Source organism: Phyllostomus discolor, chromosome 2, assembly GCF_004126475.2.
Source record: "Phyllostomus discolor isolate MPI-MPIP mPhyDis1 chromosome 2, mPhyDis1.pri.v3, whole genome shotgun sequence".
Taxonomy (NCBI): Eukaryota; Metazoa; Chordata; class Mammalia; order Chiroptera; family Phyllostomidae; genus Phyllostomus; species Phyllostomus discolor.
Window position 1 is genome coordinate 162,651,405 of NC_040904.2, and position 72,089 is coordinate 162,723,493.

The 72,089-nt window shown below is 40.0% G+C and overlaps 2 protein-coding genes and 1 pseudogene across 3 annotated transcripts in view; 1 reads left to right on the forward strand and 2 right to left on the reverse strand.

The window, feature by feature from the left end:
- Nucleotides 1-918: 918 nt before the first annotated feature.
- On the reverse strand, nt 919-43,334 carry NCKAP1L (NCK associated protein 1 like). The gene is made up of 31 exons (XM_028532416.2): nt 42,986-43,334; nt 41,827-41,937; nt 41,044-41,136; nt 36,752-36,808; nt 35,986-36,128; nt 34,857-34,947; nt 34,629-34,766; nt 31,417-31,465; nt 31,163-31,319; nt 27,130-27,186; nt 26,748-26,844; nt 26,119-26,228; nt 25,814-25,946; nt 25,346-25,427; nt 25,099-25,157; nt 24,737-24,882; nt 23,605-23,737; nt 22,951-23,070; nt 20,645-20,790; nt 20,207-20,338; nt 17,227-17,445; nt 15,650-15,780; nt 12,621-12,718; nt 12,397-12,490; nt 12,163-12,245; nt 11,786-11,866; nt 9,209-9,302; nt 8,201-8,317; nt 7,544-7,653; nt 6,251-6,340; nt 919-2,337 (listed from the first exon to the last, which is right to left on the reverse strand). Exons 1-31 carry the CDS (start codon nt 43,085-43,087, stop codon nt 2,206-2,208), a joined length of 3,405 nt encoding a protein of 1,134 aa, XP_028388217.1. The 5' UTR covers nt 43,088-43,334; the 3' UTR covers nt 919-2,205.
- A 6,930-nt stretch (nt 43,335-50,264) lies between these two features.
- Nucleotides 50,265-50,629, reverse strand: LOC114513213 (annotated as a pseudogene).
- A 10,174-nt stretch (nt 50,630-60,803) lies between these two features.
- Nucleotides 60,804-72,089, forward strand: part of GTSF1 (gametocyte specific factor 1) — a 14,663-nt gene continuing 3,377 nt past the window's right edge. Inside the window, exons 1-7 of one of the 2 annotated variants that reach the window (XM_028533030.1) lie at nt 60,804-60,958; nt 62,864-62,908; nt 67,307-67,407; nt 69,276-69,402; nt 69,811-69,894; nt 70,348-70,411; nt 71,914-72,008. In XM_028533030.1, the coding sequence (XP_028388831.1) occupies nt 62,893-62,908; nt 67,307-67,407; nt 69,276-69,402; nt 69,811-69,894; nt 70,348-70,411; nt 71,914-72,008 (487 nt within the window). In that variant the 5' untranslated portion in view covers nt 60,804-60,958; nt 62,864-62,892. Of the gene's footprint in view, nt 61,071-62,863; nt 62,909-67,306; nt 67,408-69,275; nt 69,403-69,810; nt 69,895-70,347; nt 70,412-71,913; nt 72,009-72,089 lie in introns of both variants that reach the window. The other variant, XM_036017374.1, reaches the window with a different exon arrangement.

Genomic DNA, 72,089 nt, shown 5'->3' on the forward strand with positions numbered 1-72,089 from the left:
CTACCTTGCAGAAATATAAGGATGAAAGAACACTTTGATAAGTATATGTTGTAGATAAAGGTATGTGTAATTGTGTATTTATAAAAAGACATTATCACAGATGACAAAATTTTAGAAAAGGCTAACAGATTCGTGTTGCCAGGGAGTGGGGAAGGGAAGAGGGCTGCAGGAGAGAAGTGGGTGTGGTTAGAAAAGAGCAACAAGAGGATCCCTGTGGTGTTGAAACTGTTCTGTACCTTGACCAAGGGTGGTGGACACACAAACCTACATGTGATACAGCTTACAGAACTAAGTACATACACACAGAGAAATGAATGTAAGTAAAACTGGGAAAATCTGAACAGGGTCAGTGAATTGTATCAATGTCAGTGTCCTGGTTATAATAGTATACTATTGTTTTTACAAGATATTACCATGAGGGAAACTGGTAAAGATGCACGGGATCTCTCTGCATTAGTTTGTTGGATTAACTATCTCAATAAAAATTGTAATTAAAAAATAAAGTTGCTATGCCTGCTCTCTATTCCCCTGCAGCAGCTTGTCTTCTGTACTCTGGGAGGCTCCTTTTAAGCATTTCCACATGTAGATGAAACAGAGGTCTCCATCTCCTCAAGATGATGATCCTGGCAGAGATATGGGTTTAAGAGTAGTTGTTCAGATACTTCTGAGCCTTCTTGTCTTCATCGATTTTGCCCTCAGTCTCGTAGGCCTGACCCTGAATCACTCCTTGGAACATGCTGTCCTTTCCATAGCAAGGGAGGACAACTTGCTGAGGCATGAAGCAGGATCCTCTGTTGCTTCTATGTTAAAGAGCAGACAATTGTTGCTGGTAAAAAACTTGTGTATTGATTATGCGTGCCAAGTTTTAAAAGTATGGACTAAGCCTGGGTCTCAAGAAATAAAAATCAAACACACATACAAAATCCAAAAAGTTATTAAATAGCTTTAATGAAGGCCAGATGGTTTTGCTGAAAATCAACAATTGCTTCATTTTATTATGGAAGTATGAACATGACCCTGATTAATCAACTAGTTAATTCTATTTGCCCATTCCAACCACTCTAAACCTGTGACATACATGATCTGTTGCTGCAGCTTCCCTGGCAGTAGGTGCACAGAAGAGATGGATGAAGGCCACTGCTTCCTGCCATGGAATTAACTAAACCCAGTTTAGTGCTATCTTGAATGCCCCAGGCTTTGTGACACTTGAAATTCTAATTAGCGCAGAAAAGGGCCAAGTTGAAACAACTTGTACTCCCTCAAGTATACCCACTCTCAGGGCCCTACAGCCTAATGAGGTCTATGAAATTTAAGATCTACAAGAGAAATCCCTGCCTGGAGCAAGAGCTGCACCCAGGATGACAAGGGGGTTGGGGTTAAATCAGTCCTTCCAGATAGAAGGAGGAGTACCTCAAATGGTCCAGGAAGAAAACCACATGACTCTGCTCTAATTATTTGTCTTGTGACCTTGTGACCCTCTGCTCTGGATTCTGATGATGTCAGAGAAAAGGCAGGAGGGGTGAAAGTTAAACAGATGAGAGAACTTACTTGTTACCCCCAAGGTGGTGGGGCAGGTGAAAGGGTTTGGGGCAGTGAAAATCTCTCAAGAGTACTTCCTCATTACCCCTACAGACAATAGAGCTGGAGGCAGAGGAAGAGACCTATGACTCCTAAAAGTGCTCCCACAAAAAAAAGAAAAGGGGTCCTTTGCTACGACTTTGCAGTAGGAGCAGGCTGGATGTTTGCTGAATACATTTGGGGAAAAAAAGAGAGGAGATAATTGTCCTAATAAATGTGCAGGAGACAATAGCAGCTCCAATGGGAGGATTATAAACTCATTATGGTTTAATATGATGATTGATCATCTCCGCCCGCCAGCATTATCCTAGAATAGTGATGAAGGTCAGAGAGGTCCATGCCAGTCAGAGCTCAAGCTCTAGTCACAGGAGATAGGAAACATATTTGTACATCACTTGTTTTTTTTGTTATAAAAATTCAGACTTGGCCCCAGGCCCCCAACTTTTCCTATCAACTGTCCTCCATCCCCCTAGCCTGCCTCACTTCTCCATGATTTCTCAGTCCTGGACTGTTTGTCCACATGCCTATTCCTCTGCTCTGGCTCTAGACCCCACCCCATTCACACCCCTTAAGAAAATGACCACAGCTTCCAGGATGGCATGGGTTTAGGCAGTCCCAAAGGGCCCTTCAGTGGGTACTGGCCGGCACTCGGTTCAGGTGGAAGGCTCGAGATACCTCCCGATAGGCATTTCGAAGCAGGACATAAGGGAAACAGGACTCCAACATGTCTAGGGTCAGGAAGGAGGACTCCTCCACCATCTGGAAGAAACAGGCCAAGAGATGAGATCCTCAGGTAGGGCATACCTCCATGACACAATGATCATCCTCATTCAGTCTCCTGGGCCCTCTGAGGCCCTCAGAGTTACGAGTAAACAGGGTTCCTAATCACACTCCCCTTCCTCCCCAACTTGGTTTATCTCTAGGAAAGCAATGTGGCTTCCTTGCCTCCCTTATAATGGCCTCTGTCCCCCTCCTCAGGGTTATATGAAGGGCTCAGAAGTGGAAGGAAGGAAAGAATCACTTCCCTCATGGCAGACAAACTCCCATTCTCTCCCACTCTGGATGCTAAAGCATATGTGGGTGGGCAGCACAGATGCAGGTAAGGACGAATAAAGTGATAATGACAAAGCTTGGCAGAGAAAGAAACCATTGCCACTGCAGGCTGAGAAAGAGAGGCCTGGAATCCACATGGGTCCCCTTGTGCTGGGCCTCAACGTCCTCCCTCCCTCATCACAGTGCTTGTGGAACAGTAAGGATGCTGAATAAAGGAGCAGGCATGATTAATTAGTTTAATTAGAAGCTCGTGCACTGTGGTAATCCCAGCAGCCCCACAGCCCAGCAGAAAGATAGATCAAGATGCCTGGGTAAGACTGGGTGGGGGGCATATTAGCAAAGAGCAGTGCAACCTGGCATGAGGCTGTAGGGTCCCCATCTCTGAGGAAGGAACGGGGTGTATTTCCTTCAGTATCCCTCTCATTAAGAGGTTTGGGACTAAAAGATACACTCTGGAGAGAAGTGTCCCATATCCTCTGGCAATCCACACAGATGGGCCCTCCCCAATATGTCTGGTGTTTCAAGCCCTGAAATTCACTCAGAAAAGAGAACCTACCCTATCTACTCTAACATGTTTCTCTCTCTGAAGTCCTTTTGGGTTTTAAAATTTGTAACATTCAGCTGTTCTCAAACACATGCACATACAATACACACAGCAGTGCCAGAAGAGCAGATACTGCAGGCTGAAGGGAAGGAAATCTGCCATTAAAACTGTAGCTCTGATCTTAGGTTGGATAATGGAAAGAATTTTTTGTGCTAGGCAAGACTTTCAAACCTTAAGCCAGGACAGAGATAAGATCTCTTTCCTAGGATACCACCCTCAGGTATAGGGGAATGAGTGACAGCTTTAAGAAAGGTTCACAGGCCCAAGACTTCCTATTCTTTGCATCATTAAGCACAGAAAATAACACAGCTCCTAACTGGAAGAGATTCTTAGTAGTGGAAACAGCCCTAGAGTGAAGGCCAAATCTGCCTGCATATTTTGGGGGAGACCTTGAATGTCATCTTTTCCTCCCTGTCTTCCGTTTCCTCACCTATGAATTGTAAGGACTGGACTAATTCCCAGGACCTGGCCTTATTCCGACATATAAGATTCCACGATTCTTTCCCCTGTGGAATGGAGGGAACCAGCTGGTAATACTGGGGTGGACACATTGCCCAGCCTTGACAGCCAAGACAGAAAGACCTCAGGGACAAAAGTGCCTGACTAGGATTTGGGGCTATATGAGTAGCCTCTTAGAATACAGCTCTTTCCCCTTCGGTCATTTCCAATCTCTCTGTGGAAACATTTGCATTTAAATTGCTCTGCAGCAGCTAGTCCCTCTGTCACTCCCTCCAATAAAAACTGCCTGGTCCTAGCTCTGCTCCAGCCACTCTGCAGGCCTCACTGCAGTGCCACAAGGGGCAGACACCTCCCCACACTTTGAGGTTAGTAGGAGAGTAGGGAGCAAAGCAGAAGGAGGAGGTTGGGCAATGCAGAAATACCCCTGACCTTTCAGAAGTGAATACTGCCCAAAGAAATGAAGAGGCAAGCTTAACTATCCAAAAACTAAAATGAACAGGAGGGAGAGAGAACTACTAACATTTCTTAAGCATCTGTTATATAGTAGGCATTTGCACATATCTCATGAATCCTAACTACTCTATCATAAGCATTGTTGTCCATTGTTATGGATAAACAATCAAAGTCTCACAAAGGTTAATTAACTTGCCCAAGCTCATGATGCTCCAAAAATTGTGCTCTCTAGCACACCACTGGCCTTCGCCCTCATTTGCCTCCTCTGCCCTCTTACCCCTCACCACACATACCCTCCACCCGTACCCTCATGTCCTCTCTCTTCTCTATCATAACCCTTAATCAGCCCAACCTAGCCTTTTTTCTAGCAAGAGAAACTGAGACACAGATCCCACTCAGTGCCTGTGTATTTAAAGGAAACCAGGGGCACTCCTGGGTACGCCTTCCCCTAACATTTGTGGTCCTAAGCCAAGAGTCCCAATGGAAGCCCACATACCATATGACAAAATAAATCAAATAAACTATTATATTTTATATTTCAACCTTCATGATATACTTTCACAATGTTAAGGAAGGCCATGTTTGAATTAAGAATCCTTAGACTCCTCAGAGATCTGTACCTGAACAGGGGAGAAGGAACCAGCCCCAGTTTGAAGGGTTTTGTATGCACATGTAGACTTCTGTCTACACAGCTAAGCTCTAGCCATACACCCCTTAGGTGCTAGAGGCACCAGCAGCAGTCTGCCTCAGTAGGACGGACTTAGGGAAGAAGCTCCGCACAAGCCCCAAAAGTGGACTGGAGCTGCTTAACAAAGAATTCTCAAGTCCCAGAAATCTTTAGTGTGGACTTCGAGGCAGAACACAGCCTCCAGGTGGGCATATCCTCTCCCTCTGGTCTGAAGGGGGCCTCTCAAGCACAAGGCCCAGGGTAGGAGCCCCTCCTGTTCATATCTAAGTACTATAGTAACCTGGAGAATCAGACTTTTAGAGCAAAACAGTGAGTAAGTATGTTGAGGAGAGAAAACAGGGTCATGAGAAAAAGATTTTGTTTTTAAATAACTGAGTCAGAGTTACCAGAACTTTCTGCCAAAGTAGGGGAAAGCCCACAGCTTGGGAAGAAAGGAGATGAGACAGCAGGAGCTGCCTGATGCATGGTTCACCTGGCTCCTTGCCTTACAGCTTTTCATCTAAAATCCCTTCCACCTCTGCCCTGGCTGGTGTGGCTCAGTGGTTTGAGCACCAGCCTACGAACTGAAGAAAGGTCATTGGTTTGATCCCCAGTCAGAGAACATGCCTGGGATGGGGGCCAGGTGCCCATTTGGGGACCTGTGAGAGACAACAAATTCAATGTATCCCTCACACATTGATGTTTCTCTCCCTCTCTTTCTCCCTCCCTTCCCCTCTCTCTAAAAGTAAATAAATAAAACCTTTAAAAAATAAACATAAAATCCCTTCCTGCTCTGAGCCCTCCTGCCCGCTCCCCCAAGCTCTGTTCTATTCAGCACCCTCTTCATAGTACTCTTAAGGACAAGAAATACAGTCCTGAGGAAGTGGTCACATAAAACCAAACATGTGCTGAACAGGTAGTTATGGATGAGGCATACGGTTGTCCTGCCAGTTCAGACTTGAGAATATTGCAGGAAAAGGGACCCAGTCCACTAAGGGCCAGGTTTAGCCCTCTCCTGCAGAGAAGCTCTTAAAAACTCTACCTTGAGATTACAGGACAAGTCTTGAATGTTAACCAGATTATGAAGACTAGACCCAGAGAGTCAGGCAGAAATAAGTTCTTAGTTAATACTTTTGAATGATGACAATACCATGGACCAAAAGACCTTAAAGAGAGTCTCTGTGCCCTGCATGGGTGGTTCTGTTGGTTGAGGCATTGTCTCATACACCAAAAGTTTGCAGGTTTGATCCCCAGTAGGGATGAATACGAGAGGCAACCAGATGACATTTTTCTCTTACATTGATGTCTCTTTCCCTCTCTCTCTCCCTTCTCCTCACTCAATAAACATCCCCTTGGGTGAAGATTAAAAAAATGGGGGAATCTCCCTCTGGCTCTTCCTCTCTCTTTCCCCATAGCAAATTAAATAAGATACATACCAAGCGCATGAGCAGAGAAATGGATTCCCGATTTCTGGTTTTAATCTTGTCAGTCTCCTGGCCCAGATGTAGGAGGCTGACAGAAGCCACCTGTAAGGGAAGAGTTGGTAAGGGAAGCAGATTTTTACGGAGGTCAGAGTAGGACAGCCTCAGGCTACAGGACGTTAAAAGATCAAGGAGGAAAGTTAAAAAGGGCTGGGATGTTTCTGGAAACTCAAGTGGAAAAAGTCGCAAATTCCCTAGGTTTCAGAGATGCAAGTTGCCTGTAAACCAGCCAGTTTGGACAACAGGAGGTTGCCTAGGGTGCTGGGGGAGAGGTTGCAAGGAAAGAACATAGAACAAAAGCGGGTAGTATTGCAAACCAGGAGGTTAATCTCTTTTCCTAGGCAGCATCCAAGTACCACACTTCACCAGGCTGTTTACAGCTGACTCCCCACCCAATGAGAGACAGAGCTGGGCCTCTGATTCAGGCACAGTGCTCTTGGTATCTTCCTCCTTTTTTTTCTTTTTTTTTTTCAAACAATTTGGACATAGCCTATGGTAGAATTAGCTGCTCGGTTGTAGGTACCAGTCCCTAGAAATCTAGACCAGTGGTTCTCAAAGTGACATCCCAGGATGAGCAACATCAACATAACCTGGGAACTTGGAAATGAGAATTTTCCAGCCCAGCCTCTAATCTTCTGATTCAGAAATTCTCTAGGTGGTTCTGATTTGTGCTAAAATTTGAGAATTTGAAAAACATTTGGCTTTTTGACAGTATTGCAGTTGGAAAGGGCCTTATGGATTATAAAACTCAGTGTCCCTCCAACTTATTGTGCTTTAGCTCTCCTGGAGTTCTGATTAAAAACAGAGGCCTGGACTCACCCTAGGATATTCTAATTCAGTAGAACTGGTATAGGATTGGGAATGTGTATTTGAACAAGCTCCTTGGAATTCTAATGCACACCAAGATAGTGAATCATGCATTCAGTTTAACTGCCCTATTTAATAAAAGAAAAGACTGAGGCCCTAAAAGTTTGGCTCTTCAGAGGTCATACAAATTCCTAGTAACAGATCCAGAACTAGAACTCAGATTTTCTGACTCAGTCCAATGCTCTTTCCAAGTATTTGGGCAGAGGCTAAAATACTAGCTGTTAGGGAATTTAGAAGAAACTGTCTTTCACAAAGTGGCCCCTCATTACTTACTTAACAAATTATATGGCCTGCTCAACAATGACTATCTATAGATTTAAGCCAAACCATTTCTCACCAGACTTTGCAACCTTCCATTTCTTATCACCTAGACCCACTCACCACCAGAAATTCCTTAAGGTGAGTCTCAATGTTCTTGTTATAGAGTGTGAAGAGGGCAGCAGACACCTGGATGATGGCTTTGGTCAAGCAGTGTATATTGTTGTTGTAACCTAGGTTATTATTGACAGGGAGAAAGAGGGAGAGAAACAAAAAGAAATATCCAAGTGAGTCATTCCAGCCCTGATGAGCATAGTTCAGTTGGTTGAGCATCATCCTGCAAAGCAAATGGTCACTGGTTCAATTCCCAGTCAGGGCACATGCCTGGGTTGCAGGCCAGTGTGCAAGAGGTGACCAGTTGATGTTCCTGTCCCCCTCTTTCTCCCTCCATACCCCTCTCTCTAAAAATAAATACATAAAATATATTTTTTAAAAGAGTGAGTCACTCCAGGCTGGTCCGGACTGGGAAGTTTCCATTTTTCAGTCTGGACCATCCCTATTTAACAACTACAGGAGGCATTTGGGGATTTGAAGAAAGTATTCCTATGAAATTTCAGTGGAATTGAATTTTATGGATAGCCTTCTCAAGTGTTTTTTGAGAACTTTACACCTGAGTCAGAAGTCTCTACTTTCCAGATAGGCAACTGTCTCTACCTCATCTCCTTAACCCAGGACAATAACCTAATTAGCACTGGTTCCTCAGACCTACTCCTTACTTACCATCCTTCTCAATGCTATAGAAGGAAGAAGGATCTGAGGCAAGGAGTGGGAGGGAAACTGCAAGAAAGATCAAGAGCAGGCAGGCCACCTTATATTCTTCCTCAGGGGATGACGTATCTGGTAAGAAGGAAAAGAGAAGTAAGGTTAGCCAACAGGGATCATCCTCTGCAAGGGTCTTATTTCACAGAATTACTGAGGAACATATGAAAAATTATCTATGAATACACTCTATAAAGCACTGTAGGCAAGTCATTATTGCTGACAGGGACAGGACTAGCCTACACTTACAGTGAGGGGCCTGAGTCCTTGGAGGCCTCCTCTGGTGACTGAGCAGAGCTCTTAGCACAGGACTCTGCTGACAAGCAGTCTGAGGACACTGTCACCTGTGATGGGGTGGAGAGGCAGGGAGGAAAGGGTCTCACCAAAACCAAGAGAGAAGAAGCAAGACCAGCCTGGCAATTTTGAAAGGGCTTAATGCCAGCCCCTTGGTTCCATCCTATTCTGAGTGTGTATAAGTATGAACATGCTAATCAGAGGAAATGTGTAATGGAAAATATGAGAGAAGTGTGAGACCTGGGGAAAAAGTGAATAATGTCACAGTGATTACATAGGAGGGGAAAGCACTAAATGACTCTGGGGAACTCAGGTGCTATACCACACAACTGAGCATGAAATCTTATACTACTGTGTATTATTCTCTCATTTGCATTCATCTTACTTCCCAAACCAGATTGTAAATTCCTTTGAGCACTTGCTGAGCAACAGACTCTCACTTAATACTTTTTAGCTGATTGGCAGGTCAACTGATTGGATTCTGACTAGAAATCTAAATTTCCTGTGTAAGAATTGATATTTTGTGGGGGTTAGGGACCACACTTTAAGTCTTTCCTTAGTCCCCAGCTTAAAGCTTCTGAATTTACACCCTGAAACAAAAGTCTTCTTTGACTTTGGCATTTTCCACCCAGAAATATGGCCCAAGCCCTCCTCTCCTCCTTTCCCCAATTTTACCAGCTTTCAGATTAGCAATGGCGGCCACCAGGGCTGGGTCAATGTCACAGCCCACTCCTGCAGCAGATGCCAGCTCAAAGATGCTCAGGGTCACCTGGTAGAGAAAAAACCAACATTCTGGAGATGATTCCCAGGACAGAAATACTTTGCAAAGGTTATAGGACATCAGGATTCCTAGATCACAGATTTTAAACTTTTTGTGTACTACCACATTTTCTAGGTATTCCTTTCATAGCTATCACTTATCTACAGGGAAAAAAATGAAACACTTTAGCTTGGCCTTCCCATACACCATAGTACAAATTTACTTTCTCATCCTTATTTCCCCAAACACTTCTTATAGTCAATGCAGCCAGGGTAATTTATTCACTCTTCAAATTACAATTTGTTTGCTTATTTCCATACTTTGGTTCATGGGCTTCCCTCTTCTACAGTGTCTTTTCCTCTCCTCTACCTATATCGAGGCAAAACCCATTCCTTGAGGCTTAACTCAAATCTCATATTCTCTGTGAAGCCCGGAGTATGTCAGCCCAAACCCCTGTCTCCCTCCTTAAATTAGTACCACAGACTTAGCACTGGTCACGTACAGCACCTGGTAATTTCAGTTATCTTTTCAGACAGGAGGTGAGACATATTTGGCTTACCTCACCAACTAGATTATAATAATAATTTTTAAAAAACTCACAGCATGGAGAAGAGAGAAAAAGGCTTTAGAATGAGGAGATCTGGGTTCAAATTCTAACACCTCCAATTACTAAATGTGTGACCTTCACTAAAATTTAAGTAACCTTTTCATGCCTCGGTGTTCTCATCTGTAAAACTAAGATAATAGTACTTACCTCACAGAATTGTTGTGAAGATTAAATTAGACTACACGTATAAAGCATCTAGCCTAGGGACTAATGGAGTAACTATATACATGACAAATATACATGAATTCCTTTCCCTCTGCCTTTATCTCAAAAGCTAGGAACTTTGCATTTCTTTTTATCCTCTCTAGTGGTTAACACAATGCTAAGCACATAGAAGGCACTTGATTAATATTTACTGATTGATACCTGAATCCCTCATTGGTCTTAGAATCAGGTTCCCAGGATGTAGCCCCCAAACCCCCTACTCTAACATCAAGTACTTATCCCCATTTTGAGGTTAAAAAGGACCTTTAAAATATCCTGAGAGAACACAGATAATTGCTTCAATAGTAAATAATTAAGCATTGTATGCAAAGACCCCACAAACATAAAAATATACACACAATTTTCTTATACACTCCACACAGAAGCCAAACCTTAGCCACATTCTGCTTTGTCCTTTGTTTAAATTCCCTACTAACTAGATGACCCTGCTCATAGCAATCATAGCCTAGGAGATCAGGGGCCTGGTCCAGGACATGTGGTTTTCTGGATGAAGAACGGGATGATTGAAGGAGTCTTATTTTTCTCTTCTCCTAATCTTTTTACCCTTCTGAGGCAGTAACAGAATCTCTGATGGACAGGTCATCCCCCTCTCCACCTCTACTTGCTTATTTTCAAAAGCAGGCAGAGCCGAAAACTCAGGGTTGTCTAGGAGCTTTATAAGAGATATCAGCTAGACAAGCTCATGACAGGCTAGGGCATTCGACCTCAACATCAGCAGCTGCCAGAATTCCAGGCTCACCGTAAAATTGTAAAATCAAAGGCCAGTCAAAAGGGGCAGCCATCCAGTGAAACATCACCCGCTCATGGCCCTCATGACCGTTTGACCCTCATCTGATTTTACACAGACAGAGGGGGATAGTTCCCAGCTCTTTTGATCCAGATGTAAAGATGTGTTTCTTAACATCTAACTTTAACATTCTTCCTGCTAACCAGTTTCCTCTTATCACAAGCCTCCCTTCATTAAAACAATCAACAAGAGATTTAGCCTGTGCATTTAAAGGCCCTTGTTCTCAACTTTCAGCTGTATTTCCTGCATAACATATTTGTTTGTTCCAGATGATTCAAAAGACAAGATAATGTGAGGTAAGGGAGAAGAAGGGGAAGGGATGTTTAACTTGGCGAGACTACAGAAGCCCCTCTTTCTTTCACCATCTCTGTAGTGAATGGGACCTGAGGCAGGTGACACAAAGGAATCAGGTGTCAGAACTAGGGGAAAGAAAAGGCCAGAAAAGGAAATGAAACTGACAGCAGGCAGGGTGCGTGGGAATAGAAGGAATAAATCTTTTTGCAAGAAGTACTTAAGCTCCTGACTAAAGAGAGAACTTGTGTGTACATATTAAGTGAAAACTTACAGATACTGTCCTAGACAGAGCTTACACCTCTCCTTCCTGTAATGTTGCCCCAGCCCAGCCAGGCTCTCCCAGGCTCCCACTCTTCTCCATCCCTCCATGTCTCCCCAGGTCTGCCCTCTCTCTCCAGGAATATTTGTCTGACCAATGCCCCTCTCTCTCTTTATAAAATCTCCCCCAGTGTTTTCCTATTCTAATCCTGGCTCTTCTCCCTATAGTATTCTTCAGAGCCCTCTCTCCCTTACAAGATCCTAGCTACATCCTTTTTCAACAACAAATCTAATTGGACTCCACTTTGTACTCCCCTTTACCTTGATGTCTGTGTCTGGAGTGACGAACTCCTTCAAGCACTCGATGGGACCCATAAGAAATGGGCAGTGGGAGGAGAAAACCTGGACGAAAGAGAAAATAAATTAATCCACAAAACAGTTGGCCAATGCCTTCAAAAAAGGTGAAAACAAACCAAAACGAGGGCTTCAGCTTAAATAAGAACACTAGCTTAAATAATCCCCCCTCCCCTCCCCTCACACACCTAGGTTCCCTCAGCTCATCGGCCCCCAGAGATATTCTAGGACCCCTACCAAATTAAGCTTTCTCCTCATCACCAACCCTTTCCACAACTCCTCATACAAGCCATACCCACAGAGGTATCTATGATTCTGTGGCAGCCCTCTCTCCCCCTACTCACCTCCCTAAGTCCCTCTTGTGCCATGGCCCTAAAACTGAGGATAACTCCTATGATGGTCATGCGCTTCAGCACGTTGTCAGCCCCTGAGGAGAAAGAAGAGTGTTAGAGAAGAGAACATAGGAGAAAAGTGGTATTGCTGCTTCTTCAGACCCAGCCTAGCCCCAGACCCCCCCAAACCCTATCATCCATAGTGCTTCTCCCACAGTTCCTTCTCCCTTTAGGGGAGATGCTCACCTGTCAGCTGGGGCAGCAGAGAAGCCATCAAGTCTGCCTTGCTGAAGTTAGATCGGATCTGAACAAGCACATCCATGTTCTCCACCACCAACTTCTGCAGCCAGGACACAGAAACATTCAGCAGGAAAAGATGAGCCCCATGGTACATCTTCTCCCCAGCCTGCTACTCCTAACCCTCTTCCCCTGAGGCTAAACTTTTCACCCAGGGCTTGCTTCCACAGTACCTTCAGCTCCACAATCTGAGAGGTCACATGCCACATCAGGTTTTCACTCAGGAACTTCATACCGTAGGGGCCCAAGAGTTCAGCCAAGGCTCGCATCTCTGGAATAGAGTTACAGAGATCCCAGCTGAGACTCAGAGGATACTGGAGCATTTGCATAACAGCTATAGGGTAATTTGAACATTTAAGATGTTTTTCAGCAAGGAAAGGAAGTGGGAAGTTGAGGAGCAAAAGTGTCCTAATATCCTGCATTCAGGTGATAGGTCTGGCCTGCCCATGGGACAATTTACCTTCTCCCTACTGGTACTCGCACCAAGACTTACCACAAATGATAACTATTTACATTCTTATAAGAGTCTACACTTTCCCAATTCCCTTTATGTGGTAGCTGGGTTTCATTCTTGCTGGACCAGCTGTTGTAGCTTTCCTAGATATAAGACCTTGAACAAATCACTGACCCTCTCTGAGCCTTAGTTTACTTTTCTATAAAATGAAGAAATAAATATCTGCCCTGAATACCTCATAGAGTTGACATGAGAATAAATAAGGTACATTTTAAAAACCTTAGAACACCATAAAATGTATACATAAATAAGGGATTCATATGTAATTTAACAGACAAGAGTGGGTTAAGTGCTTGTTTAAAAATCACTTAACCAAGTCAAAAGCTGGTACCAAAAACCTAGCACAATGCCCTACTGCCCCTTCCTGTGTCCCAGCGGATACCACAACTAGTTCCTTATCTGGCTTTTTCTATATTCCTCCCTCAACTGCTCTCATTTAACACCTCACTGTCCAAGTTTTGCTCTCCTTAAGCTACCTTTTCTTTTTTCATAATCAACATACATCCCCAGAGTTCCGATTGTTTTTTCCTCTAAATTCTTCTTTCCTCCAGTCTGCCCCAGTGCTTCATCCTCCCTACACAGCCTGCTTCTGGCCTTTTGTGAATCAAATAAAGCCGCTTAGGGAGATCCCATGTTCAAAACACCAGTGATAAGTTCAGACAGGGAGGAGCTCTAGCTATCATCTTTGGGTATGAGCTATCCCGGAAAGAAAAGCATAAAACACTAGAAGTAACAACAAGAGACCAGTAGAAAAATGGTGAGTTTTATATAGTTAATGGAAGTCCAGAGGGAAGAGAAAACCAAGGCTCCACGCTCCAGTCTTTGAAAGCAAGGCCGGTTGACCTACACCTCCACAAATGGCTGAGGATGGGAACTGGTCACAGCAGCTGACACAGAGCCTTGTCCAGAGCAAGTACATTTTTAGAGTCACCTATTTACAGTAGGAAGATTAAGCTGACAACTGGAAAAGGATTTCCTAACCAGTCAATTTAGATAATGCCAAAATGGCTAACAAAGGGGAAAAGGGGCTGAATTTCCTTCTCTGAAGCAGATGGACAGGAGACGCACTGATCTGTCAGACCTCCTTACTCTAGTCTTCTCTACTCCAGGCTAGTAATCCTAGGGCTTCCTCCTCTTTCCATCTATCTATTTTTGGAGTAGTATTGTCCCATTACCATGGTAACCCAGGGAAATTGGGGTGGGGGTGGTAGAAGGGGGAATCAGCATTACCTCCTGCTGCTTGTCAGTTGTCACCAAGACCTAAAGCTGATTTTAGATGCTGCCTACAGTTTGTGGGTGGATTGATGAGAAGGGGACATCTGAAGCCTCCAGCAGATAAAGAGTAGGGTCAGCTTACTGATGGAGTGAGAAATAGTACAGGAAGAAGACAGAGCTGGAAAACAGAACTGCGTACTCTGACTTTTGAAACACCTCCAAGAAAGGGGAAGAATGGAGAGGGCAGGCCACTAAAACATCTCCTACCTGTCCCAGACACCATGTAGGAGCCATGATTTATATGGAGGTGACGGGAAGGAGGAAGCAGTAGGAGAGTTCATCAATCAAGTCAGTCAGTAAAACAAATCTATGAAAAAGGATCTGTATGGCTTAAAGCTCTCTTTTAAAAGAGAATGACTTCCTGCCCTGGCTGGTGTGGCTCAGTGGATTGAGCACCGGCCTGCGAACCAAAGGGTCACCGCTTCGATTCCTAGTCAGGGCGCATGCCTAGGTTGTGAGCCAGGTCCCCAATAAGGGGCATGTGAGAGGCAACCACACATTGATGTTTCTCTCTCTTTCTCCTTCACTTCCCTTTCTAAAAATAAATAAATAAAATCTTTTTAAAAAATAAAAAAAGAGAATGACTTCCCAATTCAGTTACTACACACTTATTACCTGACCCTCCTTGAAACAAGAAAGCACTTCTATATACTGGAAAGCAACACTACATAGTGATTAAGTACCTGGGTTCTGAAATTTGACTGCCTTAAGTTGAAATCCCAGTTTTACCATTTACGAATGTGTGACTTCAGGCAAGCTCCTTAAACTCTCTGTGTCCCATGTCCTCATGTGTAAAATGGGGGTGATAAGAGTATCTGAAGGCTCTTGTGAGGATTAAATGAGTTTATACATGAGAACGTTGATAACTTAGCCCACAATAATTGCCATCCATTTTTTCATCATCATTATTAAACAGCAGTAATCTAAGCACTGATTAAGGCTCTAAAATGTATCCCTAAGAAAGAAGATACCATAACATCAGACCAGAGTTTAATAGTTCCAAGCATGAGAATGTTCTCCTTACATTTATCTTTTACCCTTCATCATATATCCTACTGTTTTATTCTTGGTAGAGATGGAAAGTAACCATTTAACAACCTTTGAACAATAGATCCTTTCAGGGACTTGAGTGCTCCTGCCCAACTCCTAACACCCCTCATTTTCCCTCTCCACCTTCAATCCTCAGGCCACTCCTCAATTCTGAGTCTTGCTTAGAATCTTTCCTTCCCTCCCTCTCGCTCTCTTCCTTTCTTTTTCTTTCTTTTGTCCCTAAAGTAGAATCTAGCAGAGATACTAAGGATAGTGTAATGAGCTTCTGGGAAGGTAAGAGAATTTAGATGGGGTCCATAGGCTGATACTGTATCGAAGGGAAGGACTCGGCTCCTGGGTGAGGAGACCAGGCCCTGGGCTCACCAGAGATGTCAGAGAACTCCTCTGCACTGAAGGGTTGCTCCTCCTCTCTGGGAAGGCTGATGAAGGCCTGCATGGCTGGGGAGAAGATGATGGTCCCACTGCTCGCCTGTCTAAGCAGACTTTCTAGGTACCTACAGAGTTGGCCAAGAAAGCACAGAAAATTAGTGTTCAGTCCCTTCTCCCTATCCTTGCTTCCTACCATTACCACTGGGTCCAGAAAGAGAAACCCCACCAAAGGCTGGGGTGGGGAGAAGAAACTCAAAGAAGATGGTAAAACACCCTAATTAACACTCCAAACATTGGCTCAAAAAGAACTGGCAATAATATAATTCCACTTTGCCTCTAATCTTCAGGGCTGTCAAATGTAATGGTGTACACTCCCCTCCCCCAGCCCCTTTTCTTTTCCAGCTACTGCCCTTGGCTTTTCTCTGCCAGGTAAGGCAAGCCCAAGGTGACAAGAAAAAAGTTCCTACTGATTGGGCCTCTCTGAAATATACTTAGCCTTAACCTTTCCAATAAGAACATTGGACTGAAGACCTAGAATCTTGGAAGTGGGTCTCAAGTCAAAATTCTTGGACAGGGAGAAGCCCCAGGAACACTAGCCATCTAGTCTCCAAATATTCCCTCCTGACCTCCGGCCAGCGTCAGCAGAAGAGGCCTTGGCCAAAGCATGCCATTCACCCAGGCACTAAGTCTGGGCTTAGATTTTACAGAAGTCTCCAGCTAACCACTAAAGGTGATTTTTTTCTTTTAATTTGAGCTAGTTGTTCAAAAGTTTGAAACTGAGAGATGTTACATTAAAACTAAGGATTTAGTAGGGCAGCGAGCCGGAGGAGCTAAGTGACAGCTGCCCCTTTAAAGAGGCATGCCCTCCCCTACTACCCAAAGTTCCCACCTAGCCCACAATACCCCAGGTCCCTTACCCCTCAGGTCCCTGTTGGTATTTGTATTTGCAAACTTTGTCTTTCCCCCTACCCAGGGGGTTAAGTGCAGCCTGTTTCCTGCTGAGCTGATACTGGATTAAGAGTGCCACCCAGTGGCTTGGGGAAGTAGAAATCAGGCTCTTTTCCATCCTTAAATTTTAAAAGAAGTACTGCTCCTACTTCCTCTGGTTTGGCAGAGGAGGCCCACATCCTATTAAAAATAATCTGCTAGAGAAATGGTCATGTCTGGGGTTGAAGAGATATCATGTCTGGTGTTCGAGACAGATAATGTTAAAATGGTTTTTGGAGGAAGAAGCTGGGTGAAAAGAGAAACAAGGGAACTTCAAAAAGTGGAAGAGAGATCATTTGAAATTAAAATAGAACCCAGAAAAGGAAAATTGAGAACTAGAACTTAAGAGGAAAAATGTCAAACTGCTACAGAGTGGGTCAGTGGATGTTACAAGGAAGATTAGAAAGAAACCTCAAGGTGGACAGAAGGTGCCCCAGCTTATTGCTCCAGTCCTCAGGCAGAAACAAGCCTTCATTTGAGGGACTGTAACCCAGGGAGCTAAAATGCCTGGACCCAAATCCTGCTGTGTTGAGGGAAAAATGCAAACAAAGCGGTAAGGCAGACTGAAGATAAACAACACTGACCAATTTGTGTAGAGAGTGGTGATCGTCTGTTCCCCACTTGAGTCCAGTGGCTGTGTCTGTTGCAGAAGGGCACTGCGAATGACCCTGGAAACATCCGCACCCAAAAACTGGGCCAGAGACTGTATGAAACTGATGTATGCTTTGACTCCAGCCAATAGCTCAGAAGGCCTTGCAATCTCCTGGGTCGTGGCATTGTAGCCAGCCAGCCACACAATGGCTCTAGGTGACAAAAACCATAATTATCTTAATCATAATTAAAAACCATAATGATAAACATAGTCACAGTTACCACATTTATACTGTGTTCCAGATGCTGTGCTATGAATTTATTGCATGCATTATATCATTTAAACCTCACAGCAACCCAAAAACATAGGTACAATTATTCCCATTTTACAGATGAAGAAACAGAGACACAGAGAGAGTAAGTCACTTATTTTCTGTGAAGACCACACAGCTGGCAATTGGCAAACCTGGGACTTGGATCCAATAACATTGGATTCTAACCACTGTGCTCTTCTGCCTACTCTGGAGAAATTAGGTCGAGTGGTAAAAGACCTGGGCTCCTGAATATCATCTAATTCTACCTGAGGGCCCATACCACCTGCATTCTCAGGACCAGTATTTTGTCTTTTCTCCTTGGAAAGAATTCGTTCCAACCACAGTCAGAAATAGGAAACCACACCTAGAAACCTTTGGAAGTGCAGTGCAATCCCTGGAGGCCAGAGGATGCGGGAGCTGGAGGAGGAGCACACTTGCCTGGCATGCAGCTGTAGCCAACCCTAAAGAAGGTGGGAGGACTCTTCACACTGTACAGCAGATCCTCGAACAACATCTTTCTCTTAATGTTGATCTTTTCATTTAACATTGATGTGATGCCATAGGAACTTAACTCCTTTTTTATATGGTAAAATTGGTTTTCTTATATGTTGTTTCACTTGAAGTCACAGAACCTATCAACTATGCTAAGTAAGGACTTACTGTATTATTTTGGAGGCACACAGAAACACTCATTCCCACTGCACCCCCATCTCCTTCCAAAATATCTTCCCAGTGAGGCTTTTTTCCTTGTTGAAAGGTAATGGAAAGGGAAACATCCCATTTTGCCAAAGCCTACATCAGTCATTTGCACCTCAATAGGAATGAATTAATTAGATTCTTCCTAAAGTCACAGATGTTTGGGGAGCTTTTTGGTTTTGTTTTTGGGCAAAATGTTTATGGCAGGGTAGATGAAGGGAACAGAATGGCCTGTTTCCCAGAGGACAAGGAAAAGAGAAGAAAAACCACTTGAGGGAAAATAATACAAAAGGGGCAGACTCAGGCCAAGCCTAGCCTATTTTAGAATTTTCACTGATGCCAAATCTCTAGGCCAACGTTGGAGCTTCAGGAGCAATGATGCCAGTGAATAAAGTATTAGAGATATTCAAGGAAAACTAAAATATCACACCCATACTGCTCCAAGGCCTAGAAACCACTGCCAGCTTCTGAAGGTTTATAACATGGACAGTTATCAATTTGTCATCTTCTTGAGGGTGTCTATGAACCTGAGATACTTCTTTCCATTACCTAGTATATAGAATGAAAACAAACTAAATTTACTGTCACAAAAGCAAAAACCTAATTGAAAAAACAAGCGTGCATCTCCTACAATGAAAACACAGACTCCTGACCACTCTCGCTGCTTCTGTCCCTGCCTTCTCAGTGCAGCCAGAGTGAGCCTCTTGAAATATGGAGTGAAATCTTGTACTGCTCTGCTCAAACCCTGTGAAGCTCCCTATCTAACTCAGAATAAAAGCCAAAGTCCTCACAATAACACAGGAGCATCTGGACAGTATGTCACTCCTGCAGCCTCTTTAATCTCATGTCCCACCAGTCTCCCCCTCACTCATTCTATTCCAGCCTCACTGGTCTCCTCCATGTCCCCTGAACATACCAGGCAAGTTCCCACCTCAGAAACTTTGCACTTGCTGTTTCCTCTGCTTAGACTGTTCTTTCAGTCACATGATTGGCTTCCTCACTTCCTTCAGGAGTTTACTGAACTGTCACATCCTCAAGCAGGCCTTGCCTGGCCTCTCTATGTAACACTGCAACACACCAACACACACACACACACACACATGCACACACACACACTTCCTATCTCCCTTCCCTGCTTCATTCTTTTTGACTGGCACTTATCTAATCTAGCATATATTCTACTTTGTTGTGTTCATCTAGCTTCCCCACTAGAAGGTAACTTTTCAGGGACAAGGAATTTTATGTTTTGTATACTGATGTATTAACAGCTTCTACTAGAACACTGCTGACACACACAGCTTGTTCAATAAATATTTGTTGAATGAATTAGTAAATATACTACATATTCCCAAATAAAACATAGAAGACTAGGTATTATTCACAATAATTTCTCCTCTCGAACCTCTAATTTCTGACTATAGTGCCCCATTCCAATATAGGGAATGTTTCCCCTACTTTGAATGAGGCGCAAAGTGGAGGGAAGAGAATCTATTTTATGGAGGCCTGTTATGCATATGTATGTCAGGAAGAACCTTGCACTCATTTTAATCTTTAATTATCTACCAATTCTCAATTACACATAATTCCCAATTACCTCTCTATAAGGTAAATATTGCTATCCTTATTGCACAGGGTAGGAAACTAAGGCCCAAACAAGCTGAATAATGCACTCAAGCGCCTTAGCGAATGGCCAGGATCTCAGCACAGTTCTGTTGACAGCAAAAGCTCCACTCATTCTACTAAACCAGTGATGATGAACTCTGGTTGTTCATCAAAGCCACCTGTAGAGGTTTGGGGTTCTTTTTCATTTATTTGCTTTTAACAGAGATGCTTGGGAACTTATGCCAGATTGACAGCACCAGGATCTCCAGGGTGCAGCATGACTACCAAGATGAACCTAATGGAACCCAGCTTTGACAATGACCACACTATACAAACATAGAAGACAAAGAAATAGTGATACCTGTTGAATCTGGCCTCCAGATGGCTGCTGAGATACTCAGAAGGGAAGATAGTGTGTTCAAATACAGAGAAACTGAATACATGATTCATTGTCAGTGCCAATTCTGTCAAGTTTACATGTAGTTTGTCCATGCTGCATAAAATTGAGAAAGTAAAATGAGCCTTGATTATGGGTCTGGCAGTGTCTGCTATTATCTGAGAGGGATGTGTTGGCCATGACCTTCAGAGCCCTTTCATCTTCTAGGAACACTCAGCCTAGAACAGTATACATTGAGACTGTATACAAAGGCAAAGCAGAAAATTCACATTTCAATGTTTTTGCATATTTGTCATTTGCCACCACCACTTCTACATTCTTTTGCTATATCACATTCCCTCTTCCCCGTTCTCCTTCCTTTGATGTAGTGCCCAGTTGGACCTCTAGGGCCCAGATTCTCACTTGGTGACAATGCTGCGATTCTTTCGGTGACTTTCAGCTCCTGGCTTGTCTCGCTCAGGTTCTCCTTTTTTGGGAGTTTGCTTCTGCTTCACAATTTTCTTGTTCTTGGCCTTGCTGATAGTAGTGGCACAGTGCTTGGGCAGAAGCTTTGGAAACAAACACACGTGAATGGAGAAATGAAATTAGTTCCTAAAACTGCCAAGTAGCCCCTGTAACAGTTATAAAAAGGTTCCTCCGTGATTGCCTGTCTTTTTATCTTTCTGCCTTTCTCTCTCTTGCCTTCCAGCATCTCTTTCTCTAATGGGGGCCTATTTGCAAAGTGCTCACCTCTTTTAGTTTTTGTTAAATATCTCCCTATGTTCAGGCTCAGAGTCTCAATATGGCAGTGTCTTTCAGGGATCAGATCATCAATTCCCTACCCACATCCCAAAAGAGTGTCTTTCCTAATGGGAAAATTCGAGTAAAATGAATACAATCTAAGAGCTCCACTTGACTATACTACTAGGGTCTCCCAACCTGAAAGACAGTTGTTTTTTGCTGGTATGGAACCGCAATCTCACCTGCTGCATTCCTTCATATTCTGTCTGTGGAGACAGTTACCACACTACCACAGACACCAAAGACTCAGAGCTCACAATGTGGCCAGCTCTCTCTACTACTTTTCTTTCATTTGTTTTTTTTTTTTTGAAATAAGATATCATATTCTTCTCAATAGCTACTTTAAACATCAATTCTGCATCTCTTCTCTTCCCCCCAGATACCCCAGTTAGCCATACAGAAAATCGAAGGTAGACCTTACATATTTCAGGTATGTCCTTCAAAGTAATCACCTCAGAATTCTCTCCTTTTAATCAAATGTTGTTGAGCATGTGCAGAGAGCATATCTGGAAACTCCTCATTTGGAATTACTCTCTGAGCAGCATAGAGCCATAGAAAATTGGTTTTGTTACTTTATAATCACACTTTGTTTTTTTAAGTCCAAACTATTAGTGTTTCCAAAAAATCAGGTCTTCCTTGATGGACAAAGGTGTTTTGACCTTGAAATTATGAGAAAGTGTCTGTGGTGGACACTTTCTCATAATTAGACAAAGTGTCTAAGAGTGGAAATACTGGAAAATTTAATTCTATTAGTAATGGCAACATCACAAATTATTTATTCAAAATGATAACTTTGAAAGGGCCAATATTTATTTGATTGCAAAAGTTCCAGTGTGTGTGAAAACAATTGCTCACATGTTTTAGTCATCCATGATTCAGAACTGAGCAAAACTGTGTCCCTTGCATGTAGTAGATATTCAAAGTGAATGATGAATATATCCATATATGTACTTTCTTGTACTAATTATTTAACTATCTTTCAAACTTGTGTTTTTATTTCTTTTTTCTTTAAACTGGGACATTCCCCTAGGGCAGGGACTGTGTACCTTCCTTCCAGGACCCCATCCCAAAACCCACCTTAGTAGCCAGTAAATACCAAATAATCTAACAGCTAACATCTATTGAGAGTTGTATAACAAATATTTAACATACTTTATTTTATTTAATCTTTATGATACCTCTACGAATAAACTATTTTTATCCCCATTTTACAAATGAGAAAAATGTAACAGTTACATAATAATATAATTGTGCATATGTACACATACAACCAGGCTCCCCTTCTACCAAACTTTCTTCAAAGCCTGACTCAAACCCAGGAAAGGGTAAGTAGCCTGGGCAACCTGAAAGACTCCAGGGCAACAGCAGAACAAGTCCTCACTTTCAAATTTTCTGAAATTTAGGTTGAGCTACTCATGGCCAGGTGCTATGAGTCAGTCAAGGGAAGGCTCAGGAGGGGAAAACAAGCAGACAAAAACAAGAAAGCAGCCCTGAGGATAAACACAGAGGAGCTGCCTAAAAATGTTCAGACAGCCACAGATTAGGGTGCAGATAGACAGAAAGGTAAGACAAGACAGGTGATCTGGGGGCCACTGTCCAAGTATATGTGCACAGGGCAGGGAGAAGAGAAGTAAATGAGAAAGTTGATTCATCTCTCAGAATTCTTCAAATGACAACACAGATTTTGTTGGTGTGCAGCTGTTCAAATAAGTATTTTTAGACAACTCTAGTCCTAAGGAAGTAAAGACTTAAGGGACTATGGTAAGCAAAGAATCCTGCCATAAACTCAAGTACACAAAAGCTCTAGTCCTACTTATGAGAAAGTGTTTAAAGAACTTCAAAGTTGCGAGGAAAACAAAGGTTGGTAGAGTAAAAGTCACAGAGGGAGGGCAAAGGGGAAAGTTCAGCAGAGAAAGGACTGAGACTACCTGCTCACTCAAGTTTCGCTGCTCAGCACAGATCTCCAGGACACAGTTACTGGTCTGCTTGGCCAACTCTTCCAGGAAGGAGTTGCAATGATGAAGGCCATGGTTCTTCAGGTGGGGGTACTTTGGGAAAGAAGAACCACAGAAAAAATTACCATTACCAAGACAGCCACTTCTCCCTCATAATACTGTTCTGCATCTCTAGCCTGAGCTATCTACTCCTTCTACAGAAAAAAAACCTTTCTTTCCTGTAGAAGGAGTAAAAAAAGACCCAGAGAGAAGACGTAGTCCACATAAAGCTGTGACACTGAGGGACTCATATCACATACCTATGTTTGTACCCTTCTTGGGGCAAAAATCAACCCTTGAGCCCTGGCTGGCGTAGCTCAGTGGATTGAGCGTGGGCTGCGAACCACAGTGTCGCAGGTTCGATTCCCAGTCAGGGCACATGCCTGGGTTGCAGGCCACGGCCCCCAGCAACCGCACGTTGATGTTTCTCTCTCTCTCTCTCTCTCTCTCTCTCTCTCTCCCCCTCACCTCTCTAAAAATAAATAAATAAAATCTAAATCAAAAATCAACCCTTGGAATTGTGTCTTGAGGGACTATGAATGAGATATGATTCAAGAGGTGACAGGATTTGGAGTTCAGGGTACCTACCTCCTCCGGGCACATCTCATGAGTGCAGTGAACAAAATGAGCACAAATCAGGGGGAAGGCAATGGCATAACGCAACATCGAGGGTTCCTCCAGGGTCATAGTGAACATCTTCTCAAGGGTACGGAGATGAAAGCTGCAGAGAAAAGGGAAGCATACTGAAAACCAGGGTTTAGGATCTGATCACTCTGAGGTAGAAAAAAATACTCATTCCTTCAACAAATATTTGTTGATATCCACCACTTCCTTCATAATTTTCCTACCCTTAAGGTAGATAGGAACTCAAGAAACTTAGCTCTTTCAGACTTTTATACTTTTTCCTTTTCACTGTTTTGTGATTTGCTATTTGAAGGACAAAACAAAAATTTGCTCTTCCTCCCTCAGAACCTCTGCATGATTTAGGCCATTCCTTTTAATTTAAAAGCATTTCAGTACTAGTAATTCACATTACTCCCAAAATTGAACACTCAGGCTCCAGAAAATTTTCTCAGATCAATTCCATGAGACTGCTTTTTCCTCAACCTTACATCCTCTCAACATCATGCACTCTTTCTACATTCCCTTACATTTGCAAGTATTATGTTGATGTCCCTTTCACACGTGGGTGTTTTCTCTCCCCATCTACATTAAATGCAGAGAGCAGAGACAACATTCTGTGTCATTTGTTATTAACAACAGTGGTTACATAATAAATGCTGAATGATACTAAGGAACACAAACTAATTTTTATTCTCTAAAGGCCCTATTCTCCAGTCCTCTAGATTATTTTCAGTTCTCCCCACTAAACCCTCAAGCTTTGCATATCACTTCTAAATCACAATGTCCAAAGAATAAAAGAAGGTTCCAAAGATAACAATAAGGAAAAAGATATATTGATGAATTATCCCAGAAAAGAGAAGGCTGTGTAAAATCCAAATGATTTTCCTAAAGAAAGCCAGAACAAAAGGGAATCAACTTCACATTCCTATCAGCTAGTAGAAACTGAAATGAGTAAGCTGTGGAGTTTCAGCATCATCCTTTAAGGAGATCTCAAAGAAAACAAGACCTTTCCATCAGTCTGAGCCAATTGCAGTCCTTCACAGTTGTCATGCAAGAGATCAGGTGAACTGATGAAGAGCTCCGAATCAGGACATACCAGAAAGTAGACAAGTCAGAAGTTTCCACAAGCATTTTCTCTACTGAGTCCAGCATTCGAGAGTGAAAGACAATGAGGTTCATCACCTTGGCTAAGTCAGGGTTCTCATACAGGTGCAGGGGAGCCTTAGCCACACTGGTGTATGCCTGTGGTTGGAGTTGGGAAAAGGGTGGAAAAAAAACAAAATAAATGAAAAATAAAACCAGCCACAGGGCTACAGTTTGGCTGTGGTTTTTCCTGCCCAAATAACACTTTTCAGTGTTGAATCATGCCATATAACAGAGCTTAGGATATAAAAACAGAAGAGATTGTGGGGGAGGAAGAATCTGAGAATGGGGAGCCATTAATAGGAACAGACTTACCTGTAGACGGAACCAGTCCAGCCTCAATCCAGAGAATTCAAATTTCTCTTCATTATCAACTGCAAGAAAAGCAGAAGTTTAAAAGGAAGTAATAAAGCAGCACTCTATATCCAACTACATAGAATGGTAGATACTCTTCAGGTCACCTTGTCCCATTCCCTGGCTCAAGAGATCAATATTTCTAGAGAAAAAAAAACTGATGTTCACCCTCACGCATACCCTGCCTCCTCTACTTCCCTTCAGTTACCTTGTTTGAGATTCAGAGAAGAGAGAGTACTGACGAATGAGGACATGATAATGGACTCTTCCTCAGGACACACGGACAGGTTCTAAGAAAGAAGTTGGAGTTACTATCAAGTGGGCATATGTTTTACCAGGATAGAAATGAGGACCACAAGGTTCAGTCAGTGTGTGAAAGTAGAAAGAATTGCTAATGCCACAAACAGATAGAACAAGCCGAGCAAAAGATGGAGGAAACTCCCTGGGTCCCCTGCCATGCTAACACCTAATTTCTCTTTATTTTTCTCTCCTATTTCTCTGTAGCTTCACCTTAGGGCAGAGGGGAGGACTGCTGAGATGATTAGTCTTTTTTTTTCTTTTAACAAATGTAGAGGGGGAAAGTAGGCTTTTTGAGAGTTAGCCAGAGTATTCCCCAGGGGAAATGACCAGGGATCACCCCAAAATTCCCAAAGTATAATCAATCAATTAAACATACTTGAATGATGTCACTGAGCACAAGAGCATCAAATCTGGCCAGGTACTGAAGGTGGTATTGCTGTATCACTTTGATGTGTTTTCGGACCAGGGCCCTGATCTCCTCCAACAAGAAAAGCAGTTCTGCAATGCTCCTACAAATTTGATGATGGGAACAGAGAGGTGTATGATACTACAAGTATGAACTGAGACAAAAACAATGGTAACAGGGCAGAAATTGAGACTTCCTAAGCTCACTTGATGCCTCCTTGTCCCTTTTCCCAGTCCATTTAAGGTCAAGATTTTTTAACCATATCAAGTACTAACGAGTCAATGTAGTCCTCAGGTGTCTTTGTCTTGGTGACATTTTCTGAGTGGCGAACCAGCCAGGTGACCTCATCACGAATGAAGGAGAGGGCCATGAAAGCATACAGAGCCTAAGGAGAAGACAGCAACTATGACAATTTTCAGCTTTAAAAATGCATTTCAAAGCACAGACAAAGCTATCATGATAATATGTATATAAATACAATTGTGCAGCCAATGATAGTGTCCAATAAACAGAGACCCACAAAAAACTGTGTAAAACAAAATCAGACATGCTCATATATTGACATTAGCTCACAATCAATCCTCTTTCCTCCCTATCAAATTAAGTTTTAGAAATATTTACTAGGCATCTATGTGATTTTAAAAAAGCAAGCTCTGTCTTCAATCATTTTACACTCAAATAGGAGATAAGTACACAATTGGCTAAAATACATGATACACTATGACAGTGCCCAAAAAAGAGATACAAGAAGTTTGGGATACTGCAAGAAGATTCAAGGGAATTAGTATATACATATACAAACAGATATCAGAAGACTCAGAAATGCAAAACCTCATGAATGCCAAGTCACTCCCCAAATACAATCTTTTATCATCATCCCCCTCCCAACATTTCTTTCTCTTACCTTGGGACCCAACAGTCCTGGTTCATCAGCTAACACAGTCTCTAGCTCCTTCACTGCCACCCGCAGGAATTGGCGTCTTTGACAATGGAACTGGCCACTGAGGAAAAAAAAAGTGAAAACAAGAAAATGGTCTGTCCCACCCTTAAAAATCCTCCAAAGGCAGCACAGAAAAGAGCTGCATTTAGGAAGGGGTGTCAGGCAGAGGAAGGTTCAATGCTATAGTTAGACTTTGTAAGAAAACACAAGAATCTGGAGAGCAGCAGCAAGTTCTTGGGTTGAGACAGTAAGCCTGGACAGAAACCAGGGGTGGCCTAGGTGAGAACAAGGGTTAGGAGAGATTCCTATTCCATCCCCTCTTGGAGAACCCATTCCCCACCTTTACCTGTTTGCAATTGCATGTTCCTTGCTTTCCTTTATGTCTGCCACTCGCTTGCCATACCTGAGGATTGACATAAGCACAGTAGGTTGGGCCATACCACTGACTAGAGGCCTTGTCCCACCTCCTGGTCCTCAGAGATTCCAAACTACAGCCTCGGGAGCATGGGTAACCCTCACTATCAGAATTTTTCAAAACCCTACTCCTACCCTGGCTCATAGGGACTCATAGAACTTAGAGATCATTCAGTTTTCTTCATTATTTTGCAAATGAAGAAAATAATACCTCAAGGAAAATGACTTGGGGTCAAATAGGGTTTTAATGGCAAAGCTGGGAGTAAACTTCTTGTCCTATGCTCCTGCCTTGAAAACTGCAAGCCAAAGTACTCTTTCAGATTTGAGGGAGATAAAAACAGCAGTATATAAATAAATATGACATAAACCCTGCTCTCAAGTAAAAGAGTTACTTCAGCTCTACTTTGGGTCCCCTTCCCAACTCCCACCTCTTAGAATTTAACTTTATCAGTTAGTTATCCCTTTGTCATTTAAATCTCTCCCTCTGCACTAGTTTATCCTCTTCTCCCAACAAATAAATTCAAAGCCTCCCTTATTCTAAAAAGATACTTGTTTGACCATGACAATCTACTAAACTTTGGCCATTCTCCTACACCACCAAACTCCTCCAAAGAGACACCTGTGCTCTTTTTACTTCACCTTTCATTGATCCTTGAATCTCACAGGCCTTTGACAGTAAGCAAATTACTCTCTCTAAGGTCAATGTGAACTTTGAAATCACCTAATTAAATGGCCTTCCCATTGTTTGTGTTCTGTCTATAATATTTAACTTTCCTCACAATATCTCTTTTCTTGCTGTGAGTAAGCCATGCTCAAAAATCCCACGTTAGCTTAGGCTCTTTGCTCTCTGTGTTCCTTACATCTGTCTTCTCTTGTTCTGTCTCACAGTTGCCACCACATTAGTCAGACTTCACAATCTTTCATTTCCCTTCTCCAAACCACTCCCTTATCGATTGCCAGTCAAAGACAATTAGAGTTGGAAAGTATCTTAATTAAATCAGGATTTCACTCCCTGGCAAATAATTATTTCAACCTCTACATGGTACAACAGAAAGAGACAGGATTAAGAGTTGAAATATCTGGAATTATTTTCTAATTCCAGCTCTTAAATGAGTGACATTTAAACTGAGTTTCCATTTTGTCGTTTATTTAAAAGACATTAATACTTATACCTGATTATAAGTGTCATGAAGATCAAATTATATCACTTATGTCAAAGACTCCCTAAACTATAAATCTCGTATGTTACTTGTACTTAGTGATGAGGAACTGAACACTCTTCAAACATCCCTTCAATTCCTCAGAACTGGTTATCATTAGAAAGTTTTTCTATGTATCTAGACCTATCTAGGTATGCAAATACAGCTACATCTAGATATATAGATATAGATCCAAATCCACTTTCTATAACTTCAATTATTAACCTTATATTAACTGTCTCTTAATTCTGGCAATGACTTCTTTTATGATAATACCCATTTGTTGAGAGTATGAAGAATAAGTGTTCAGATAGACTGTAAATAATATATCTGTTTAGAGAGCAATTTAGTAAGCTATTAAAATTTGAAATATGTCTTTACCCCAGAAATTCCACTGCTGAGAATTTACCCTATAGAAATGTTCACAAAGACATATGTCTAAGGATGTTCATTACAACATTGTTTGTAATTTTTTAAGAGTAAAAACACTTCAAATGTCCATCAATAAAGGACTGGGTAAATAAATTATATTACAAGCACAAAATGAAATATTATTCTGCCCTGGCTGGTGTGGCTCAGTTGATTGAGCACTGGCCTGAGAATCAAAAGGTCACCAGTTTGATTCCCAGTCAGGGCACATGCCTAGGTTGTGGGCCAGGTCCCTAGTAGGGGGCGTGAGAGAGGCAACCACACACTGATGTTTCTCTCCCTCTCTTTCTCTCTCCCTTACCCTCTTTAAAAATAAATAAATAAAATCTTCAAAAAACACACAAAATACACTAAGTGAAAAAAGAAAGCAAACTGCAGAACATCATGTAGAGTGTAGATCCACTGGTTTTTTTTTCAATTCTTACATAATGTTGAAAATACATGCACACTTTTACATGTTTATAGATAAACACAAGTATCTGGAGGACATACACCAAACAATTCTAAGAGGGAGATTGTAGTCAACTCCTATTTTGTATTCTTTACATTTCTGGATATTAGTTTTGTAACTATAAAATATAATAAAGGTATTTGACCCCTTCCTTGATCCCACACCTCTTTCTCATTATAGCTCTCCCTCTATTCTTCCCTTCACAGTCAAACTTCTTGAAAGAGTTATTTATTAAATTCCTTATTTCTCATTTGCTCCTATACTTATTATAACCCAATTTACAACCTCAACACTCAACTGAAGTTGTTCACAAGAAGGGTGCTAAGATCATTTTTATATACAGCCAAATCTAATAAACATTTTTCAGTCCTCACTTCATTCGACCTCTCAACATCATCTAATACAGATAAACAGTCCTTCTGTCTTGTAGTGCCGTCTTCCCATGCTGTCTTCCCTTGACGTCTGCTCTCCCTCTTCCTCTCAACACCCCTCACTGATTCCTCTGCCTTTGCTGGCCCTTAAATATCAATATTTCTAGAGGTTCTCTCCAATCTCTTCTCACTCTACATGCTCCCTTCAAGTAATCTCACCTACTCCTATAGCTTTGATTACCATTTCACCAATCTTTGTCTGAATCCAGATCTCACTCCTAAATTCCAGAGCCACAAAGTAAAAGGTCTAACATGCATCTATATTCAATATCCTACAGACACTTCACATTCAACCTGCTCAAAACTGAGTTCACAATCTTTCCCCCACAAACTTGCTTTTATTCCCATGTTCTCTATCTTAAGGAATAGCAAGAATCCATACCAGAAAGCTTGACTTCATCCTCAAGTCCTTCTAACTTAATGAATCTCTCTCTCTCTACTGTCTCCCTCTACTTTTCTTCACTGGAGCCAGGGTGATTCTTTTTCTAAAATGCAAATACAATGGGGTCATGTCACTCCCCTGTTTAAAATCACTCAGTGACTTCCTATCCTTTTTAGAATGTGTTCACACTCTATGACGGGACATACAAAGGCCAGAAATTACCTCTCTAAATCTGTCTCTTGACATCCACACCTTTGTAACCCAGCTGCCCATGCACTGAGAGCTACATGCATTTCTTAGCATTGGACATGCTCTCTCTTGCCTCAAACTTTTGATAGTTTCTTTGACTTGGATATCTTTCTCTGCCTTAAGCAACTTCCCTAACTTTAAACACATGTGTACACACACACACACACACACACACACATATACACACACATTTCACGGATTTAACTCTTTTCAGGTCTGTCTCCAGGTTTTTCTGGATCCTCCAAAAGCAGTTTAAGTGTCCTTCTAAATACTTTCATAGAACTTTGTGTTTTATACATCATAATCCCTTACTATATCATAACAGTTTGTCTATTTTTCACCAATTTTTAGTAGCCTTGAGAGCAGAGATTCTGTCTTTTTCTATTTAATAAGCACATATATAGCACTTACAATGTACCAGGCAATTTTTAAAGAGTAATTCTTTCAATCCTTGTAACAACCCTATAAAGCAGGCCACAGGGAATTACTATTATTATCCCCATTTTATAGATGAGGACATTGAGATATGGCATGGAGAAGTTAGGTAACTTGCCAGGATCACACAGCCAGTAAGTCGTAGAGCTAACATTCAAACCCAGCTAGTCAGTTTTTTTAGTCCATCCTCTTAACTTCTATTCTATCTTATTAATTAATGTATCCCTAAGTAAAGTGAAGTCCCTAGTGAACAGTAAGTATTCAATATTTCTTCAACAATTAGAATTAATCTTTACCACCCATACTCAGGACATTCATGGAGGCTGAAAAAGCATGGGAGGAGGGGATAAAAATCCCGAAAGAAGATGAGTTTGGTTCTCATGTCTCACCCTTTAAAACTGCTAAACAGGTCCTCGGTGACCTTGTGCACCTGCAGCACATCGTCCCGGATGAGGGTGATGTACAGGGAGCCCTGCAGACACTGTTTCCACAGCTTCTGGCACTGGGTATTGGAGTTGAGGCACCCATGACAGAGAAGAAACCCAACTGCAGGTGGGTAAAACATTACAGAGGAAGATTTCAGAAACTGCTATCCTTGTAGTGTGCTGCTATATCTCTGCCCACCTAATCCCACCAAACATACTGATAATCCAGCGCTCCATCACTTCCACAGAGAGGTATTCACAGGCCATCTGTGGGAGGAGAGGCAGATGTGGTCATTCAGTTATTTTACTTGATCTTCCCCCAAAGGCTAATGCAGTCAGCTAGAATGTGAATACCAAAACCAACGTTTATTTTACCAAGCTGGATTACACCACCCTGATAAGCCAATAGCTAGGAAACCTGCCAATAATAGAGGTAAGGCACTGGAAGTGAAGTAAGGGAAAGAAAAGGGAAAAGAGCTTGGGAGGAAGTCAGAACAAACAAAAGGTTTAACATAACTTCCCTTCAACAGTTCAATTTTTCAATATAGTTTATTGTTATGCTATTACAGTTGTCCCATTTCCCCCCTTCACTCCCCTCCACCCTGCACACCCTCTCCCACCCACTTCCCCCCCTTTAGTTCATGTCCATGTGTCATACTTATAAGTTCTTTAGCTTCTACATTTCCCATACTATTCTTACCCTCCCCCTGTCTATTTTCTACCTACAATCTATGCTACTTATTCTCTGTATCTTTTCTCCCTCTCTCCTCCTCCCACTCCCGTTGCTAACCCTCTATGTGATCTTCATTTCTGTGGTTCTGTTCCTGTTCTAGTTGTTTGCTTAGTTTGTTTTTCTTTTTGTTTTAGGCATAGCTGTTAATAATTGTGAGTTTGCTGTCATTTTACTGTACATGTTTTTTTATCTCCTTTTTCTTAGATAAGTCCCTTTAACATTTCATAAAATAAGGGCTTGGTGATAATGAACCCCTTTAACTTGACCTTATCTGAGAAGCACTTTATCTGCCCTTCCATTCTAAATGAAAGTTTTGCTGGATAGAGCAATCTTGGATGTAGGTCCTTGCCTTTCATGATTTGGAATACTTCTTTCCAGCCCCTTCTTTCCTGTAAGGTCTCTTTTGAGAAATCAGCTGACAGTCTGATGGGAACTCCTTTGTAGGTAACTGTCTCCTAATCTCTTGCTGCTTCTAGGATTCTCTCCTTAATTTTAATTTTGGGTAATGTAATGATGATGTGCCTTGGTGTGTTCCTCCTTGGGTCCAACTTCTTTGGGACCCTCCGAGCTTCCTGGACTTCCTGGAAGTCTATTTCCTTTGCCAGATTGGGGAAGTTCTTCTTTATTATTTGTTCAAATATCATTTCCACTTGTTCCTCTTCCTCTTCTCCTTCTGATACCCCTATAATTTGGATGTTGGAACATTTAGAGATGTCCCAGAGGTTCCTAAACCTCTCCTCATTTTTTTGAATTCCTGTTTCTTCCTTCTTTTCTGTTTGTTTGGTTGTTTCTTTCTTCCTTCTGGTCCACTCCATTGATCTGAGTCCCAGTTTCCTTCCCATCATTATTGGTTCCCCGTACATTTTCCTTTATTTCACTTAGCATAGCCTTCATTTGTTCATCTAATTTGCAACCAAATTCAACCAATTCTGTGAGCATCCTGATCACCAGTGCTTTGAACTGTGCATCTGATAGGTTGACTATCTCTTCATCATTTAGATGTATTATTTCTGGAGCTTTGATCTGTTCTTTCGTTTGGGCCATTTTTTTTGTCTTGATGCACCTGTTACATATGAGAGGCGGAGCCTTAGGTGTTCATCTGGGTGGGGCAACCCAGTCACTGGGTTGTGACACAGCATGCGGGGATGGGGTCTGAGAGGGAACAATGGTGCCTGCTCCACTCTCTGCCAGATTTCAGTCATTTCCACAGCTTCCCCAAAGCAAACAGGGCCCTTCTGGTGCTGATTCCTGGGTGGGTGAGTTTGTGTACATTCTAGGACCCTGTGGGTCTCTCCAATGAACTCTGCTGTGAGACTGGAAGTCTCTCCCTGAACCTCAACCCCCCCCCCAGGTGTTTTCAATCAGTATTTTGAGGCTTTATTTCCTGGTGCTGGGATTCTGGGTTGCTCAGTCTGTCTCACTCCCCAGTTTCACCTGGTTTATCTGCGTGTGAATGTGAGACCGCCTGGTCGCCAGCCACCGCTTTGCCACAAGTCCTTCTACCCAGCAGCCCAACTCCACCCATCCTACTGGTCTGGATGAATGTTTCTTCTTTAACTCCTTGGTTGTCGGACTTCCATACAGTTCAATTTTCTGTCAGTACTGGGGTTTTTTTGTTTCTAAATTTTGTTGTCCTTATGTTGGTTGTGCAAGGAGGCACAGCGTGTCTACCTATACCTCCATCTTGGCCGGAAGTCCCAGTTCAAATATTTTAATAACTGGAGAACAAGACTCAAAACCTTCTTATGATGCCCTGGCTGATGTGGCTCAGTGGATTGAGCACCGGCCTGTGAAACAAAGGGCCACCAGTTCAATTCCAAGTCAGGGCACATGCCTGGGTTGTGGGCCAGTTTGGATCCCCAGTAGGTGGCACATGAAAGGCAACCACCCACTGATGTTTCTCTCTTTCTCCTTGTCCCTCTCTTCCCTTCTGTCTAAAAATAAATAAATAAAATATTTTTTAAAAAGACTTCATAATTTCTCTCTCCTTCAGATTCTTTTACCACTGAAAGTATAAATCACTCCTTTGGTGCTTGTCATGCATCTTGTGCAATCAGTTGTATTACTATGACTCCATGGCATATCTTCCCTACTAGACTCTAAGTTTTTGAAGCAAGAGGCCACAGTAGTCAAATGAAAATATTTCTTAATTAATTGATGTTTATGCTCAAGTTCCTACTGGGCTAACTGGATGCCTAATGACTCAGTTTTATCCATTCACTTATTCATTCTGTGAATATTTACTACATTCCTTCTATGGGCAGACATACACTAATCCTGGTCTAAACAAAAGATCCAACCCAACCACAATGAGGTTTTTTTCCCAAATCCTCACCTGAGGATATGTTCATTAATTTGAGAGAGAGAGAGAGAGAGAAAGGGGGAGAGAGAGAGAGAGACAGAGAGAGAGAGAGAGAAACATCAATCAGTTGCCTCTTGTACATGCAACATAGCTATGTGCCCTAAACCGGGATTGAACCCACAACCTTTTGGTACACAGGATGATACACCAATCAAATGACCCACCCGGCCAGGACCTAACCACAAAGTTTTTCACTGCAAGAGATGATCAATTCCCAGACATGTACTAGAAGAGAGCTAAAGCACTCCTAGGACTGTTATTTCCTGAAATACCCTCTACAGAGATTGTCTTGGCAGAGAGACTGCCTCCACTGCCAAAAGGAAACAAGAACTTACTGTGTCTGAAGTAGCAGGGTTAATCATGGCAGGGGGGCTGCTGATTAGGCTTAGAAGCTGGGCACTGCGCCATTGCTCAGCCCCGTGGTTCCTTCTGACATAGAGGAAGTGCAAAGAGAGGAGAGCTCCACTCACAGACTGTGGGGGAAAACAAATAAATCCTTAATGTCAACGATGGGGAAAATATACTTCTACCTGAGGAATTCACTACTCTGTCAGGGAACTTGCCTTTGTGTGAGGCCCAAACTCCTCTGTCAGTTTCTTCAGAGGATGGTCATACTCCAAGACCATCTGACTCAGGCGGGGATAACTGGGGTCACTGGAAGAAGGCAGAGGAAAGAGGATCACAGGCCTCCCTTAACCATGATATAAACTCTCATGTTTGATGTTGGATACAGACATGTGCATAGGCTGCCTGGCATTCTCTACCACCTCCACAAACATACTAAACCAGAGATGCCAAACTCATTTTCACTGGGGGCCACATCAGCCTCATGGTTGCCTTCAAAGGGTCGAATGTAATTTCAACTCCTTAACAGTTAAGAAGTAGTTACATTTATACAGTCCTAAAATGATTTTGGCCTATATAATTTTGATCAGGTCCATGAAAATGTCTTCCATATAAACACCTAAAATAGGGTTGGACACATAATAGATACTCTATAAATTCATGTTGATTAGTTATAAAGCAAGAGAGAGTAATCAAGTAATCAAGTAATATGCCTAGACCCAAATCTGTATACAACCCAAAAGAATGGAGAATGAATATACATATATTCATTCAAAAATAATGTGTAAGGCATGCACCTAGATGTTCACACAGACACATGGAAATACATACCATGCATAGAACAATGTGCCACATCCTACTCTGATCCTTCTGGTCTTCATTTTTTCAGCCCTTAAATACTTTTATTTATATTGATGGAGGAGCACAGAATTGCAGATTATCCAAAATCCATTTATATTTGGCTTCAAATGAATCATCATACATTACTTACCCTAATGGCCTTACCTTGCTATTATTCCTATCAATACTAAAAAAAAAATCTTTCTTTGCCTTTTGCAATAATCTGAAAAGCAGAGGGGAAGCCAGCCCAGGATTAAAAACTAATCCGAGACAATGCAAACTGGATAACCCACTAGCACATATTCAAGATTAACTATATGTAGACGTGCACTTGTTGGTACTGTGCACTTACAAGTATTCTAAATTGCTTTTCTTTTTTTGCCTGTGTCATCATGTAGATTACAAGTTCTAATATGAGAAAGCATGGCACCTATTTCTTTTGTGTCCACCTCCTACCTCATAGCACCATGTACAAGATTCTTCATCTCCTATATCCCCTTAACTCACCTGTGCCCATGCAGCATCTCATGGGCACAGTTGTACACACCAATTAGTACCCGTCGATCCTCAATTCTTGACAGAAGTAAAATAACTGAGGTGTAAGTCACGATCAAGTCCAGGTAACTTCGAGTGAAGTCAAAGTTGAGACTCTAAAAGAAAAATACATAGGAACCCAAGAAGAGCAAGGCCAGTTAATCCCTACTACCCCAACCATTCCACACAGTGCCAAATAGGCTCTGAAAAGGTCTATTTAGAAGGAGGAACTCATGGGACTGAAAATTCAGGAGAAAATTAGAACAAACATCAGAGGCCAAAAGTGAGATCAAGATACAAGAAGGCCAGGAAATAAGGTAGCATTTAGGGGCTGGAGGAAGTAGAATAAGAACATTTTTGTGTAACGTTTGTATTAAATAAATCACATTGCTGATCTGCTTCACATGTAAACACACTTTAACTTTAGCACTTTTTATGAAAGAATTATAGTCCTGGAATAAGTCACCACTCATTCATTATATACAGGTGTGGGCAAAAGTAGGTTTATAGTTGCAATACAAATAAATAATATAAAATTAATAATAATATAAGAATAAACTTTCATGTACTCACAACTGTAGACCCACTTTTGTATATATGTTACAAAACATATTATATTATATATATTACATATCAGATAGTCCTGGAGGAATAGCTATTCCCCTAGTCCCATCCCACCCCACACAGTCCCAACTGAGACATTTTTCTGTGGATAGCAGAGAATTGCAAAGAATCTTACAATATCAAAATGGCACTGGCAGGCATCAATGGTGTTGAGAAGTTCATATACATGATCCTGGGGGTAAAATTGGAGATAAGAATAAATAAAAAATAAAGAGAACATGACTTGTACTACCAGAATTTGAAGGGAAGAATTCTCTCCCTTGCAGATCCTAGGAAGCCACTGAGTAACACAGGAGAAGCATTGCTGAATAGAGGGTGTCCCTTCCCAATAAGGTGTCAGTGGATCCCGGTTGAGCTTACCCTGCCCTATGCCCATGTTTCCACAGGCACAAGTCACTACCAAGTTAGATACACTATCCCTGATCTTATCACCCCAGTGATCCCTATCTCAAAAAAAAATGTTACAAAATACAGATCATTTGATAGGCTGTTTCTGAAATGCCAACTATCAGACCAATTTTCATTGATTAATCCAAAGTCAATCTGTTTTTGGATTCCATCTCCTGGTCTCAGAAGTTAATCATTAACAAATGGGAATACAACCCAACTTTCTTTGTGTTTCTATTTATTGACATCCTGCTATGTGCTAAGTACTTACTAACCAGTTTAACAACTTGGTTTGTCCTTTCTTAATTTTCTCCCTGTTTGTATAATCCTATTTAAAGAGAGAGAAAAAAAGCTAGAGATGGGTATTTTTGGTCATCATCTGTGTTGCAAAATTGATATAGTATTACACCCTTCTTATCATCTTGCTTTCCTCATCAACCTCACCTGATGAAAGTCCTCAGAGTCTCTGGATAGAGCACTAGTGCATTTCTTTTACATTGTCACATAATAACCCATGGCATGGCCAATTCATTCAGCCTCTTCCCTATTTAAGGCATATGCTTTGTTCCTTATCCCTGGCCTATCCACTGCATTTTGCTACTTTCAGTTCTACAAAAGTGAAAATACCAGATCAAAAAGTATACATATATTTGTTTATTTTTTAAATATGTTGCCAAAAGACTTCAATGGGTTCTTTAAAAATATATATATATATATATATATATATATATACACAAATGCCCAAAAAGCACACGAAAAGATACTCAACGATATTAGCCATCAGCAACACACCAATTAAAACCACAATAAGATACAATTACATACCCACTACAATGACTAAAATTTAAGTGTGATAACAGCTAGCATCGATGAAAATGTAGAGTAACTAGTGGAGAACACTAATATATTGATGAGAGGAGAAAATGGAACAATCATTTTGGGAATAAGTTTGGTGGTTTCTTATAAAATTAAACATATACATACCATATGATTTAGAAATTCAACTTTTAGATTATTTACCTAAAAGTAATGCAGCTATGCCCTAGCTGATGTGGCTCAGTGGATTGAGCACTGGCCTGCAAACCAAAGGGTCACCAGTTTGATTCCCAGCCAGGGCACATGCCTAGGTTGCTGGCCAGGTCAGGTCCCCTTTATGGGGCATGCGAGAGGCAACCACACATTGGTGTCTCTCTCCCTCTCTTTTACCTTCCCTTCCCCTCTGTCTAAAATAAAATAAATAAAATCTTTTTAAAACAGAGTAATGAAACTATGTAGTTTCTGCACAATGGTATATACTCAAATGTTTACAGTAACTTGTGCATAATGGCCAAAAATGGATACAATTCAAATATCTATCAGCAAGTAAATAAATAAGCAAATTGCATCCATACAATGGAATAGTACTCATCAAAAATAGGAAACGAGTTGTAAATACATGAAACAACATATATAAATCTCAAAACCTCTACATTGAGTGAAAGAAGCCAGACACAAAAGAATACATGCTATGGACCTGGTCATGTGCCAAGGGGCTTGGCTGTTTGGAGTATCATCCTGTACACCAAAAGGCTGCAGGTTCAATTCCTGGTCAAGGTGTGTACATGAGGCAACCAATTGGTGCTGCTCTCTCACATCCATGTATCTCTCTCTCTCTCTCTTTCTCTCCCCACCTCCACCCTACCTCTATCTCTAAAATCAATAAACATATCTCAGGTAAGGATTTTAATAAAGACTACATGGTGTATAGATTCTAGTTATATGAACCCCTAGAAAACAAATATCTAATCTGGAAAGTAGATCAGTAGCTGCCTGGGGCCAGGAGTTGGGGAGGCAGGGATTGACTGGGAAAACAAAGGCACAGGGGACATGTGATGCTTAGGACACTTTGTGTAGCAACCAGAAAGTGTCCTAAAATCTCCTTTGCATTCCAGCTTTCCTAGTAGGAGACTTTTTCTTATATGCTCCCAGCATTCACTCCACTACCTCCTCCCTGTCTACCTTCTTCCTAGTCACTGCTCTCAGTTCCAGGATTAATAACTTCTGACCTGACCCTCCTTCAGACCTTACAGGTTTCCACATCCCCACTTCTCTCTTTACTGTGTAATCTTATCAATGGCTTGAACTAGCTCCCTGGGGTAGACGCAGGGCACCCAGGGCAGGGTCCCATTCTGTGGTATGATCTGAAGAAATACTATAATACCAACACAAACTTAGATTGCTCAAATAGCTAAAATTTGTGTTATTTCTTGAACACATTAAAAATATATGTTCATTGCAGAAAATACAGACAAGTGTAATTTTAATTTCTTTTTGAAACCACTCAAAATCTCAACAATCAGAAGTTCTAAGCTTCAGTATATGCCTGTTTATCTATGCTAATACATGTTTTAGGAACATCTTACATCTTAAGCTGTACTATAATTTGCTTTTACACTAAAGAACATGTAAAGAACATTTTTCCATGCCAATTAATATAAATATGTGTTATCTTTAACAGATGCATAACATTCATTGATAGACATATACTCTGAACTTTTAACCAAACTTCTATTTATTGGACATACTCAATCCTCAAGTTGTCACATCAAAACTAATGCAACAGAGTACATTCTTGTACATATATCTTTGTGCTTCTATTTCTTAAGACAAATTTTAGAAGTAGAACTACTACATTTAAAAAGTATGTATTTTTAAGACTTTTGAAACACATTATCAATTTGCCTTTCAAAAATATTGTACTAAATAATTTTTAGTTTGTTTACATTTACAAAAATAATATATTCCCATTGTTTAAAGTTCAAATAAAATGTTATTCAAGTAGTACTGCTACCAAACACTGTTAACAATCAGGCAAATCCAAATGAAGGGATAGTCTCAAAAATAACAAGTCTGGACTCTTCAAAAAGGTTAGTGTCATGAAAGACCAAAAAAAAAAGGCTGAGAACTATTCTAGATTAAAGACTAAAGAGACAGGACAAATAAATTCAATGTATGATCCTTGAAACAAGCTAGAGAAATGTTAATATGGGCCATATATTAACTAGTAATATTATAGAAATTTTACATTTCCTGAGTATGACCATTGTATTGGAGTTGTGTAAAAAAAATATATTCTTATTCTTAGCATCTGTGTGCTAAAGTATTTAGAGAGAAAAATGTCATGATGTCTGCAACTAACTCAAATGGTTCAGAAAAAAATGAAGATAAGCAAACATGGCAAAATACTAACAATTAAAAAATCCAGGAGAAAAGTAGAACAACATTCATTGTACTACTCTTGGAATATTTGGTATATTTGTAATAGAATATTGGGGAATAGTACTTTAAATTTTTTAACTTAAATAATACAAAAATATATAACTTAATAAATTATTATTTTTATTTTAATGTGTAATATTCCAAAATGTTCCTATGTATATACTAACACTATGTATAGTGTATAAGCTTATGTATCTTTTGAAATAAAAATATAATTGTATCATATGGTATTCTGCAACTTGCTTTCATTTAACAATACAACTCAGATACCTTTCCATATCAGTACATCTTTTTGTTTAAAGCTGGAGGAGGGAGGGAGTCATAAAAGGACTAAATGGTAATGGAAAAAATATAATAAAGATTATATATTTAATAAGTAAATACAGTATTAAGCAACACAAATGAGTATTTATTAATGGAAGAATAGCCTAAACGTCCCATTCCCTTCCCAAAGGCAGCAGCAAACTCCCATCTACCCCTATTTTCTACTCAAGCTCCAGTTGCCAGCTGCCTCTGACACCTCCCCCAACAACTTCCAAGGCTGGATGAGTAAGAAGGATCCAGGCCAGAGCTGCCTCTTTTCACTCAGACGTAGACTCACTCCCCTAACTTTCTCTCAATCCCCTTTACCACCCAAAGATAAGCCATCACTAGCACCACCACCAAGTGACCCACTCCCCTCCTAAATAAATAAATAAATAAATAAGGAATAGCCTCAGAAGGACAATGCCCACACTTGCACCTGAGCTAAAAAGAGCTCACCCGAAATTCCATGACATCCACAAACGACTGATAGTAGTTGGTGAGGAATCTAATAATCTCAGCTTTTTCCCGATGTACTGGTCCTAAATGTTGCTGAAATAAACACACACACAAAAAAAATAAAATAAAAAATAAGAAGGCAAGTAATCAAAGTAACCCAAGAATAATAGTTATACCTAAAACATTCTTGAAGGCAGTTGAAATACACTGACAGAGGAAGTCAGGAAGTTTCCAGTGCTCTGAGGGTCTTTAAACAGAGGATATTCTCTGTCTGAGAGGTAGGTATATTTGCATGTGATTCTGACTAGATATAGAATGCTGAATGAGGGGAAATTTCAAGGTCCCTAGATATTAATCAAAGTTGAAAGAAGCAGAATGAGAAGATGGTATAAGTGAGATGGTAAGAAATTTGGTGCTAACATTTCATAAGGGAGAGGTAAGGGATATCCCACCAGATACATAATTCTAAGACAATTAGCAAGGAAATACTGAATAGGAAACAGGAACAACAATAAAATATATGCACCCTGCTGGGTTTATAGAGCTATCTTCCTCTAAAAAAAAAAAAAAAACAGGGAGGGGGCCCTCATGAATATTACAATGGAGAAAGGGGCAATTCTTTGCTCCAGCTTATCCTGGGAAAATTCCATCTTTCTCAGAATTCTAAAGCCTATAACAACCTGAAGCCCTGTGATTGAAAACAAAAAGAAGGCTACACTTTCTCCTGCCATCCAAGCACAGAATTATTTCAGAGAAAGGGAAGAAAAGAGATTGCATTCTCACCGTGCTGTTTCGGACATCAATGTTGGGAAATTTCTTGTTGATGTACTTAAGAGATGATTCCATGGACTTTTCCAGTAAGAAAGGTGGCTTGGATTTGGGGTCTGAACAAGTCTGCACAAATAAACCACAATATATTTCAAAACTTTCTCCTGCCCCTTATAAACGTACCTCTTCCTGCATCATTCATTCTCACAAAATGTCTCTTAGGGAAAGGGAATCTGGGAATTCACTACAAAAGCACAACAATAGGTGAGGAACAAGTTCAAGGACATTAAGCCAATTAGCAGAAGAGCTAAGTAACCTGGGCATCTTGTGTTGCCATGTAAAGTTTAACGTCTGCTTGGCCCCAGCACAAAGAGGAAGCTCTCCCCACCCTTCAGCTGAAGCCGGAAGGAGTGAAAAGAGCAGCTGCTCAGGAGTTAGACTTTGTAGGAGACTCAGTGTCACAATTATGTCCATTATATAAGTAAATCATCCCAAAGCGCTATTAAAGGAAACGTAGGGACAGAGAGACCATATTCCTGGTGATTTGTTTTATTTTTTTTTAGTGCTCAAAATTTCCCTCCCACACCCATTATTTTCTCTTCCAGAAACTCCCCATTCCCACCTATCTTTATCTTTTGCTTCCCTTGCCAACAGCCTCTCTCAATTCCACAGTTTCTATCAAACACACAACCACCACAGCATGAACTGCCTCAGACTCTAAGTATCTCAGAAAGCACCTACCCTTTTTGTTTTAATGTAAATATCACACGTATTTTTTTTCCTTTTTGAGGCATACTTTCATGGATGCTTGTGCTGAGACCCAACTGGATATTTATTTTCAGAGTGTGGAGGATAAGCAATAACCAATATGACCCAGAATTCTAGACCCCAGACCATTATCCAAGCGACTCAGAACACAATTATTTACCACCCCACCCCTACGCCATACCCAGAAGAAAGCAGACACTCTCATTGGGGTGAGAATCATATCTATAAAGGGGAAGCTCTGAAAAAAAGCCTCCCTTCCTGCTTCACCTATATAATCCAAGTGACTGAAGGACAGTTAAGACAGCAGGAAAGAGGAGAAAATCCAACCGCTGGACCTGCTGGCCTCAGGGTTCCCTGCCCTACTACTGTTAGAATAACTAATACTAATCCAGGTACCCATGCTTACCTTCTTGATGTTATACATACGAATGAGAACCCCCTGACCTCTGTCATTCAGGATGGTGAGCTTTTCTGCTAATTTATGCTGATAGGCAGAAGTCAAAGACATGATGGCCACCGAGAGAGCGAAACATCCACACAGCAATGTCTGATCTCCCCAACACTTTCAGCTTGGGTAGTGACACCCTCTGGGCAGAGGGACCCAGTCTGATTGGTGCACTGGTCTTCCTGTAACCTCTACAATTGGCTCATGGGTAAAAGCAGCCAGTACTTCTCACAGGCCCTCAGAATCCTCCTGTGCTTCCTCTTGCACATTCAGCAGGGGAGACTTCCTCTTTCTAGTCGTGCAGCTAAGACTGTGAAATGGGTGGAAGCAGGAGAAAGAGATAGGCTTTGAAAGCTCTTCATAGTCTGGCATCAACCTTTTTGGTCTTACCCCTCCACTAATGTCCTGTATAAAGCTCTGTACCAAACAAATGAATATTGACCACCCCACTCCCTTGTACCTTTATACAGGGTCTGGCAGAAGTAAGGTTTGCTTGAGTGTGGTAGGGTATGTGAATGTCTCACACAAGATAGACAGAAATTTAAACATTTCACCTAAAATGTCATATGCTGTGCTTGAGTGTGATATTGTTATGTTACAGAATTACATAGTTATGATTTTGTAATAAAAAGGGGGCATTATTTGTGCCAGACCCTATACTTTTCTACTTTTATACCCCCATCAAAAATACCCATGTTACTCTCTCCTGAACCCTAGGCCTACCCATTCTTTAGGGCCTAAATTAAGTTCCAAGTCCTCTTATTTATTCCATCTAATGTCAAATATTATATATAATATATATAACATTGTATTTCTTGTTATATTTTTAACTGTATGTATTATCTCCCCCAACTACATCATAAACTCCTTAATGATAAGAATTGTATCTAATACTTCTTTATATCCCTCCAATGCTCTAGTACAGTGATTCTCAAAATGTGGTTACATGACATCACCTGGAAACTTACTAGACATAGAAATTCTGAGGCTCTACCCAGACTTACTAAATCCAAAACTCTGGGGTAGGGTCCAGCACTGTGGTTTAAAAAGCCCTCCAGGCTATTCCAATACACTCTCGAGTTTGAGAAACACCGCTTTAATACAATGGTTCCTACAGGTACTTACAAAATGGAGTTCAATCCCTATCTCTGGAGACTGAGAATTGGTAGGTCTGCAGTGGGCCTAGAAGTCTGCATTTATAAAAACTGTAGGAGGTTTTAGTACAAATGTTCCATCAGAAACATAATGAGAAATGCTGATACCACCTCCTGGACACAGTAGCCACTCAATAAATAAGCTAATTTATTTATTGAATTATTAAGACTAAAATGGAAAATAGGTCCCATGAAGAAAAACCAAATTAACTGAGATTAACAAGGGGAAATTAATAATAGACTTTAAATTTTAGAAGACAGCGTGAATTTTAGCGCTATAATATTCTTACCATTACATCTGGCTGGTATGGCTCAGTGGATTGAGTTCCAGCCTGGGAACCAAAGGTTCATCAGTTCAGTTCCTGGTTGGGGCACATGTCTGGGTTGCGGGCTGAGTCCCCAGTTGGGGGTGCACAGGAGGCAACCACACATTGATGTTTCTTCTCTCCCTCTCTTTCTCCCTCCCTTCTGTCTAGAAATGAATGAATAAAATCTTTTTAAAAATAAAAAATAAAATAAAATATTTTTGTCATTCCAACCAAGCTATAACTGTCTAATTCAAGAAAACCAATTCACTTTCAAGTGTGTTTCAAGGAAGAAGATCCTTGAGAAAATTCTAAATCAAACAGAATTGTCTTCATGTTTACCTGCTTTCTAATACTGTTTTCCCACTTTTCAACCATTGTCACTTTCCATATTCAGGTCTCTCACATTATTCCAATATATCCTGGGACTGAGGGTGAGGGAAGCTGATTACATTATTATTTAAGGAACTTAACATATTTGCTCCCAAGAGAATGTATTTTTTAAAGAAAGAAGAAGCCAAGCTGCTATGACTCAGTTGGTTGGAGCATTGTCCCATGCACCAAAATGTTGCAGGTTCAATATCTGATAAGGGCACAAGCATAGGTTACAGGTTCGGTCCCAGTTGGGGCATGTGCAGGAGGCAACCTGCCAATGTTTCTCTCATATTCGATGTCTCTCTCTCTCTCTCCCCTCCCTTCTTCTTGCCCTCTGGAATATATATATATATATATATATATATATATATATATATATATTTAATGTTTTTAATTAAAAAATAAAGAAACAAGAAGATGGCAATGCTTGACACATGAAATTTCAATCTCCAAGAGAAACTTTGCATTTTTGGAAAATAGAATTTGCCTTCCATATTATTTCCTGGGTGTGTCCCTGGAAACCTGTGGTCATGGTATTAGGAATATTTGCCCTGAAGATTTGAATCACCTGTTGTCATCAAAGAACCCCCGCAACCCAGGTTCTTCTACAGAGATTTGTAGGATTTCTATTTGGTCTTTCACCTTGACAAGGGAGAATAAAGAGCAGGCAGTGCATCTAGGAAGCTGAGCAACAGTATAACAGTAGCCTTCTTACAAGTTAGTGTAGTTCTATTGGATCTTTCTCACTTGCATTTATCCTCATCCTGAAATTTGTGTTAAAGACTTTCTATACCAAGATAATCTTATTTTCTACTGTCTCCTAATACGTGCTTCCCAACATAGTGGGAACCATGTTCTCAGTGTACTGTGAATATGCTATGTTCATTTCTGCCTTTCTCACGTATATATGCTTTCCCTCTTGCTGACCCAAATCCTAATCAATCTTCTAGATCTAGCTCAAATAGACCCAAGTCCAGCCCTGCTGAACAGTCCCTGCAGTACTGGTATAAAGTACATTTGGTGTAAAGTACATACTTTACATCTAAATATTCAAGTCCACCTGTAATTGTTCATTTTGTATTACACTGCCACCCCAGCTAAACTGTAAGATTTCTGGGATGACTTATTTGCCTATAATTGGTGTACGAGAAAAGCCTACATTTTGGCATCAAACAGAATTTTGGGTTCATATGTAGTTGAATACAGTGAGCTAAGCCTTATAATGAGAAGCTAAGAGCCCAGGTTCTGGAGCCAGATAGCTTGAATTCACATCTCAGCTCTATCACCTACCAGTTCAGTTTTACAAACCAGTTTCCCTCTCTGTAAAATGGAGATGATATTGCTAATATTTCCTATTTCAGGGGTTATTATATGTATTAAATAAGTTACTACATGTAAATTAATAACTTAGCTATTTACTATGAACCAGGTACTTTAAGTGCTTTACATGTTTTACCTCAAATAAGAATAATATAATATTCAAACTAATACTAGTTTTGTAACTTTAGGTTATCTATCAGCAGTGAGTCAGTTTCCTAGCCTGCAATATGGTGATCATCCCTCACACAACTGTGGAAGTGATTAAATGATATGGTATATAAAACATGTGGCTCAAGACCTGTACATTGAATTAGGAATGTCAACAGTAAAGTAAAATTTTGATTTCTGAGAATGCATAAGCTTTCTGTGGAATTCTATTTGGCACCCCATAAAAATTAAAAAAGGCCAGGTTTAGGCCCTGGCCAGGCAGCTCAGTTGGTTAGAGCATTGTCTCAATATGCCAAGGTTGTGGGTTTGACCTCTGGTCAGGGCACATATAAGAATCAACCAATGAATGCATAAATAAGTGGGGGGAAAAATATGTCTCTCCTTCTCTCTCTCTCTCTGTCTCAAATTAATAAAATATGGAAGTGGGGAGGGTTGGGTGGGTGGGCTGGATTGGGAGTAAAAGGGAGAAAACTATACTTGAACAATGATTAAAATTAAAAAAATTATAAATAAAAATAATTTTTTTTAATTAAAAGGCCATTTTTAAAAATGGGATTAATCATGCCAACTGGTAGTCTTTAGGGAAACTTCATTGGAGAGATCATCTGGTAGTTCCTCCTAGAAATGAAAGGAGCCCATCTAAGTGTAGCATAATTGCTCTAGAGAAGGGCCTAGTACAGTAACTCTAGCTACAAATCAGAATCTCTTGTGGAACTCTTTTAAAGCCACAGTTAGCCAGACCCCATTTGTAAATATTCTAACCCAAGAGTTCTAGAATGGGGCCAAAGGATCTGTCACTTTAAAACTACTCAGTTTTACACAACTAAGATTGAGAACCACTTCTCCAAGACTTAATTTCAAAAACTTGCAAACCTCTAAGAAACCATAGAACATACAGTGGGAGAATGGGAATTAAATAGACTGAACAGAAAGTTGACTCATATCACTTGATAGAAAGGTACTGTGCTTTCCCTCTCCTCAAACTTCGGCTGTTTGCCTTGTTTTGCCTTACAGACAATTGTTTTACTTTTCAAATGAAACTTCCCTTTGGACTCTGGAGAAAAAGGCTTCAAGAATAAGATAGGGCTGAAGATCCTTTAGTGTTAAGGTACATTAAGATCTTTCCAAGGCTACAAAGTATTAAACAAAATGCCCTCCATTATAATCTTGGTCTCCCTACTTCAATATTCAACTATTAATAATTAGATGAATGATTCAAAGTTGCCAAATCTTACTACCTATTCTGAAGCATTCTTTGTTTATTGAGACCAGCCTTAACAAATTTCTCACTTTTCTAGGCTGCTGACTAAAATAAAGTTTTGGGATTACCTGAAGACAACATTTAGGTATTGAAGGTCTTTTCCTATTACCTTTAAGAATCTAAGATAACTATATACAATACTGATACTGTACTTATACAGTATCTTACAATACTTATATACAATACTTATACTGTATCTTATTTTTTCTAATATTTTTTATTTTTTAATTATAGTTGGCATACAATATTATAGTAGTTTCAGGTATACAATCCAATGATTAAATATTATCTAACTTACTAAGTGATCATTCCAATAAATCTAGTACCCATATGACACCATACATAGTTATTGTAGTATTATTTATTGTATTCCCTATGCTGTACTTTACATCTCTGTGAATATTCTGTAACTACCAATTTGTACTTCTTATCCCCTTCACTTTTTCACCCATCTTCTAACTCCCCTTCCATCTGGCAACTGCCAAAATGTTCTCTGTATCTATGAGGCTGTTTCTGTTTTGCTTGTTCATTTATTTTGTTTTTTTAAATTCAATTGTTGATAGATATGTTATTGTCATTTTATTATTCATATTTTTAATTTTTTCCTTCTTTATAAAGAAGACCCTTATTTAACATTTTTTGTAATACTAGTTTGGTGATAATGAACTCTAGCTTTTTCTTGTCTGGGAAGCTCTTTATCTGTTCTCAATTTTAAATGATAGCTTTGCTGGGTAAAGTAATCTTGGTTGTTAGATCCTTGTTTTTCATCACTTTGAATATTTCTTGCCAATCCCTTCTGACCTGAAAAGTTTCTTTTGGGAAATCATCTGACAGTCTTATGGGAACCCCCTTGTAGGTAACTGTTTTCTCTTGCTGTTTTTAAGATTCTCTCTTTGTCTTTAACCTTTGGCTTTTTTTGGTGTGGGCCAGAGATTCTCTCTTTGTCTTTAACCACACCATTTATTGGTGTGGGCCTTTCTGGGTTCATCTTGTTTGTGATTCTCTGAACTTCCTGGACCTGTATGTCTATTTTCTTCACCAGGTTAGGGAAGTTTCTCATCATTATTTTTCAGATAGATTTTTCAATTTCTTGCTCTCTCTCTTTTCTTTCTGGCACCCCCATGATGTGAATGTTGGTACACTTAAAGTTGTCCCAGTGGTCCTTATACTAACCTCATTTTTAAAATACTTCATTCTTTTTTGCTATTCTGATTGGGTGTTTTCTGATTCCTTATCTTCCAAATCTCTGACTTGACCCTCTGCTTCACTTACTCCAACTGTTGATTCCCTGTAATCTTCATTTCAGTTAATGTATTTTTTCATTTTTGACTGGTTCTTTTTTATCTTCTCTAGTTCTGTGTTTATGTTTCCTATCTTTTTGTTGACAGTCTCATTAAGTTCATCTTCTTTTCCCCTAAGTTCATTGAGCATCCTTATAACCAGTGTTTGAACTCTGCATCTAGTAGATTGCTTGTCTCCATTTTGTTTAGCTCTTTTTCTGGAGTTTTGTTCTGTTATTTCATTTGGGACATGTTTCTTTGCTTCCTCATTTTGGCAGCCTCCCTGTGGTTGTTTCAATGTATTACACAGAGCTTCTACATCTCCCAGGCTTGGTAGAGTGGCCTTATGAAGTAGGTACTTCAGTAGCACAGTCTCTCCAATCACCCAGGCTGAGCACTCCAGGTGTGCCACCCACCTTGTGGGCTATGTACACCCTCCTATTTTAATTGAGCCCTGATTACTGTTGGTACATCAACAGGAGGGATTTACCCACAGGTTAAGTGGCTGCAAGGACCTGCAACCAATATGGAGGATCAGCTGTACAGGGACCCACCCACAAAGCAAGACTCACTTCAGTAGGGCTCTAGTACCCACTAAACCTGCCCACTGAGGGTGTCACTTGCAGAGGTGGTGCTTCAATGTGATCTGAATGTGAAGCTATCAACTGGGTGCACTGGATCTGGGGCCTCTGGGAGGTGTAGGCCAAGGTCAGCCACTACCTGTGTTCTTCCTGGGGCCACCCAGCATGAACCACAAAGAGATCTGCAAATGGCTTCCACTTGTGTTCAGCTTAGAGGTGCCCAAGCGACACCAAGCTGTGAACCAAGGCTGGCTGCTGCTAGTGCCAAGCCTGGGGTCACTTAGTACAAAGTACAGGTCATACCAAGGCCAGATGCTGCTTATTTGAGATTTTAGGAAAGTCTGAAGCATGAGCCAAGGCAGGAAAAGCCATTGGAAACAGCTTGCCCACAAGCTGGGAAGGCAAAAGGTCTCAGAGAATCACCAGCATGGGGCTAAGTGTTAGTTGGGTTGATGGAACCTCAGAAATGGTGCCCGCCTGCTGGCTCTGTGGGGGTGTGCTCAGAAAAGGAACAGCCTGGTTGGTGTGGTTCAGTGGGTTAGGCATCATCACACAAACTGAAAGTTTGCCAGTTCAATTTCCAGTTAAGGAACATGCCTGGGTTGTGGGCCAGGTCCCCAGCTGGGGGCATACAAGAGACAACCAATCAATGTTTCTTGCATTTTGATATTTCTCTCTGCCTTCTCCCTCCCTTCTCATCTCTATAAAAATAAATAAGTAAAATCATTTTTTCAGTCCTTTAATTACTGAAGGACTGAAGTTATTTTTATTACTGAAAATAATTTCCACTTCATTTTCTATTTAGCTTTCTGATTCTGTGCTTGTGCCTTCAATACTTTCACAAAGATTTTCTGCTCCTCACTAAGGAAAGCATGCTTGATTCTGTCACAGATACACGTAGCACACATGGATCCACTGTTGGCCCTGCCGATTTGGTTTTTTTTGTTTGTTTGTTTTAGACAACCTCATTAGAACTTTAGGTCTCATAGCAGGAACTCCACAAAGTCAGCTTGGGCACACGCCATATGCAGATTTTGATGCTTTCCCAAACTTCTTGGTATGAAGGTAAACAGTTCTATTAACAGGGATTCCAGACAGCCTAGTTTTATTAGAGGCTGTATTATAGGACAGTCTCTGACAGTATATCAAACACTGAAGCATTGTTAATGCCCAACGACACCATTCCCAAAAGAGCAAATAAATAAGATCTTTAACAAAAAAAAAAAAAAAAAGGAAAGGAAAAGAACAATGGCCCCTGCCAGCACTTCTGTCTGGAAGAAAGCTACCCCTCCAGCTCTCATCCTGATGCCAGACAATTCAGTAACTGCCTCTATGTCCCTGGTACCCTTCAAACTACCACCCCAGCACTGGAGCTCAGAGAGAGAAAGTCCAAATAAGTTCATGTGCGGTCCTGGGACTCCAGCTGCTATCCATCTCACTCAGCCACAATTCCCACTGGTTTTTACAGCCAGAATTTATAGGGACTTCTCTTCCTGGCACTGGAACCTTGAGGTGGGGCCGGTACCCCTCTCTCCTCAGAGGGGAATTCCACAACAGAGATATCCCTCCTGATTTTTATCCACCACACATGGGTGTGGGACCAGCCTATTCCACATCTCTGCCCCTCCTACTAGTCTTGATGTGGCTATTTCTTTGTCTCCTTAGATGTAGAAGTTCTCTTCATCTAGAATTCAGGCAATTCTGAATGACAGTCATTCTGTAGTTTAGTTGTAACTCTGATGTGGTTGTGGGAGGATTCACATACCACATTTACTTACTCCACCATCTTGACCAGAAACCTCACTGTAGCCTTTACTTTCCAGAGGTCCAGTTCACTTCATAATGTGTTTATGGCTCTAATACAATCATTAATATGCAATGGAAGCTTTAAAGAATCACACTGGCTTGTGTTCCTAAGAGTCTAAGTCCTTGGACTTAATCACCTAAATGCCCTCAGGAAAACTGACATTTAACAGTCTAGTTCTGTGCCCTTTCTCTATGACCTAGGCATGATGCAAAGCAGAATTGAAATGAGCTATTCTAATCACTTTTCGATCTCTGCTGCTTATGCCAGTCTGCCTTGATTTTTCCCCCCTTATCAGACTATGCTGTCCCTGCTTTGCAGAAATCTCAGCTGTAGCTGTTGCCTAGAAACTTGAAGGGCCTTGAAGTTAATGTTTGCTAGGATAGCTAAAGACAAGGGAAAGTAATCCTCCTACAGGCAGTAAAATGCAGCATATTTGAGATGGTGTGTTCTTAGTTCGCTTCTGGGAGTCTTCATATGTTAATGCCTACAACTTTAGAGGCTCAATACTGGCATTCTCAGATAATTATGAACTTGAACATGGTATACTGTTCATTCTTCCAATCCTCTCTCCCCAAAAGTAGCTATGCTGATCTGTCTGACAAGTAGCATTCTCATCCAGCAAAGGACTTAATTTAGATATGCTTGGAGAAGAGGTGGAAGAGGGAAATGCTGAACAGGTAAAGGAACCAGATGCCCAGCCTTGCTTTCTCCAGCACTCAAGCTTATGATGTTAAACTTCATCTTACCCCAATACTGCAAGTATTCCCAGGAATCCTCCTTGTTTAATACTCTATTTGGGGGAAGTACTCTACTTAAAACAACCTACAAGACTAAAAAATGGATCCCACACCTACTAAACCTGCCCTAAGCTTCTCTGCAATCCTGTCTCTCTTGATTGAACAGCCAAGGAACATCAAATTCAAAAAAAAAATCAAAGACAAAAAATATGTATAAATGTTCATTTTTTTTTGCTCTTCCAAGGCATATAAGTAGTGAGTTTCTCCTATTATCTAACTGGCTAGGCTATTTCTTTAGTTATCCAAGAGTTTCATAAGTAGGACTAGAGATACCATATCTTTTATATCACTCTTGAGAAGAAAAAATAGGCCTATGTCAAGACTACCTCATCTCAAATGTCAATATTTATTTTTGCAAACCCAAGGTTTCTGCTATTTAGGATTCATGGAACCAGAAGCCTTAGAAGTATGTCCTTATCTCCCAATCCACAGGACGCCACAGGTTACAATATCACCTGGCACTATGGAAGGGGGACTCAAATCTGTGTACTAGCTAGCCTTTTATGCAACAATATAAAAATGCTTAGTACATGTGTTACTTCTTCCTCTTTCCAGATAACACATATCATTCTCCTTCATGTGTTCTTTTTTTTTAAGATTTTATTATTTATTTTTAGAGAGAAGGGAAGGGAAAGAGAAAGAGTGGGAGAGAAATATCAATATGTGGTTGCTTCTCACACCTCCTGGGGACCTGGCCTGCAATCCAGGCATGTGCTCTGACTGGGAACTGAACCAGCAATCCTTTGGTTCACAGGCCAGCACTCAATCCACTGAGCCACACCAGCCAGGGCACCTTTATTTGTTCTTAAAACATTTGCTCCCAAAATGCTGGTTTGTGAAAGGTAAGATAAATCATCTTATAGAAGCTATTGGAATAGGAAACAGAATACCTTTAAGCTGGACACTCAAAGTGAGATGGCCACTAAGTTGAGTCATAGGCATGGCAGATGCCTAAGCTTCAATTACAAATTTTAAAAGAACTGTATTCATGGGCTCTGAGTACTTCCATTCCTTCTTCTAAGGCTCCACTTAGGACTTTATCAAAGACTTGATTACATAAGACCCTCAATTCTTATAAGATTCTCAAGGTATAAAAAAACAAATTCTTAAAATGATGAAGGAGAAAGAGTTAGTATACATTCACCATATGAGGCTCCCCAACCAAACAAGCTTGAAGGGCACAGCCAAGAGTTAGAGGTGCCATCAATGGAGTGACCCACCACATACACAGGGGAAAGGAAGGTGCAGAGTAACTATATAAAGCAGGAGCTAGCACAAAAATTAGTAAATCCTACTCTGGAATTTAGTAACTATTTTTGATACAGTAACTTTAATCTCTTAAAATTAGTTATAGACTAATTCTCTAGCTCTGGTTTCCAGCTAACTTTATTCTTTTGGTCATTTTCTACAGTGACTCAAGAGACATAAGAGATTATAGATGAAAAACATCCTAACAACTCTAAGTCCAATGGAAAAAGTGGAGTAACTTTTTAAATTAATATCATAGTTTTAACATACATTAACAATAGTATTTAACATATGAAAATCATTTTAACTATCACTAATGTCGTATCCTAAATCTTCAAAGTTTCTTACACAAGCTTTTCTTCTTTAAAAAATAAACTGTATTTTCTATTTTAAGTCTTCCTCCTCCCCAAAAGAATGTAGGAAAAATCCTGATAGCTTTAAATCAGACTTTGGAGAAAGAACTGCCTAAAACCCTATTTGAAATGCTACTAACACACATCAAGGTCAGGACTTCCATAAAAACACTCGCTACCAAAATGACACTACCTCAATGTACTCTTTCTACCCACAGGTCAGAACAACTGATGGAGAAGTGGATTCAAAAGACAACAGACAGAAGATTTATTAAATCTTTTTTAAAACTTTGGAGAAATCTTAATTGTCATGTTTTATGTAACAACTCTTAACACTGTTGCCATCTTAACATGTTTTTATTTATTTAAATAAAGAACATGTTTCCTATGACAAAGTTCATTTCGTTTTTTATTCTTCCTTCTTTTCCTGTCCTTATTTGTCAACCACAAGGGGTAGAAGGCTTATTTGCCTATTTCCCTTAGTAGGGGAAATACAGTCATCATGTGGGCTATAATGCTGTTCCTTAATTAGGTTCTTTATCCTCCAATTTTTTCTTCATACCTCAAAGTCATTTACTATATGACCATCAGATTGACTTTGTTCAATCAATTCTCTGTAAAAATCTTCCATGCTTAAAGGATATAATTTCTATGATAAGAGAGTTTGGAACATGGCTCCAAATCTACCTTCTGAACTCTGTAAAAATCAGCTTACTCCCATGCTAAATATGCCTTATTCTTTCTCACTCTGTTCATTATATAATGTCACCCCTTTGCCCTTCAACTATTCAAATACCTATTCTAGCTTTTCATTAAGTCCCATTCTTAATCCTCACCTCATTTAAACTTCCCTGAAGATTATATCACAGTGACTTCTCTCAGTTACATCACAAATCTTCCTGAGGGAAGCCATAACCACATGCTGCTTTGTATTTGCTACCCTACTAGCCTGGTCCTGTGCATCTAATAAATATTCACTTAGTGCTGAAACTGAACTAAGGTCCATTTTATAACAGGCCAAAAATTAGTTCCTCTTAAACTGTAATTTTTTGCTGCAGCTAGTTAATTTTAAAATAACTTGGATCCTGGCTGGTGTGGCTCAGCAGATTGAGCGCAGGCCTGGGAACCAAAGGTTTGCAGATTCTATTCTCAGTCAGGGCACATGTCTGGGTTGTGGACTGGGTCACCAGTTGGGTATGTGAGAGAGGCAACCCATCAATGTTTCTCTTCGCACATCAATGTCTCCCTCTCTCCCTCCCTCCCCTTCTCTCTGCAAATAAATTTTTTAAAATATACTTAAAAGTAAAATAGAATAATGACTTGGTTGTTGCAAGTTTACTGATTAGTTCAGGTATATTTAGACTTACAATTAAAAGTAGACATTGAGCCCTGGCTGGCGTAGCTCAGTGGATTGAGCGCGGGCTGGGAACCAAAGTGTCCCAGGTTCGATTCCCAGCCAGGGTACATGCCTGGGTTGCAGGCCATAACCCCCAGCAACCGCACATTGATGTTTCTCTCTCTCTCTCTATCTCCCTCCCTTCCCTCTCTAAAAAATAAATAAATAAAATATTAAAAAAAAAAAAAAAGTAGACATTGTAGCCCTGGCCCATGCAGCTCAGTTAGTTGGAGCATCATCCCATTGTGGGTTCAAACCTCAGTTGCCGGTTCTATCCCCTGTCCAGGAAGCCTATGAGAAGCAACCAGTCGATATTTCTCTCTCACATCAATGTTTCTCTCTCTCACCTCCTCCCCACCCCCACTTCCTCTCTCTCTAAAAGCAATGAAAAAAAAAGTCCTCAGGTGAGGATAAAAATAAATAAATAAATAAATAAGTAGAAGTTCTTATCAAGTGAGTATTTTCTGCCTTTAGCAGTCTTATCCCTACGAAGTATTTTCTAGATCCTCTTCAAAAAAACTTACTTCAATTAAAGCAGAGGACAGAAGGGAGAAAAACTAAATACTTTTAGTATCTAGCACATTTCTAGTATACTTTGTACAAAGGAGGGATAGTGACTTTCTCCCTTAAATTTACATAACATAAACAAGATTTACTTTTTTCTCTTGATTAAGGCCTTACACATATTTTGAGGGGGTTTTTAATTACACCTTGGTGTATTAACATCAGCTGTAAAAACAAAAGAATGTATAAACAAATAGCCCCAAAAGATGCAAGATGTCTTCCCTTATCCTATTTTAGGTACATGGAATCTACGCCTAGAAGGCCATGCTATCTCAGCAGGGAGACCACAACTCTTGAGCATGAGAGGGAGAATAATAATTATCCTGGGACAACCAAACAAATCAGGTCAGGGACCCCAGTCTTAAGGGATAAAACATCACTTATTAGGCAGGTGTGTCATTCAACCTACAGCTACCAGATCTACTCAAATCTCACTTTGAGAACTCTTGAGCCCTTAGGGGAAGACAAAATAGAAAATAAAACACCACATTTTTTTATTCCTAACATAACATTTGGTCAAAGCTTCAAGAAAGACCAAACAAATGTATAGAAAAATACTTACTTAAAAAAGCAAAGTTTAAAAATGTCTCAGCCTTCATAGATTTCACAAGTCCTAACTATTCCCCCATGCTCTCATAATAGGTGGCTTATGTCTCCATTTAACCTTCATTCACTCTGAGTTTTTATTACTAAACTATAAGATGCTTTAAAAGAGGCATGATCTTGATTACATAGTGGTCATGTGCCCACAAAATAATCAAAGTTGCTGAATGTAGAGAAACTATACTTTACAGACATGGTGGGGTAAAAAGAGATTTGGTGCTCTGGCTATTTACACTGAATAAATCAACCTTTCAAAATGCTTGGTAACCAGGTTTACTCATCTTCACAAAAAAAGTCCTATCAAAGCAATTTAAATTATATTTATATAATAGTAAAGACTTTCCAACTATAAAGTTTCTTCTCTAAAATCAGGTTTTAGAATTCTACCCTTACATTCACAGTATAAACTCAAGGGGGAAAACTGCTAAGGCTCATTACTCTTACCCTAGATGAGTACCAAAATATACCCCATCAGTTTCACATCTTTATCCTATTGTTGGTCCATGCTTTATAGCCCTTTTTGCATAGGCTTTCCAAACAGCTGCAGTATAAAAACAGGGAAAGAAAAAACTCAAATACTTTAATCTCTTCTTCCCACATATTCCCCTACAAGATAGATGATGTCTTACAGTTGCAGCTCCTGACAAAATATACTTGTGCTCTCAAGTCAAATAACCAACTATGTTTGCAGTACTATATTAAGAACTGTAGTGGCCATGGTCCATCATGAGGGAACAATGTTGACAACTATACTATAAGACAATGGTTCTCAAACTTTAGTGGATATCAAAATCACTTGGAGGGCTTGTTAAAACACAAACTGTAAGCATCTCACCCCTGAGTTTTGGATTTAGTAGGTCTGTAGTTAAGCCCAAGAATTTTCTTTTTCTCAAGTTCCCAAGTGATGTAGATACTGCTGGTCTGGGGACCATACTTTAAGAACCAGCCCTGGCTGGTGTACCTCAGTGGACTGAGTGCTGGCCTGTGAACCAAAGGGTTGCCAGTTCAATTCACAGTCAGGGCACAAGCCTGGGTTGTGGGTTAGGTCCCCAGTAGGGGGCACTTGAGAGGCAACCACATATTAATGTTTCTCTCCCTCTCTTTCTCCTTCCCTTCCCCTCTCTCTAAAAATAAGTAAATAAAATCTTTAAGAAAAAAAAAAAAGAGAACCACCAGTATGACACACAGTTTAAGTGCTGAGAGGGAAGGAAGACAGAAGGAGGTGACAAGAAAATGTAAAACTAGTCCTTTACACAATTTTTAGTAGGTAAGATTTCCTTAGCACAATTCTGCCAATCTACCACCTTTTCAACAACTTAAATTTTCAGAAGTTTCCATTTCCTTACCTTAAGGAAAGGTAAGGAAAGCATTAAGCATTGTTCATTAAGCAATGTTCATTAAGCATTGTCAAAATGATAATAACAATGGTTTACAAACTTTGACTTACAATTGATATATTAGATGCCAGCACCAGAAACCCTGTGAGGGGTTATTTGTTACTGAGCCCTGGGGAAAGGAACTGCCTAGAAGGCAAGGAAAAACATATAGAACTGATTTCTCAAATACCCTGGTAAGAATTACAAGCAATGTGGATTACACAAATATATAACATTTACATATTAGGACACAGAGTGAATTTAAACTACAGAAAAAACTACCAGTTTTTCCATTCATCTTGTATTTTCCTGTACTTCTAGAGGTGGATGTTGGCTATTCTTGACACACTCCTATTAAGAACTCTCTTATAAACATAAATTTATTTCCATTGGGAATATAATGGAAATATCATAGAGGGAGAACCTCTCCCTGCTACTTTGCCTAAAAAATTGTAACCAGCCCCAACTTTTCACCCTCCTCTAAAGCAATACTTCCCAATCTATTCTCATCAACAAAAGCATCTATTTTGTCCCCCTATAGATCTCATTTTGAAATAATTTGCAACTTCAGTTATTGAATAATTTTTCTATTTTTAATTATAGTCTTAACTACCAATCAGAAACCATAATTAGATGATAGAGCCAGGACTTGGCTGACAACATTCAAACCAGAAACAAATAAATTTAATATTTCACTCTTCTGATGGGTTAAAGTTCAAGTTTTAGTGAGCTTTCTAAAAGACTGAAAGTCTCTAAAGAATCTCAAGGACTACTGAAATTCTTTCAATTCTAAAAGCTGAGAAAACTGATTTGCTAACAACAATGTTTTTTCCAATCACTACAGTAGAGATCTGTCATTTTTCTCATTAGTCCAGAGTCTTTGTTTTTAACTAGTAATTATTAATTCTGAAATATAATGTTAGAATTATCACCAGACAGAACCACCATAGATGAGATTCAGTTTAGGGTATTAATCCCAGCTAGCTCCTAGAATGACCTTGTGTAAATGCCTTGTCTCTCATTGCTTTTTCCTTTTCAAATATAATAAAACTGGCCTTATAAAAAAAAAAGTCTGAAAGAAAGCTCAGCAAGGATCTCAGATAAAGCAGGAACTTCCTTTGTTGGAAGAAATAAAGCATTTTAGAATACAAAGAATAAACGTGGCGCATTTTTATTTTAAAATCTCCACTGAAACACAGTTTGAGTTTTTATTTTCATTTTTTGAAAGTTGGTGGGCTTGTTTACTGTTGCTATATAGAACGGCTTTATCAGTTGAGGATCCTCTCACTCTAACAAGGCATTACTGAATACAATGGAGTCTGACTTTAGATTCTGATTTGGTACCCACTCCCCAACCTCTCAAGCACTTAGCTCTTTCTTCCTCAGAAATTTCGATCTGCAGGTGTCTGAATGAAAAGTACTTATAGGTCACAGTAACAGTGTCAACATTTTCACCAGAGTACTGCGATTTAAAAGCCTAAAACAAAATCACATTTTGCTTCAAGTCACACTGGCCCCACCAATCTGCATGAATGATGTGCTAAATTCAGAGGTTTAGGATTCGTAAAGATTACTTTAGGATATTCCTAACACTCTAAAACTGATTTGCCAAAACAGCCGCTTTTTCTAAAATGCTTTGTGCTAAACCTGAATTGAAGCTTTTATTCTTAGCAATTATCTTTCAAGAACCACTTTAACAGCTTGCTGCTTCTTCACAGGAATCATCTTGGGCACCCAGGTGAAAGAACAGCTTTTGTAAATGCAAAGCAGTGCCTAGGTCAGTGGCCCTCAGCTCTTACTGCACATTAGAATCATCTGGGTAGCTTTTTAAAAATAGCTATGCTCAGCCCTTTCTGATTAATTGCTACGTGATGGGAAATTGGCATAGTATGTCTTTAAAGCACTCCAGTTGACTCTAATGCACAGGCAAGAACCATCAGTCTAACAAGAATGGTTTAAACCCAGCTTTCATTAACACATTTCTTTTTAAGATCTTAGTATGAATCAAAGGCTGTGGAGCACACTCTGTTCAGTCCAAGGACTGATTTAAAAATTGTTTACAAATTATTAATGTAAAAATTAAAAGTCTCCTATCCTCCCCCCATGATACTTTTCACTAAAGCTCCATTCAGTTCTTGCTTTCAGGATGGATTCTCCAAAGTCACATTTAGGTTCTATTAACCAAGGAAAAGCTCCAAATCCAGTATTTCAGCACCCAGACTGATCTCACATACTGATTGATCACCTATACCTCGGACAGTACAAAATTTTTTGTCATATTGCATTTCTACTTCTTAGCTTTGAAAAATAACATCACCAGATCTATCTGTAGTATCAACACCATCCTATTTTTTTCTTTCTGTCTAATCTTCAAAGGTCACAAGTCCCTTTTCTTCCCTAAAGCCTTCCCTGGTCACTTTGGGCCCCACTGATTTCTTTCTAACATGAGTTTATAGTCTGGACCACTTCTTTGGCATTTCTTCTATTTCCAATTAACCTTCCATCCACGTGGGGCCTGTTTGCCTAACCACTTTAGGGACAACAACTACTACTTACACTTTTTTTTTTTTTTTGGTATCTGTTCCCATAGCAAAGGCTCACAATAATAAATGTTTAGGTTTTCAATATCAAGTTATAACTTTCTGACCCTCTTTACCTCTCCAACTCTTTTCGTTGAGTGCTCCCTTCAACTCGATAACTCCCTTTAATTCAAGTAGGGCATCCGTCCTGCCAAGCATTCTCAAGAGCTATTAATGGCTTTCGAAATTTTGAGATTCTACCTGTGCTCAATGTAACCAACTAGAATCCTGTCCTTGGTGATTGCTGTTTTGCTTGGTTTAGCGGGTCTGCCTGCTTATCTCCTTGACAATTTTCCTCTAAAGCTCAATTACCTTACAATCTGGACACTTTCCACAAACAAGGCTTCTTCCCAGCATCGCCCCACTTCTAACTGCCCCCTTCCCTACTGCAGTGCCCATTTCCAAGCCCCTCTTTCTCTTTTCTAAAATGGCCGCCACAAAGCACACGGCAGGCCGCGCGAGTTCCACCCACGCAAGGCCTCAGTCGTTCTTGGGGCCAAAGGATGGGCTGAAAGAGAATGGGTCTGAAAGGAGGGGAGTGGCCTGGAGAATCCGAAGGGGGGGGGGCGGGGAAGCGAGGGCTCCGGAGGCCCAGGCCCTCGCCTCCAGCCCATGCTGGAGCCCAGCCTCCATCACAGGAAGTGGGGGCCCAGGGGCCCCTAACGCCCCTCACCCCCTAACGTCAGGGGCCGGGAGCCGGAAGTGAGCGTTGCTAGGGCGCGGCAGTGGGCTGGAGGCGACTGAGTGGAGAGCGTGTTTTGACTCAGGTGGGAAGGACTGCCTGGTCCTGGCTTGCGGCACCAAACAACTCCCCTTTAGGGTGCTGGGGTACCTTCGCCAACTGTTATCCTCGCTTTCAAGCCCATAGCCTTCTGCCGGGTGGGTTCTCACCGCGCTGTTGCGGCTACTGACGGTTCGTAGCTTCGACCCCTCGAGGCTCCTTCCCAGCCCCTTTGCCTACAGGTTAACCACCCTCCGCCTCTTCTCCGGTTTAGTTCCATAGCTTAAATCTACTCTGAGTGTTCTTTTTAAAGAGAGAAAAACTATTTTACTGGGCCCTCAGCCCTGTTGAATTTAACCAGTTGCTTCAGACAGCATTCAGCTCCCAAATCAAACTGGTGTGTGTAATTTGTCCGTTTCACCGAGTACTGGGGAAGGGATAAAGATCGCCTGTTAACAGTTTGATGTGGAAAAGACTTAAAGGGACAACACTGACTGATGAGGCTATGGATTCCAGTGCCTTTTATCTACTCCACTTAGTCTTTTTGCCCCCAAAGGAGACAGTGGTATCCTACAAGTTGCTGAATCTTAGCGCTGATCATTCCTTTAAATGCCTTAAAATCAAAGAACATTATATTTGATTCTTCCTTCCAAACCTCTTTTATTTTTATTGAAAAAGTATAAAGTAACTATGTACAAGTAAAAACAAGCCGAAAGGAAGGTCAGATTTCTTAGTCCAGATATTAAAAATACATATATATATGACAGTTTCAGTAATGATTGTAATTAACAAATGGGTTCTGCAGCAAATTACTAAACTAGGGTTCCAGCTGGTCACTTGTATTTTCTATCATGGATTCCAAGGCTGCTTATGTCATAGAATGGGGGGAAGGGGTGTGGAATTGTATGAGAGGCCAAAGGAGAGCTTGCTCTAGAGAGACACAATAACTGTAAATCTAGTCAATTTTCAGAAGTTTCTTATGGGGAGGGTTTTGTATAAATTTAGTTTTTTTTCTATAATGATATGTTTATTTAATCATAGTACTCAGTAGGGGGAAATCTCCAATAGAAGAAAATTGAAACTACAAAGCCATTTCTTGTCTTTTAATCTTCCACATTTTTGTTACAGAACTGTTCTTTTATGATTCTGTTATCCATAAATTGGGCAGTTCTTAAGTCCTAATGTTCAGAAGTTTTTCCTAGATGTCTAGAGAGAATGTCTGTTAACTGGAGAGATTAAATAACCAAGTGTATCCATCTTAGCATAGGAGATTGGGGGCAGGGCGGAGGGGAGGTGAAGGGTCATTGGAAGAAGTGTGGCTAGAATGTCTCTGGGCATATTGGATGGATGAAGTCTCACATAGACTTCCAGCATTCCCAGGTGCCAGGGGGGAGAAAGACTGGCAGCCTTTCCATCCTGTATAACTTGAGAAAAGAGCTTTAAAATTATGCCCTTTTTCTATGTTTATCCTGAAGTTTCTTCATTTGCCCTCTCTCATGTTAAGTAGCACCAAACTTTAATAGATGGCAAACAGTGACTGGCCATTGTAATAGCACTAAAAGTAAACTGACATCACCTCAATACAGTTTAAATCACTAGTTGTATGTGGTTATTCTTAACTGTTTAAGGGCCCTAGAATTTACTCTTAAGAGTGTGAATTAAGCAGTGATTTTGAAATGCTTTAGGGGAAAAATATTTGAGGGAGGAGGTCACTAAGGGTTTCTTCTTTTCCAATTTATTTTTATTGTATTTTTTCTCATTACCACGTATCTCCCTTATATCCCCTTCCCCCTCTACAATCACCACACTGTTGTCTGTGTCCTCTTTACTAAGGGTTTCTTAGATTGAGCTTGGGTAGCTTCAATTCTAGTTTGACTCTACCTCTTAGGCCCACCTTTAGGTACATTTTATTTCTGAAACCTTGAACCACTGTTTTTCCCCCCCCCCACAGCACTTGGATTCAGCTCCTTCATTACCAACATGGAAGAAACTTACAGTATGTACTTCTGATTGCTTTTAGAATATAAGTTAACTTACATACAGTTTTATGTCTGGCAGGACTGTTAATGTGTGGCAAAGGTTCACATTTCTCCTATATGCTGAGGAGAAATGCTAAGGAGAGGAGTAGTTCTTCTATATTACTCTAGAAGTAATATAAAATACTTCTCTATATTATTATCTGTGCGATAGTAATATAGAGAAGTACCCAAATTTGAAATAAGATACTTGAAATTTAAATGGCTAAAGAGGAATGAGAAGTCATCAAGCTTTGAAAAGGCTGCATTGGGACACTCATGTCAAAATAGATTTTTATTAAATGAAGCATTTTAATTCCTCAGTACTTCTCTCCTGTTAATGACACAGGTATAGTAACTTGTTTTCTTTCTATTTTAAGGGATAATATGGTATACATAATATTGCTGATATAGATTGAATTTTAGGATTAAAGAAATTCTAGGGAGGATTCTTGTTTCTCAAGTGATCCAGGAACCTTAGATGGCCTAAGAAATCAAAAAAGAGCCAGCACTAGAATCACGCAAGTGTAGAACCCTGTAGAGCCCTGAAAAATCATTTCATTTAACATTCATATTTTACACTGAGAAAACAAAACCTCATTTAATTGATTTGCTTAGAGTTACATAGTTAGTTAACGACATAGGGAGAACCAGAGTTTTACACATTTGACTTATGGCATGTACAACTTGATACAACAAAACACTCTGGTTTCTAAGCCCTAACCAAGTTTGAAGAACATTAGAACTGATGAGCAGGTGAAACTTGTCAACAGGGCCTACTTTGTTTCCTACTTTGCAGTCTTATTCAAGATCTCTTTATAATTAATAAGTTCCAGCTAAGGGATATTTTAGTCCCTTAGGAGCATTCGGCCTTGAAGGAAATGTCTCATAGAATCTTTATCACCAACATATGGAAACTACATGGAAATAGTTTTTATTAAATACATACAACAAAGTTCTCAAACTTTAACATGCAGCAAAATCACCTGGGGGCAGTGGTAATTGGGAAAGCTTATTAAAACCCAGGATGCTGCACCCCACCCCCAGAATTTCTGATTGAGAAGGTCTGGGACTCAAAAACTTGCATTTGTAACATGATCTAAGGTGATGCTGCTGACTTGAGGACCACACTTTGAGAATCATTGATCTAGAAGGCTGATTCTCCTAGTTCTTCCCTAGAGCTCCCTCCCCACCCTCTTAATTTTTCTTAAAATGTCTTCATTAAAATCTGAAATTCCTGTGTGAGATAGATTAATCCTCAGAAGCTTTCTACTCTCTATTAAATTAGCAAGCAGCATCTCAGATCCCCTTTATGTCTCTCATTCTTTCTTTTTTCAGCCATAATTTTAAAAAAAAACATCACCAGGGAATGTGTGAGAAATGCATAATCTCAGGCCCCATACCAGATCTTCTGAATCAGAATCTGCATTTTAACACAGTCTCCAAGAAGTTAAACACCTGGGGATCATGTTAAATTTTGAGCAGCATTGCTTTAGAATATACTTAACCTTTTTCCAAGTTGTCCCAAAACTCTAACCTTAATCTGATAAATTCCTGAAGGTCTCCAGCTTCTGTCTTTGGGCTGTACCTCTTAGATAATAATATTTTTGTCAGGTCTAGTTCCTTATTTTCACTAGGTTTCCTCCATTTCTCACCATGGGTTCTTGGTCCCACCCAAGTGTGAGGAACATCCATATATACTCTTTGGGAGGAAGCTTATCCTCAGGGCCTATTTTGTTTTCCAAATTAATTTATATTCCTAAAGCCAGACAACATTATTGCCGAGCAGTTTGATAGCATTTATTATAACCTTAAATGCACATATACTTTAATGTAGAATTCTTAGGTATTTGCTAAAGGCAAATACTCATACAATGCACAAAGAAGTATATACTAGATGGTTAATCACAGCATTGTTTATAATAGTAAATAACTGGAAACAACCTAAATGTTCATCAGGAAGGGAAATGATTAAGAAGCTATGGTACATCCACTTGCAGCAATGAAATATTCCTTATATGTACTGACATAGAAGGAGCGCCAAGACATTTTTTTGAAAAAGCAAATAGCAAAAGGAGGTACAGGAAATCCCTCACATGCTACAATATGAAGAAAACTTGAGGACATTATACTAAGGGAAATAAGTCAGTCACAAGTAGACTAATACTGTATGAGTTCATTGTGTGATGAAGTATCTAGACTAGTCAAACTCAGAAACAGAACAATGGTTGCCATGGTTGGATTGAGGAGGAAATGGGGAGTTGTTTAATGGATATACAGTTTCAGTTTTGCAACATGAAAAAATTCTGGAGGTTGGTTGCATGACAATATGAATATACCTAGCACTACTGAACCGTACACTTAAAAATGGTTACGGTGGTAAATTTTATGTTGTACATATTTTATTACAATTTAAAATTTTTTAATTAAAAATAAAATAAAAATGTTTTAATCTAAAAAAGAAACAGGTCAGAGCTGACCTAAATTACTAGAGACCAGAATGTAAAGCATTATGTAAAGCATTATGGTAGAAAACTATTATTATTAACTCTGATGTGTGTCCAGGCAGTACAGTGTGTATGAATTATGAGGTACGTCCATCCATTCCGTCAGCTGCTGACATGGCCTAACATTTGCTTGTGATGAAAGAAAATAATAAGAATTTCATCTGTAAACTCTCTCTGGGTATCCTGAAGCTTCAGAAATGGGAAAAGACTGCTGGTCAGGATGTGCCTTGTTGGCATAATAAGCCTGCCTGTCCTCTAAGGTTTTTTCCCTATTCATTCTGTCCTTCGGGTCACCTTTCAGGCTCATTTGCATCACGATCATGGTTAGCAATTTATTCCATGTTTACCACTTTTCCAGTGAAACTGTTTCAATTCCCCACTAGCCTCTGATTTTCATAGCAGTCTCCTGGTTTATAAGCTTCCTATCAATGTGAATTGTTTATCTTATTTCACTTTTATCATTGCCTTCAATGGGGGCAAAAGCATTTTATTAGGTTGCCTCTTATCATAATGTACTGAGAATGTGTTTAATTGTTTAATTTCCCTTCCTTAACCAGGCTTGTTAAAATTCGGGGCTCAGCCTGGGCATCTTGTAAAGCCTAAGGGTAGTTTTACACATTTAGAGAAACTTCTCTAAGAGACACTTTCAGAGAAATCTCTGGTTCCAAACTATGGAAATAATTCCTGAAAGTATACCCTTCCAAGGGTAGTTTTAAATAGCATGATATAGGTTAGGAGCTTTCTTTCACACAGCAGCTTCATATGTCTGCAGTTGTCTTAACCTCAGGAGGTTCTGTGTTTGCAGATTATTCTATTTTTTAATTTGCTAAATTTGAGAATCACTAAATTAAAAAATTCTGGGGTTTTCTTCCTTATTTATGTCAAAATATGAAAAGTAAAACCACCTATTGCTCTGACCAGTGCAGCTCAGTTGGCTGGGCATTGTCCCCAAAGTGAAATGTTGCAAGTTCAATTTCCACTCAAGGCACATGCCTGGGTTGTGGGTTCCATCCCTGCAAGGGGATCATGTGAGAGGCAACCAATCAATGTTTCTCTCTCGCATTGATGTTTGTCGCCCTCTCTTTCTCCCTCCCTTCTCCTCTCTCAAAGATGAATAAATAAAATCTTTTTTTTAAACCCACCTATCTGATAAAGGCATTGGTTTCATTTGAGAGGTAGAGTAACCAAGATCAGGAAATACTTGTGATAAGTTAAAGCCGACAGATGAAAAAGTCATCTATCAATGAATTTTTCTCAATCTTCCATAGACCGTATCACTGATACAAAGCAGTGCTTACCAACTGTTTTCATGTCACAGCATATTAGCAAATAGCCAAGGATGCTGGTAAAGAGGATTAACTATCCTTAACTTGCCCTAGGACTGGTAGGGGTTGGGGGTACATATGTAGTGGACCCCTGCATCTATAAATTGGCACACCATTTATTCCAACCTTCAGCATACTGGTTGGGAAGCTCTGATTGGGGTAACTAGAATAAAAATGACCCTGAATTAGCACTTATTAGAAAAGGAAAAAAGAATGTCACTTCATTTAACTTTTTGTTTTATAGTGAGGGTAACCAACAGTGAAAACAGCAATATTTAAGTAAAACCAAATATGAACTAAGACCTCATCCCATGATTGCTGGCTTTGCCTGACTTAATTAAGATTTGGTGATAACACAATTTTATCTTCTCAGGGTTACATTTTCAGTGTTAAATGTTTAGTCACCCTTTGTTTAAAATTCTAAATTGTTGTCAGACTGTCTTACCCTATTGTTACAGATTCTGTAGAAAATATAAAGTGCCTGGAATGCTGTAGTTTCCCAAAAACCTATTAAGCTTTATACTTACCCTATTTCTCTTTCTTTCAGTCGATTCCCTGGATCCTGAAAAGCTATTACAATGTCCCTATGACAAAAACCACCAGATCAGGGCCTGCAGGTTTCCTTATCATCTTATCAAGTGCAAAAAGGTAGGGTATTATTTTCATAATTTTCCCTGTAATGCCCTCTTGAGTTCTTTAAAAGGCCATCTTGTGTAAATATCAAGTAATTTTAGCATAAATGTTTCAATTGAATGTCAGAATAGTTTAGGGAATCTACCTTTGTATTAAATACCAACATTTCTAGAAGGAGGTTTGTTTACTTCTTGGGTACATAAGCTTTTCCCTGTTTCGATTTCCGCCCCCACACCCCAACTTGGGACAAGCACCCATTTATAAACAGCTCCTCTGGAGTCTTTTCATCCTTTGTAAAACAGAGGAAATCCTAATTTTTGCTAGCAGTGAGAAAATCTCTCTTGCCTTGTGAATTAGATGTGTTCATTGTCCTGTTAAGGATTGAATCTATAATACATTGTTTCCTGATATTTTTGGTTATAAATTTTAGAGAAGTTGAACAGTTAGAGGTTATCCCAAGAAAAGATCATTCCTAAAAATAACTGTTTTTCCAAATTTCAACATTAAGCATCTTTGAGTGGGGGAAAAAAACAACTCAGTTTCTTTTCTGGTCATTCTTTTGTAGACTTAGCTGATGTAAACTGCTTTAATGCTGGTATATTAACTGAGGCACTTTGAAGAGATTATTAGAGTGCAGGTGTCAGACAGAGTCCAAAGTTCTGCCAGGATTTATGCTTGGAAAACAATTTTGGTATTTAATCCAAGCTGCATACAATTTATGTATGCATTAATATCTTTTAAAGGATGTTTCTCTTACAGTCCTGGAGATATGATTATAATGTCATTTGTTATTATTTCTCTACCTCTTTATAATCTTTTGAGTAAAGATCCCTGAAGGGTGAACCTGAACAATGTGGATCAGAAGATACCACCACAACTTCCTTCCCTAGGTCCTCAAACATGTCCAGGATAAAGGTTGGGAAAGGGAGCCAAGCAATGTGAAAACATTGTCATAACTCCCTTCTTCTATGAAGCTCTTCATCTTTGGCCACAAAACCTTTGCATTGGAATGCCTGATATCCCTTATGGAATCATGGAGATAAATGCCCTCACAGTTTTCTCCATCCTTTATTTTTTTCCAGTCTTCTTCCCATTTCACATTATCTTTAACTCTTTTGAGTATTATTTTTGATATATCTTTTGCTTCTCCTAGTAAACAAATTTCTTAATTTCTGGTATATTTACCATAAGATTTGAGTGACATTAAACACTTTGTTTTATTTTAAAGTAAGGAGCTTGGTCAGCAGAGTAGACTCTATCATTTGGGCTTTTCCTTAGTGAAATAACTGAAATAAAGGTCAAATTGTTCAGAGCTTCATTTCAGGCGTCATTACTTTAAATAAACATTCCTGTGTTAATCTGAAAAATCATTGGTTTGCTTCTTCCGCAGCTCCCTTCTAACAGTTATTTTCCAGCTCTATTGTACTGCAATAACAGGGGCACTGCTGCAGTGCAGACTTAGTGTTACTGTTCATCCTGAATATCAGCTTTCAAAGCCATCCAGAGAGCTCTGCCATTACATGCTGTGCCACCTGAATCTCGTGACCCTGAAAAACAGAGGAAGATGTGGTTCAAATACTCAATTCTAAATTTGTTGTTTACTTCCATATAAGCCAGTTTAACCCCATTATCTGTGTTGTTAGTCTCTGCAGTCATAACAAAGAGGCTAACATTTTGAAGATTTTGAGGTACTATATGGTCTATATGAGTGATAAGTAATTTCTTCTTAATTTTCTACTATGAGTTTACCTATTGTAACTAAGCCACAAATTTTGAGAGATTTTAGGGAAGCCATTTATAGATAAGGTTGAGAGGAGATAAACTCCTCTTGGACTTTTAAGAGGTCCACAAAATTGACAGAACCCTTAATTTTTATTCCACAGAATCATCCTGATGTCGCAAACAAATTGGCTACTTGTCCCTTCAATGCTCGCCATCAGGTTCCTCGGGCTGAAATCAGTCATCATATCTCAAGCTGTGATGATAAAAGTTGTATAGAGCAAGATGTTGGTAAGACGGACTAGTTAAAATGTTAAGGTGCTAGAGGTTAGCCCATTTAAATTTGTATTATGCTACATTGTCACCTTGATTTTTGCCTTTCACCATTTAAGAACAATGCTTTCAGCAGGAAAAGTTTGTCAGGTTGTTTTTCAGAATGCTTTCTAAACAATCTGATTCATTTTACTAGTAATTCATCTAACTGTAAAAATCCTTTTATTGGCATAAACATGATAAACATCTTTGTTTCTGCTTCTCTTTCATGTATGTCAGCAAGGACATAAGACCACTCTGTTTATCTTCCATACCATTCAAGAACAAAGACCCATTAGGCTACCCTGCAGCCTCTTTAGCACTGACCCCTTTAAACATAACTTAGCAATGTCCTGTTCTTATGTCGGAATCTCTATTGTCTTGCAGTCAACCAAACCAGAAACCCTGGACAAGAGACTCTGGCTGAGAGCACCTGGCAGTGCCCTCCTTGTGAAGAAGATTGGGATAAAGGTAAGTGCTTCTGCATCTTTTTCTTTACAATATCTAAATCTCAAGGCATTTACTTTAGAGAGAAGGAAGATTTTCCTTTTTATAAACATAGCATGTTTGGAATGCTTTTTTATATTTATTGGGCCCCAAAACAAGTACATTTGTATTGCTCTGCAGACACATGGAACAGCCTATGCCTCTTGATTGGAAAAAGCACTTCTTTTACATCTGTTTTTTTTCTATAAATTGTGTTATACCATCTGTGTTTGGCTGTTACTAGGCACATTTATTATTATTTATGTCATTTGTGTTTATATCCTTCAATTAAATGCCTGCTTCTGTGTCACTTAGGCAGGGTACTTGATCAATTTTTACTTCCTTCTCTAAACTTAGATGTATTATTTCCATCTTATGAATTCAACTTACATGTGCTGGTATCTTGTAACACAGACTATGTTTCGCTTCCTTTGGCAGATTTGTGGGAACAGACCAGCACCCCATTTGTTTGGGGCACAGCCAACTACTGTGGCAAGAACAGGTAAATGAAATGGTCTCAGTCCCAGCACTGCCTCCCAAAATCAGAGTGCTTTGTTAAAAAAGAAAAAGAAAAAGAAAAAGTAAAAAAAAAGTCACCAGAGCATGAATTGACCTCTTTCCTTGATGACTGTTTTGGTGAATTTTTTTTCTTACTTCTTCCTTGATTCATAAAAAGGTCACATGCTTAATGTTAATCACTGGGAACACAAAAATACTAGCATATAGTCTAGCAAAGGAAACAGTGGTGCTGACATTCTTATGTCTTACTTGGGTTTTTTGCTAGGTTCATATTATTTTCATGCTTTCAGAAATTCTCTAGCTATATACATGTGGATCATTTTTACTCTTGGTAACTAGTATCTAAGGAAAAAGTAATCTTAAAAGTTTTTTATTTGAGCCCTGGCTGGTGTGGCTCACTGGATTGGGCATCAACCTTTGAGCCAAAAGGTCATTGGTCAAGTGCCAGTCAGGTCACATGCCTGGGCTGTGGGCCAGATCCCTAGCTGGGGACATGCAAGAGTCTACCAACCATTGTTTCTTTCACACATTGATGTTTATCCTCTTCTTTCTCTCTCCCACTCCACTCTCTGAAAATAAAATCTTTTTTAACAAAAGTTTTCTATTTGAAATTGGGGAATCCAGAATACCTCTTGGGTAAGGAAGAAAATTCCCACTGATTTTGCATATAATTTTTAAATCTATAAAATTTCTCATTATTATTTGATCTTCAAACCATAGAAGATCACATTTAAAATCCAAATGAATATATTTCTGGATTAGAAATGAAAGAAGGGCGTACTGGATGAAAGAAGGTGAAGGGATTAGTCCAAGAACATATATGCAAAAGCCATAGACACAACAGCGTGATTATGCCACAGGGAAAAGGGGATCAGGGGCTGAGTGGAGGCAGGAAAAGGGAGCAGGGAATGGGGACATCTGTAATAGTGTCGACAATAAAATTTTTAGAAACAAAAAAATGAAGGAATGTAATGCTAGACTTCATTTTTTTCTCTAAATAAAATACCAATTTTCATTTCTTAGCTCCTAAGGTCAGTTAGTAATTGTAAGTGTACCTTATTTTGTGTGTGTATTAAGGTAGAAAAAAGGTAAATTTCATTGGTACAATTTTAATTTTACCTCAGTTCTGTGAGATTTGTTGCCTTTGGTTTGATAGTCTTCGCATTTGATTTTATCTCTTAATGTTTATTGAGTGAGTTGATGAGCCTGTCATACAACTGAACAGTAGATGGCATTGCTGTTTATCTCAATTTCTGGAAATGAAAATGCTTAGACCTATCTTAATGCCTGTACCAGAATAGTAAGCTTTCCAGAGAAATGGTAATCATTCTAATTGCAAGAATGTTATGATGGAAATGTGTTTACATTTCACAATGTAGGTTGTTGTTTTCCCCCATATTACAAAAACACATTTTGATTGTCTTGTGTGCCTGCCTAAAAAATACAGATATGCTGGCATGGTCAAATTTATCTTTCTTTCTGCAGCCCTGCAAGCAACCTAGTTATGGAACATAAGAGTAACCTAGCTTCAGGCATGCGCGTTCCCAAGTCTCTGCCATATGTTCTGCCATGGAAAAACAGTAAGTGAAATGAGACAAAATGCTTTTGTTCTTTTCTTTGTGCTAATGAATAGATTAGCCTTGATATTCAAAGACATGTTT

What these genes read in the sequence shown, in the direction of transcription:
- NCKAP1L (XM_028532416.2), bottom strand. Translation starts at nt 43,087, where the DNA reads ATGTCTTTGACTTCTGCCTATCAGCATAAATTAGCAGAAAAGCTCACC. An exon ending in AGTTTGGGCCTCACACAAAG is followed by an intron (nt 34,767 to 34,856) that starts GCAAGTTCCCTG and finishes TTTCCCCCACAG; the next exon opens with TCTGTGAGTGGAGCTCTCCT. An exon ending in AGCGAAACTTGAGTGAGCAG is followed by an intron (nt 20,791 to 22,950) that starts GTAGTCTCAGTC and finishes TTGTTTCCAAAG; the next exon opens with CTTCTGCCCAAGCACTGTGC.